This window comes from Giraffa tippelskirchi, chromosome 13, assembly GCF_054371585.1.
Source record: "Giraffa tippelskirchi isolate mGirTip1 chromosome 13, T2T-mGirTip1v1.2.pri, whole genome shotgun sequence".
NCBI classification, from domain to species: Eukaryota; Metazoa; Chordata; class Mammalia; order Artiodactyla; family Giraffidae; genus Giraffa; species Giraffa tippelskirchi.
In genome coordinates, this window is record NC_137287.1 from 108,938,559 (window position 1) to 108,999,497 (window position 60,939).

Sequence of the window (60,939 nt, forward strand, 5' to 3'; positions counted from 1 at the left end):
TATGCTGTCTAGTTTGGTCATAACTTTTTTTCCAAAGAACAAGCGTCTTTTAATTTCATGGCTGCTGTCACCATCTGCAGTGATTTTGGAGCCCAGAAAAATAAAGTCAGCCACTGTTTCCACTGTTTCCCCACCTATTTGCCATGAAGTGATGGGAACGGATGCCATAATCTTAGTTTTCTGAATGTTGAGTTTTAAGCCAACTTTTTCACTCTCCTCTTTCACTTTCATCAAGAGGCTCCTTAGTTCTTCTTCACTTTCTGCCATAAGGGTGGTGTCATCTGCATATCTGAGGTTATTGATATTTCTCCCAGCAATCTTGATTCCAGCTTGGGCTTCATCCAGTCCAGCATTTCTCATGATGTACTCTGCATATAAGTTAAATAAGCAGGGTGGCAATATACAGCCTTGACATACTCCTTTCCCAATTTGGAACCAGTCTATTGTGTTCCATGTCCAGTTCTAACTTTTGCTTCTTGACCTACATATAGATTTCTCAGGAGGCAGGTCAGGTGGTCTGGTATTCCCATCTCTTTCAGAATTTTCCACAGTTTGTTGTGATCCACACAGTCAAAGGCTTTGGCATAGTCAATAAAGCAGAAATAGATGTTTTTCTGGAACTCCCTTGCTTTTTCAATGATCCAACAGAGGTTGGCAATTTGATCTCTGGTTCCTCTGCCTTTTCTAAATCCAGCTTGAATATCTGGAATTTCACGGTGCACATACTGTCGAAGCCTGGCTTGGAGAATTTTGAGCATTACTTTGCTAGCGTGTGAGATGAGTGCAATTGTGAGGTGGTTTGAACATTCTTTGGCATTGCCTTTCTTTGGGATTGGAATGAAAATTGACCTTTTCCAGTCCTGTGGCCACTGCTGAGTTTTCCAAATTTGCTGGCATACTGAGTACAGCACTTTCACAGCATCATCTTCTAGGATTTGAAATAGTTCAGCTGGAATTCCATCACGTCCACTAGCTTTGTTTGTAGTGATGCTTCCTAAGGCCCACTTGAGTTCATATTCCAGGATGTCTGGCTCTAGGTGAGTGATCACACCATTGTGATTATCTGGGTCATGAAGATCTTTTTTGTATAGTTCTTCTGTGTATTCTTGCCACGTTTTCTTACTAGTCACCTAACTCAGGTGGGGACTCCACCTGAGAAAGGAGCACCACTTGCTGGGCTTGTCATGTTGCTAAGTGCTTTTGCATATTGCCCTTTCTGCGGTGTGTTGCCTGCCATAGCTAACCCAAAAGGCCAAGGCTACCATAATCATCCAAAGGTCTCCCCAGAGCAGCATTATCAAGGCCAGATGGTTTAAAGAGACAATTAGACCACTAATTACAAAGGCTTTAATTGACTATAAATGTGCATAAGGGCCTTCTACATCTCAAGGCTAAGGGGCGTTAAGGAGGGTGGATTGGATCCCAGGGCTGTTATCACTGCCCAGGGAGAGGCTCTGGGCTAAATATACCAAGAAAAAGATTCCCATAAGTAAGATGGGCAGGGAAGGTGGGAGAACTCAGCCTTCATGGAGTCGGTAAGTTGTGCCTGGACTGCGTGTCCTAACCCGGAAGTACAATTGTCTTGGAACCGGAAACAAATGGCAATACCATAAAGAAAATGTAACAGGCCTGTGAGCTCTGGGCCACTGCTTCATTCACAACCGTTATTCTTCATTGCTCTTCTGTTTGTGGAGCAATCTCCACAAATCTCTGATATGATGTGGCTGGCAAAAACTAATCTCTAAAAGTTGTCTTGGGACATCCTGGGGAAAAAAATTGTTGCCACCTACAAAGAGGAGACATCATCCAAAATTTGCTGGTAGCAGCACAGAAGATTAAAGTAATAGGAAAAATCATATAAAACTGGGGATTCTCTGGCAGTCCAGTGGTTAGGACTCTGCACTTCCAGTGCAGGGAGCATGGTTCGATCCTAGGTTAGGGAACTAACAGTGGGAACTAAGATTCCAAGTGCTATGAGACACAGTTAAAAAAAAAAAAGAAAAGTAAAAACTGAAATCAGAAGCTATATTATTAAAATTCAAATCTTTCTTAAAGGTTTTATGCAACAGGAAGGAAAAAGAGGAACTAGGTACTAATTGACGATTGTGGGATTTTATTTACTTGAAGAGTCTTCCCAGGTGGCTCAGTGGTAAAGAATCGGCCTGCTAATGCAGGAGATGTAAGAGACATGGTCTTTGATCCCTGGGTGGAGAAGATCCACTGGAGGAGGAAATGGCAACCAACTCAGTATTCTTGCCTAGGGAATCCCATGAACAGAGGAGCCTGGATGGGCTACAGTCCGTGGGGTCAGAAAGGGTCAGACATGACTGAGCATATACATTATAGATACTGAATTATTATTCTTGGCTGCCGAAACACATTGACCAACTGGTATCTCTGAGGACCCTAAGTTCCATAAGTTCCATAACGATCCATCCAGGCTACATGCTCATTGCCTTCAAGACACCAGAGATCCTAAGTCCCCTCATCTTTCCCTTGAATGGGACAAGATTAAAAAACACACCTCATGAGGAGTCCCTGCCACCAAGGGAAAAGCTGACAGGGTTATTGAGGCCTCCAATGAGGATCACTGCTAAATATCTCAGTGCATGAAAAACGTTAAGATGAGACCCATCTCCCACTGCACAGAGTTGACCTGGTCCAATGGTTTTATCTTTTCCATGACCACAGTGACCCAAAAGACCCCCTCCTCACTTCCAATCCTGAAGAGGCCCCATTTGACCTTGAACCCAAGGAATTATTTTAACAGAAAGTGAAAGTGTTAGTCACTCGGTCATGTTGGGCTCTTTGCAACCCTATGGACTGTAGCCCTTCAGCCCTCCTTGGAATTCTCCAGGCAAGAATACTGGAGTGGGTAACCACTGGCTTCTCCAGGGGATCTTCCCAACCCAGGGATCAAACCTGGGTCTCCTGCATTGCAGGCTGATTCTTTACCTTCTGAGCCACCAGGAAAGCCCTATTTTACCAGAGACCTCCCCTAATTTCTAGGCAATGCTACTACATTTTATTGGGACTGCTGAAACCATCCAAAGGGCATGAAAACTCCTAAGAGAAAACTTACATTCTTTCCCTGTCTCTTGAAGCTGTAATTCTTACCATGTCTTTGAATAAACAAATGGAGATGAAATTAAACATGCTAGGAGGTAACTTAAGATTATAAATGGATCCACAGAGTTCAAACTCATGTTGGTCAACTGAATTTTTTTTCTCACTAATGATCCCTCCAGAATTTAGAAACTCTCATTGAATACTCTTATGTTCACAGCAATATAATTATTTGCCTAAATTCAACAAGAATCCGTTCTTGCGACAGGACACAATTGGAATCATTGGGCAAATTACCAAGGCTTTGGCTGGGACATCATATTTGAGAATGTGCATAAACATACATACAATCAGGTTTAAAGAACTAAGGCTGACTCTGTGGAGCCAATAAAGCCAGAAACCAAGTTCCCTGAAAACCAAGTGTCCTTACTGAGTGTATGATTAATTTATCTATCCAAAACTTTATTCCCTTGCTTTTCTCCTCTGACCTCAATCCCTTTCTGATCTCCTCTGACCTCAATCCTGTGCTAACTGAACACTAATCAACCAGAATCAGATGACTAAGATTGCTGTGGTCGATAACATCATTAATGTACTAAAATTGCCATTATTAGATATCATCATTCATATACAAATTAAAGTTGTTGCTCCAAGTCAAGATGACCTAACAGACCTCCATTTTATGGACCACCTGGCCTGAGAATTGTAAACAGAAGAATTCCTACTCCCAAAGCTATGATTAAGAAATGTCACAGAATTGCTTAGATGCAAGTAATTTTCTACATTCCAAAGAAGAAAAGATCCCATTAAATCCAAGTTAACCCCTTATGTACTGATGCAAACATTAATTTCATTCCTGGACGATTGGTGGTTATTCACTCACATTCCTCTGTTAGAATCCTAAAGAGGATCCAGAAGGCCAGCTCACCCTGTCTGGTATATAATCTTCCTCTAACCAAATTTTTTGTATTGTATGATTTTGCTAAAACCAAATTTATTATAACTCTATGGTTATACAAATATTTTTCTTATCTCTGTTTAAAAAAAAGAAATGTCACAGAAATGTCTCAAGATGATGATCACTCCCAATTCCTTTTTTCTTTCCTTTCGATACATCCCTAACTCAAAGACCAAATTGGAGTGGATTCGAGATTTGTCTCTCCCTCGCTTGCTCTGTGTCCTGCAAATAAACCATTACTTTGTTGCAAACATTGCCTGTTAGCATTTGGCTTTCTACACTAGGGGTACATGAGCCCTTGCTCAGTAACAGCCGTTTGGGAAAATCAGCCTGGCACCTTTCATATAGATTTCCCAGTAACCTTACCAGGTGAGTAAGAAAGGTCAGGCCCTGGAACCTCAGAGTATTTGGAAGACCTTGAGAAAAGAGGAAATCAACTAAATCTATAGGTACTGCAGGCAAAGTCTGATGGTAAGTGTTTGGCATTGCTTCCTAGATTCCTTTTTTTGGCTGCACTTCAGGGCACGTGGGATCTTAGTTTCCCAGTTGGGGATTGAACCCACACTCCCTGCAGTGGAAACACAGTCTTAACCATTGGGTCACCAGAGAAGTCCATCCTAGCCTTTAAAAGTTCAGTCCGAGATTCCTTATGAAAAGTTTCAGCAAATCAGACATAAAAGAGTCTGTATGTTCAATCACTATTCTTATTGCACTTATATGAATAATAAGATCAAGTTTAATGAGACTAGATTTCTTTTGCAAACAAATTAGTCTTACTTTGATTATCTCTGATAGAAAAGGGGTGACTATAGATGAAAAAAAAACAAAACTATGTTTCAGTAGAAACTATAATACACACTTGTGGATATTAGAGTCTAGCTCTGTCTTTGTGGTTTTGTTTTCTACCTGTAAACTGGACTGGATATGAACTGTTTACGTTTTCTCTGATATCTGGCTCCAACTCTGCAAACTAACATTTCCATTTTTTCTCCTTCTTTCTGACTTGGAATTACTGAGAACTAAAACTGCCCTTTTCCCAAAGTCATGAAAGCTAAAGCAAAACAACTTGAAATAAACTTTAGAGAAATCACCACACCAGCTCATGAATGGAGGATCTTCATAGTTATTGCTGTGTGGGACCCTGAGAAAGATCACCAGAGGCATTCAAACTGCAAACAAGGAAAATCTATTAGATCACCACTTCCCGCCCTCACTCCATCTGAAGATATTTCAAGCTCGGCATCCAGAAATCTTCTCAACTGATTGCCTTCAAAACTCAGAATCTTTTGCTTCCATAGAAATGTCTCCTACTAAATAACCTGACACAAGTACATGCACTGAGTAGGCCTAACCTGGAGAGCTCACCTGCATTGTTCAATTCAGTTCAATCCCTCAGTTGTGTCTGATTCTTTGCGATCCCATGGACTGTAGCATGCCAGGCTTCCCTTTCCATCACCAACTCCCGGAGCTTGCTCAAATTCAGGTCCATCAAGTCGGTGATGCCATCCAACCATCTCATCCTCCGTTGTCCCCTTCTCCTCCTGCCTTCAATCTTTCCCAGCATCAGAATCTTCTCCAATGAGTTAGTTCTTCACATCAGGTGGCCAAAGTATTGGAGTTTCAGCTACAGCATCAGTCCTTCCAATGAATACTCAGGACTGATTTCCTCAACTGAAATAAGACACAACGCTTTAACTAAAGCAACTTGTTGTCAGGATTAAGAGGCCAATTCAATGAGATATGGAGCAATCTACCAAATCAAGATACATTCAAACATATTTATACCAAATGGCTGAAGATGTTAAAATATTTCATGTGTGCGTGTGTGCTAAGTCCCTTCAGTCTTGTCTGACTCTTTGCGACCCTATGGACTATAGCCCGCCCGGCTCCTCTGTCTGTGGGATTCTCCAGGTAAGAATACTGAAGCGGGTTGCCATGCCCTCTTCCAGCGGATCTTCCTGGCCCAGGGATCGAACCCCACATCTCTTACGTCTCCTGCATTGGCAGGCAGGTTCTTTACCACTAGCACCACCTGGAAAGCTCAAAAATATTTCATAATACGACTCTAATCTTTGAATATATTGCTAGGGCTCCCAAATCACTGACTTGGTGTCATCATGAGGCCCTTCACGTGTGAGACAACGGCCACGAAGTGGGTTTCAGATTATTGCCTATACAATTATTGTAGGCTCTGCTACTATGACCCTACTTAGGTGTGCTGTTTCTGGGTTACAACATGACTTACCTCTAACTTTTAGCAACTATCTACCCAGGAAGTTAGTTGACTCACCTTTAATTCTATTGCCTCCACATCACAGGGTAGATTGTAGTGTAAACCTTGACAGATGACTTTTCTTTTTGGAATGGAAGTGTTTGCCTTAAGCTTTGATTACCCAAGCACCCACTTCAAACAGGTCAATCTTGAAGAAGCAATTAGGTGAAGAGTCAGGCCAGCTTTCCCTACTGAGGGGCCTTTGTTTTAGAGATCTTGGTTGATTTCAATAAATGACTGTTTGGGCCACTTGTTTTTTCTCTTCCTGCACTTTAGATTCTGGCTGTTATAGTTAAAATTTGCCAATAGAGAGAGAGCCCAGGGAACCCAAAGCCCTCACACTCTGCTCCAATAAAAGCAGAACACCCGGCTCTCACACGCATTCTCTCTCCTTTCTACTTGCAACCTTGCTGTGTGGCCTCAAGTGTGCTGTGTACTTTCCAGGACTTGTAAGTGATAAACCTTCATTTTTTTCAAAGTTTCCTAATGGCTATTGCTTAAGGGTATCTTGTAATCATAATAAGAACCACCAAGGCTGTTCCAACCACATTGCTTATTGATAGACTGAGATGAGCACAAAACGGGCCGAGTGTCTTTTCTCATGTTTATGGATCATTTCTGCTTCCTTTTTGAAATTTCTGTTTGTATTTTTGCTCATTTTCTATTGTGTTATTTATTAGTCTGTTTTATTGATTCATAGGTGTTTGTTGACATATCTTAGCTGCTGCTCTTTGGTTACTTATATGTGTTACAAATATAGACGACTGTGACTTGTCTTTTCACTCTCTTCATGGGGCTTTTGATGAATGGAAGTTCTCAGTTTTCATGTAGTCAAACTTATGTATTTCCTTTATGGTCTAAACCTTTTGTATCTTGTTCTTAAAAGCTTTGGTTAGAGGACCTTTCCATAAAGATGCTCTTCTACATTTTATTCTAAGTTTATAAGATTTACCACTTACATTTAAATTTTCAATTCACCTGTAATGGGTTTTTAATATATGACATGAGATAGAGAATGGTTTTCATTTTCTTCCTTATGAATAGACAGCTATTCTGGCAGTTTATTGGAAAGACCAATATTTCCTTCCGCATTTGCAATGTAGGTTGTGTAATATACCAACTTTTCATATATGCATGAGGGAAAAAATATTAAGGAAAAAGTAGAATGAAATAAAGTAGCATGGAGGTCTTTGTCCAAGCAAGTCCATGGGTACGTATTTATCCTAAAGGAATAACTATAAATGCAAAAAAAACCCCAAAAACTTTTGGCTCAAAGATGTTGTTTATAAGATATAAAAACAAAACAAAACAAAAAGTCTACTTATATATCCAACAAGAGGGGATTGTTTAAATAAATTATCGTACATCCATACAAAGGAACACTGTAATCTAAGAAGATGTAGTAGGTTTTAATGTGGTGACATATGGTGACTGAAAAAAAAAAAAGTACAACCTAAAAGTTGAGAATTATGTTTTATTCAGCAGATTTGCTGAGGACTTAAGCCTGGGAGACAGCCTGTCAGATAGTTCTGAGGGACTGCTCTGAAGAGGTAATGGAGAAACCAGGATATACAGGAATTTTTGCAACAAAAACCAGGTAGTCTGAACATCAAAAAATTACTGTTAATTAAAGAAAATGAAATATTTCAAATTAATGAATTAAGAGGTTTATGTGTTTTGTTCAAGTTTTTCATAGTGATATCAGACAAACATAAATAAAACACAATTAGCTTTTTCTATGTTAAAAAATAAATAATATTGCATAAATTAACAGGAACCAGAAATCCTACTCCTAGGTTCTTATTCAAGAGAAACAAAAACTTAATTTCACACAAAAGTCTGTATGTGAATGTTTATAGCAGATCTGCTCATAATGACCAAAAACTACAAACAATATAGATTACTTCACATGGTGAATGACAAACTGTGGTATATCCATACAATAAAATATTACTCAGCAATAAAAAGAACACTACAGATGGATGGATATGCCTCAGTGCTCTGTGCTATAAAAGAAGCAAGACTCAAAAGGCTATATACTCCATTTATATGACATTTGGAAAAAGGCAAATGTATAGAAAAATAATATATCATGGGTTGCCAGTGGTGGGGGTGGTGGGAGGGGCTGATTACAAAAGAGGACAAAGAAACTTTGGGGGTTGAAGGAATGTGTATGTTGATTACCACAGTGATTAAACTATGGGTTTGTCAAAACTCAGACATAAACACTAGAAAGTATTACTGTATGCAAAGTGTTCCTATATGTAAACTATACCTCAATAAAAAAATGCAAAGTATAAAAAGTGTATAATACCTTTATAAATTAAAACAAGCCAACCATGTGAAAGCTAGAGAAAAATATGCTAAGAATGTTTAATGATAAACATTCCCAATACTGCCAAATGAACATCCATGCCACACAACTGTGAAACAGACTTCATCTGCTTGTGTGTATGTGTGTATATACACACGTGTGCGCACATACATACACACACACACACACACTGGTAGGAAAACCCACTGCTAGCTAAACACCAGAAACAGTGTCCGCATCTCTCTGAGTGGAGGGGTCACAGCTGATCTTTATTTTCTTTTGCTCTCCTTTTGGTTGATCTTCCCATGATGACCACACTTTGTCCTGGCTCCTTGGAACCGCTGGAGCCCAGGGCTGGCTCTGGGAGCCTGGGAGGAGGTGTCCACTCCACAGCTGGGAAAACAGCAGCCCCCAGATGAACCCTGAGCCCTGTCCCGTCAATGTTTATTTTTCCTCCCTGAGTAGACAAAGCAGGAGCCTGCGCAACAGTGGGCAAGGGTGGGGGGTGGCAGTAATTCAGACCCAGAAGCCCCCTTCAGTTGCCACGAGGCAGCCTGACTATCTCAGAGGCAGTGGCTCACACCTGCTCGCCCCTTCCCCATGACCTAAGCTCTAGTACATGAGGGTATGGTCAAGAGGGTGTGCTCTGGTGCCCCCCCACCCCGATCGATTCCCAGTTAATCACTTATCAACTGTGTGTCCCTGCATCAGGGACCCAGCCTCTCTGTGTCTCTGTACCCTCCTCTGGTAACATGAGGATAAAGATGGAGGCTAGCTCATCGGGTTGTCATCTGTGTATATGAGCATGCACACATGTACAAACGGCTTTGAACAATGCCTGGCACCAGATGTGCTGGGACAGATGATTAGCAGCATTGCTGTGAAAATCCCGCTGATAGATGTATGAGCCTACTGGTCTCATCTCAGGGCATGTGACGCTCACAGGGTCGCTGTCCTGACACCCCCCAAATAATTTTTAAGCAACTCAAGTTCTTCTCTTGTGATTTAGAGCATTCTGAAAAGAATACACACCACCTCCCGAGACACTTCTTTTTATATATATTATTTCATTTATATATTTATTATTTTCGGCCGTGCTGGGTCTTCACTGCTGCTAGGGCTTTTCTCTGGTGGCAGTGAGCAGGGGCAACTCTCGAGCTGTGGTGTGTGGGCTTCTCTTGCTGTGGAGCACAGGCTCTGGGGTGTAGTGGCTTCAGTAGTTGCAGCTCCCAGGTGCTAGAGCACAGGCTCAATAATTAAGGTGCACAGGCTGAGTTGCTCCTCGGCATGTGGGATCTTCCTGGATCAGGGATGGAAGCCACGTCTCCTGCATTGGCAGGCGGATTCTTTACCACTGAGCCACCAGGGAAGCCCGAGATATTGATACTTCTCAATATTTCCCTCTTCTCAATTCTTCACATCCCTCACCACCATCATGATCAGCTTTTTGGAGGTCTCCCTTCTCCAAACTCCCTTAATTCAGCCAACAAGCACCTACTGTGTGCCAGAAGCCAACCGAGGTACTTGGGAGCAAAACAGGTAAGAAACCTCTTTATCCATATGTAGACTAAGAGCCAGCCCCCAGAGCTACCCCTGCCCTAGAACCTCTATCATTTCCCTCTTTCTCCCCCCAACCTCCCTTCTTCAGTGTTTTGCCACTCAGAACTCCCAAACCCCTGCATCCCCCTCCTTAGAGAGTGGAGGGGGTGAGGGATGAAGCTGACCCAGACTCTCCTTAATGGGCAGGACTGGGCACCTCCAGTCATCAACAGCCATGTCCATTACAAATGGAGAGTTCCAGCTCCAGCCAGCACAGGAGGGGCTTAGCCATGGCGGCCTCATTTTGCAAAGGTCATCTCAATCCCATTTGGATTGGCAGCAACTTCCAGGCAGAGCCCTACCGTTGTTCACCCCTCAGGGAAGGTACACCATTGGGCAAAATGTACAGTTGGCTCCTGGTGGCAGGTAGAGCCCCCGAAGACACCCCCTGAACGGATCTCTTTCAGGGGCCGTGGATGGCCCACGTCGGACTCCACTGATGTGCTGGGGTGGCGTGTGGAGCAGGGGTTTGCTGTGTGCTTATAGAGATCAGCACCTCATGCTGGGAGAGCAGTCCACCCCTTTTGAAGAGCCCCAACTGGCCCATCTCCCACCCATTTTGAGCTCCAGAGGAAAGGCAATGGGTACAGTGGGAGGGGCCCAGGGTTTGAACTTGTCCTCAGCTCTACCCCTTAGTAGCTCTGAAGCCTTGGCAACCTTCCAGACTCTCGGACCCTCGGTGTCTTCTTCTGTAAAAATACAAATGTTAACCCCTCCTGAGTGGACAGGATTCAGTGAAATGTAGTACCTGGAAGTATTTTGTTAATGCTTGTCTGCCCTTTTCTCTGAGAAAAGAAGCCTCCACTTTCAGACTATCAGACACCTGGGAACAGAACCTGGGACACTGACTCATGTGGTTCTTATCACTGGGGTCACTGCAGATCTACACATGCAAGCTTGTGTACAACACACACACACACACACACACACACACACACACACACATATGGGTATTGTTCTAACCAGTGTTCCTAATGGCAGCAACAGAAAGCAGCTGTGCTGATTGGAGCAGGAAAAGAAATGTACAGAAAAGATAAAAGTTTGGCTTATGCAATCACAGGAATCTCTATGCCATAACTCTGAAGGCAGAGTGAATTAATTAATTTAAACTAATTGAGAGGCACACATAGTATTGGACTTCCCAGCTGGCACCAAAAGAATGAAAGTGAAAGTCGTTCAGTCATGTCTGACTCTTTGCGACCCCATGGACTATACAGTCCATGGAATTCTCCGGGCCAGAATACCGGAGTGGGTAGCCTTTCCCTTCTCCAGGGGATCTCCCAACCCACGGATGGAACCCAGGTCTCCCGCATTGCAGGTGGCTTCTTTACCAGCTGAGCCACTGAAGAGGGAATTCATAGGACCTGGACTCCATCTTAGGCCTGTTTATGCTGACCATGCTTGGCCACCTCTCTAATGGACTCTAAACTCTGTGCTTAGTGCCTATGCAAATGACAATAAAAGGATAAGACACCCGCCGGACAGGGGAACCTTGAAGATCATATCCAGGTTACTCATTGCCTAAGAGAAAACATACACTAATCACCTCTGTCTCTGGACAGGCCATAAATTTTTCTGTACCTATCGGAGTGTAACCTCGGGTTTATTGATTATTGGCCAATTGTTTAACTGTTTGAACATGTAACACATAAATGATGAGATTATTGTGATTGTATTTACCCTTCCTTTGTTTATGTAAGTCTCAAGGAATTTGGGGTGGTGAGTTCGGACACGTACACATGGGGTATAAAAGATTTTCACAAATGCGGGTCAGGGTCCTTGGCTAAGAGAAGACTCTGCCTTGGGCCTGCTGGTGTAATAAACTGCACTCCACTATCTGCATTGTCCTTCTGAGTGAGTTTGTTTCCCAGAACGTGTGGCTACAACACCACAAGGGAAGCCCAGTAAAGAACCCGCCTGCCAATTCAAGAGACATAAGAGATGCGGGTTTGATCCCTGGGTCAGGAAGATCCCCTGGAGGAGGGCATGGCAGCCCACTCCAATATTCTTGCCTGGAGAAGCCCATGGACAGAGGAGCCTGGCGGGCTACAGTCCATAGGGTCACAAAGAGTCAGACACGCCTGAAACGACTTAGCACGCACACATAGTATTATGCCGCTCTCAGTGCTCCATAACTGCTGTCTAAGAGAATAACCTTTTCATGTGACACCTCTGTTCAAAATCCTTTAATAGCTCCAGTCACCAAGTTAGTCCTGGCCTCAGGCTGTGGTGGGGGCGGGGTGGAGGATCTGAATTCTTTCAAAGGATCTAGGAATTCAAATAGTTCAGGAAAGCTTGTCTGGAAGCCAGCACACATCCCCAGGAAGGTAAGAGATGTTCTCAACCCCACCTGCTTCCCTGCTCTCACCATCCTTTCCCCCTCCCCTAGGAATCTGAAATTGCTACTCCAATTGGCTGGATTCTAGAACACTCTTAGGTTCTTGGCTGATGGTGGGCAGGAGTCTCGGGGGCTAAAGGGCACACATCTAGGTGCCCATTCTGTTTTTCTGCTCTGTGCCATGTGACCAGTAAGCCTAACCTAAGCTCACTCTGGTTTTCTTCTTCTCCCTCTCTCCACCCAAGTCAGCCATTGGGATTTCTCCCCCACGCAGTCAGCCAAAGGCTGGGAGGGGATGAGACGTAGGAAGAGACCTGCCCCTCTGCCTCTGTGTTCCTGGCCAGCCTCAGCCACTGGCCACTGGCCCAACTGACGATGAATTACTATTTTGCTTCTGAGTGTGACAGTCTGAGTTCAGCTCCCCAGGTGCACAGGGGGCCAGGGGGCGGGGAACTGGTCGGGCAAGTTTGAGTCATTTAGAGGTCCCTTAGCCTAACTATCAAACATCCAAATGTGCCCCCGGGTCTTCATCTCGAATGTCTCTAAACCCTGAGTTTGAAAAATGCAAATTCATTTTAAAAAGTCGCTGAATTTGCAGTGGCTTTTTTTCAACTTACTGGTTGCAAACTTAACTATTATCACATGAGGATCTTCATACTTGAAAACCTTAGGGGTCACTGGGCTTTGAGAACAAGACCACAACATGCCTTTGCTTACCTCCACCTGGCCTGCCCTTCCCCCACACAGTCCATGGAGGATGCTCATGTGTCTAAGGAGATGTGCTTCTGTAGGAGTTCTGACATTTCAGAGTCAATTTCATCATGCAACCTAACAGAAAGTGCTCCCTCCTCTCTTTTTGAGGTCCTCAGTATCCACATGCCACTTCTCAGTTGTGTGGCCTTGGGGAAGCTACTCAATTTCTCTGAGCTTCAATTTTCTCATCTGTGAAATAGAGCCAATGATGCCTACTTTCAGAGACTGGTGAGGATTATTAAAAGAGAATGTTAGCCAAGGGTTTGGCTTGGTTGTTGCCAAGGGAGTGGTTTACACCCTCCAAAGACAGGGCTGCTCTTACGGATGAGGACTCTGAGACCCAGAGAGGTACAAAGACTCGTCCAAGTTCAGAAAGCCATGTAGAGGCAAAATCAAGGCTCAAAGCCTGGCCCTGGTCCTCACCGACCACCCCTGATCCCAGCCCCGTGCTCTCACCACTACCAAGCAGGGCCAGGCTGGCGATGGTTTTTTCCTTACCAGCAGCAGTCTCCAGGGCTGGCTGAGTACACACCTATTTCCCAATGTGGCTGGGGGGAAATGGCTCTGGGGTGTTCCTTGGACATTTGGCAACTATGTGTTGCAGTACTTCCTGTGATCGTCCCTGGGGCTGGAGGAGGCCCAGCCTGCTGGAGCCAACGCTGTAACCCTGGTGTAGTGTTTCAGCTTCCAGAGAGAAATGAGAAGTGAGAGGGACACACTCCCTCCCCTCTGCTCCCTGAGAGAACCTCTCTGCTTTGTTTCCCTTTCCCACGGCCTTCAGCTCTCTCCAGAAACTGTCCCTCCTACAAAGCCAATAACTTCAGGCTCAGAAGTGGCCCTGCTTCTCTCAGCCCCAAGGCTGCCCCTCCAAGGCCAAGGTCAATTCTCACCTCCTCCAGGAAGTCTCTTGGGATTGTCAGGCTGCGCTTGTCCTCCTTAGGCTCCAAAAACTTATTGTGTGGAATTTATGCTCTGGGCTCTGACTCTTCTTTCATTTATTGACTATATTTTTTTTAATTTTAATTTAAAAAATTGCTTGCAAGAATCTTAGTTCCTCTACCGGGCTTGAACTGGGCCTACAGCAGTCTTAACTGCCATGCTGAGTCCTGACTACTGGGCCATCAGGGAATTCTCCTAAACTTTCAGTTTTTATAAAATTTTAAAGGTTATGAAAGGTTGTTGCTGAGCCATGAAAGACACTAGGATTCTTGGCCTCCGGAGGAAAGGAATTCAATCTGGGGCCAGTGACGCGAGGCTTGATTGCTCAGAGCTTTTGTGTAATAAAGTTTTATTATAGTATAAAAGAGTTAGAGAAAGCTTCAGACATAGATATCAGAAAGGGGCAGAAAGAGTGCCCCCTGCTAGCCTTTACCAGGATGTTATATACCTATCAGCAAGCTGTTAATTAGACAAAGGAGACGTCTCAAAACTCAGAGTGGCACCAGGCCCCTCACCCACATCATGCACTTTGAGATAACGATGGCACCAGATGAGTCATTCCCGGCCTTAAAACGATTGACATGAATCTTGAAGAAAGGTAGGTTTCCAAGTAAATACAGAGATTCATTAACATAGATCAGGGGAACAATGTATGAGTAAAACATACTGGTTTGTTGGGCCCTTATCGGTTGAACATTTCATGCAAAGATGGGCACAATAAATGACAGAAGTGATATTGACCTAACAGAAGCAGAATATATTAAGAAGAGGTGGCAAGAATACACAGAAGAACTATACAAAAAAGATCTTCATGACCCAGATAACCATGATGGTGTGATCACTCACCTAGAGCCAGACAATTCTGGAATGCAAAGTCAATTGGGCCTTAGGAAGCATCACTATGAACAAAGCTAGTAGAGGTGATGGAATTCCAGTTGAACTATTTCAAATCCTAGAAGATGATGCTGTGAAAGTGCTGTACTCAGTATGCCAGCAAATTTGGAAAACTCAGCAGTGGCCACAGGACTGGAAAAGGTTAATTTTCATTCCAGTCCCAAAGAAAGGCAATGCCAAAGAATGCTCAAAGTACCACACAATTGCACTCATCTCACATGCTAGCAAAGTAATGCTCAAAATTCTCCAAGCCAGGCTTCAACAGTATGTGCACCATGAACTTCCAGATGTAGAGAAAGGGAAAAAAATCTGATACTTGTTTCCTCCTGCCACCTAAGAGAGAGATAAAAAATGTCTGACACTTGCAGCCTATTTCCTCTGTTTGGAGACCCCTGGCCTTCCTGCCTGTTACCCTCTCAGTTGCTTTCCGTTTACAGTTATGACAAATATTGGCTAGATTCCCCATGTTGTTCAACGCATCCTTGAACCTGCCTTATACCCAATAGTTTATGCCCCCACTCCCTCTCCCCTACCCCTCCTCTCTCCCCACTGGTAACCACTAGTTTTTTCTCTTTGGATCTGCTTCTTTTATATTATATTCACTAGTCTGTTGTATTCATCTACTCACTACTGAATATATCTTGTGATATACTAGTAATAATAATGATATGAGAAAGATCTACGTTCATCTCTAAGACAAGGTACCCAAAGGGGCCTTTTTATGAGACTCCAGGCTCTGGAAGAGACTTTGTTAGCATAACAAGGTAGGGGAGACACCCTCTCAAGAGGTTATTGTTCAGTCACTCAGTCGTGTCTGATTCTTTGCGACCCCGTGGACTGTAGCCCACCAGGCTCCTCTGTCCATGGGATTCTCCAGGCATGAGTACTGGAGTGGGTTGCCATGCCCTTCTACAGCAAGAGGTTATCGCCATAGTACAAAATAGCTTTTTTTTTTCCTTTTGGCTGTGCTGGGTCCTAGTTTGTCACGGTGCCTCGGCTTTCTCTAGTGGAGCACGGGCTCTAGAGAGCTCAGGCTCAGTAGTTGCAGTGCACAGATTTTAGTTGCCCCTCAGCACATGGGATCTTAGTTCCCCGATCAGGTATCAAACCCCTGTCCCCCGCACTGGAAGGTGGATTCTTAACCACTAGACCACCAGGGAAGTCCTATGATTGCCTTTTAGATACTACACACCCTGAGGCCTGATCTCCATGAGGCCCTATTCCTCCCCTTCCCTCCACCCCCCCGGGACCCTACACGAACCCCTTCCTGTTCCTGCACCCCCAATCCAGGGTCAGTAAATAACTGACAACATACAGGGAAGCCAGATACCCAGAGGAAGTGGGGCCAGGAGGGAAAGAGCTGGAGGATCAGGGCAGAGGGGGAGGGGGAAGTTTCCGGGACTTCCACTAAGCACAAGGATGGCCTCACTGTAACACCAGGCGGGCCCTGAAAAAGAGCTGCCCCCGAGGATGGAGTGTGGGACAAATGAGGAGACAGGTGCAGCAAGCTTAAGTGACAAAGTCAAGCTCACAAAGCAGGTAAGTGGGAAGCTGGGATCTGCACCCAGGTCAGCAAGGTTTCAGCCCACACTCCTAACTGCCTTGCTGTGCTGGGAAGGGGGCGTTTCTTCCCACAGTGCCTGGCTGAGTGGCAGCTCACAGAGGCCACGTGAGCACTAGACCTCTCCCTCTGCACACGTCCAGCCCAAACCCAAAGACTTGACGACCGAGCCCTCAGGGCATGGTGCCCCTAGTGTGTTTTCCTGGGGGCTCCAGGACTCTCCAACCAGCTGGCCATGACGGGTAAATTATAACTATTTCTTGAGCACTTTCTCCATGCCAGTCGATTCACACCTATTATTTAATCCCCAGAACAACCGCCATGTTGGGCATTGTTTCCCCATATTTAAATGAGGAACCCAAATTTCAGAAGGGTCAAAGAACTTGACCAGAGCAAATAACTTGGCTGGAACTATGAACTCAGAGCTCCAAGCCAAATGCACTTTCTTTTGGAAAAAATCAACATCCTAAAGAGCATGGATTAGAAAGGCAGAAAGAACCAGCCCATGAATCATACACTCTTGACCCATCGCACCTCTAAATTTCTGCTGAGGTAGTGTATTTTCCTATGTTGTTGAGTTGTGACAACAGGAAAGAGTTTGAATGGATGACAGAACTATTCTATATTCTTATGGTGATCCTGGTTACATGTAGCTGTACATGTATTAACGATTCATAGAGCTAAAAGAAACTATATGAAGTAAATATGGCATAATGTTAAGATTTTACAAATTTGGGTAGTCTGTTCTTATCTTTATATTTGAAAGATTTTACAATAATAACAAAAAGGCCAAAAAAGAGGAAGAAAAAGAAGAGGAGAAGAAGGAGGAGACACTGGAAAAAGCCTGTTTAGATGCAATGGCTGGAGCTGCTGCAGTCATCTTACAACTGTCAATGAAAAATTAATCAGTCTAACTAAGACAGAAATGAAAAATTTTATTTGAGCCAAACTGAGGATTATAACCCAGGAATATGAGAAATTAATCTGTGAACTTAGTTCCCCCTTCTCCATTCTTTGGCCACTGAATAAAACTTGTATTGTTTCAATCTCAAACAAAAACAGGAACAGCAGCTCAGAAAGCTCTGAGGGCTATTCTACCATTAGAAGTCAAAACACAGTTACATAAGTTTTTTGAGACAGAGGACTGTACATTAGATGACAAATCACTGACATTTTACACAATCCAGATAAGCAAGTACAAGGTGATGGGCTATGTGATCCCCTTACAACATCAAGAAGGAATGTTACCTTTAAGGAGTTGTCTTCTTGATGCTGGGAGAATGTTTCTCTTTAGGGCTGAGCTGGTATTTATGCCAACAGGGAAGATTTGGTCGATGCCTAATGCAGATACACAATGCACAGTATAAGGGAGAGGGGAAGCCAAAGGACAGAAATAAATTTTTTTTGTTTAAATTTTTCTTGTCTTGCCATAAAATATGAATTTTATTTTGCACAACCATGAAAGAAGCCAGTGTGAGGGTAAATCTGAGATATCAGGGTGGCAGAACAGACTATAGAGAGATGGTAAATGTCTGTTAATTATTGAATTTTTTTAATTCGCATTTTTATTGCAAATTTGGTGGGGTTTTTTTTTCCTGACCAAACAGCATGTGGGATCATAAAAGTGCCCCAACCAGGGATCAAATCCACAGTCCCTGCAGTGAAAGCACCGAGTCTTAACCACTGGATGGCCAGGGAAGTCTTATTAGCTGTTGAATTAATCAGATCCTCAAACCTGCTCTCTCTCTGGACTTCATCTCGGAGACATGGGTTGACTGTTGAAGCCAATGTGAGCTGAGGATTTCTGTTGCTTGGGTCGAAGACGCTGTCACTCATACCAAGTAAAGAGTCAGATCGGAAACAGTGGGGCCTCTCCATGGCCAAGGAGAGAACTGAAAAGGCAGTCAGAGGTTTGCTGATGGACTCATCTGGATTTGACTGAGCCAGTGGGGCTGGCTTATGCAGAAACTTGCCGGCTGGTTTTAAGATTCTTACGTTGTGGCAATTCAAGTTATCATTCTGTGAGTTTCCTCGTAATACCCCTTTCCTGCCTGATATCCTCACAGAGACAACATCTGTCTGGATCCAGGGGACTCAGGAATTTGGGGCAGTTAGAGCTGCAGGTATTCAAAACTGTGTAAGATAACTTTTCAAAAAACTAATTTTCTGACAAGTCATCAATCTGTGTGTTTTGACATGTGTCTGTTTTGACATGGGAGTCTGGGGGCCCAGGAAGGCAGAGCTAGGGTGAAGACCCAGGGTGACAAGTTCTCTTAGAAACTATCCCAAGAAGAAGGGAGAATATTTCTCTCCATGAAAGGCACTGTGATCTTGACAGGGACATAACTGCCTTGTGACTCAGTTTCCTTATCTTCAAAATGGAGGATAATTACTCTTCTCTCACAGGTTATTCGGGACTTCCCTGGTGGCTCAGACAGTAAAGAATCTGCCTGCAATGCAGGAGACTCGGGTTTGATCCCTGGGTTGGGAAGATCCCCTGGAGAAGGGAATGGCAACCCATTCCAGTATTCTTGGCTGAGAAATCCCATGGACAGAAGAGCCTGGCGGGCTACTATCCATGGGACACGACTGAGCGACTAACAATTTCTTCACTTTTCACTGGTTATTTAAAGGCTTGAAGACAATATATGTAAAGTGTCATAGTAGATGCTCTGTCCACGGCCACTGTTTTCATTCTATAGCAAGCAGAAGGATTCTTGTTGTAGTGGGTGGCGGCAGGAAGGGAGATCCTTTCAGAAACAGTGGAAAGAGAAGAAAGGAAAAAAACTCAGGTCTCATATCCTCCAGCCTCAATGGGCTTCATTAGACTTTCATCAAATCAGAATCGGGGAGACAGGGCATCAGGGGGCTGATGAGGACCCAGCAGGAGAGAAGCTGGCCTCCCTCTCTGCAGACCCGCCCCTCCTCTCATCACCATGGAGACAGTGCCCGCTGCCGGGTGGGGTTCCCGCCCACACTGGGCCTGAGGCTGCTGCAAAGGGAGGGGCAGGGGCCTAGCAGACAGAATTCCCTCTGGAAAGCTGGAGGGAGGGTGGGGATTGTGTGTGCTGACACCATCTCCCCACCCCACCCCAGCTCCCAAGACGCTGAAGGACTCACTTCCCCTCTCGAAGCCTCAAGTTTCACATCTGTCAAAGGAAAGGGGAAAAGGCACAAGAACAAAAGCCTGGTGAAGAAAACTGTAGGGTAAGGAAGCAATGAAATACAGAGAACTGCATACACTGTTTATTGAAAATAGGGAACTTCACAAAACTGATTAGCCTGATTCCATATTTCTGTGTTGAAAGACACACTCCATCTACGCTTACCAAAAGTGGGGAGCGAGGAGAGAAATACTCTAAAATACACTTCTGCTTGTCCTCTCTGGAACTGGGGATTGCACGTAATTTTTATTTATATTTTTTGGTTCTTTCTCAAATTTTGGCCCATGAATATGGATTGCTTTGAAAGTCAGAGTGACAGTAATAGCTACCATTTGTGAGCATATTTTTTGGGGTATTGTGTAAGTGCTTTACATGATTTAAAGCCCTTTATGTCTTCACAATAACCCTGGGTGGGGTGTGTACTCTGGTTATCCTCACTTTACATAGAGGAAATTGAGGTTCAGAGAGGTTAAGGGGCTTGACCAAGGTCAAGCCACCACAGAGTGGCAAAGCTGAGTTTCAAAACCAGTTAAAATACCGGACTCAAAATTCAAGCATTTAATTATTACCACTACTGCCTCTCAGAACAAGAAAATGCTTCAGGTTCTGTTTCCTTAAACGTTTTTCTGTGGAAAACACCATGGAAACCAAAAGTAGAAAGAAAAATGTAATTCTCAGTTATAAAATGAATAAGTTCTGGGGATCTAATTCACAGCATGGTAACTACAGTTAAGAATACTATACACTTGGAATTTGCTAAGAGAGTAAATCTTCATTATCACTACACACCCCAAATGATAACCACATGAAGAGAGAGATGAGTTAATTAGTTTGGTTGTGGCAATCACTTCACAAGGTATACATATATCGAATTATCACATTGTACACTTTAAATGTACATTTGACCCTTAAACAATGCAGGGGCTAAGGGTGCTGACTCCCACATCCCAAGCAGTCTAAAATTCAAGTATAACTTAGAGTCAGGCTTCCATATACACAGTTACATCATATCCGAGGTTCCACATCTATGGATTCAACCAACCACAGGTGGTGTAGGACGGCAGTACGTATTTATTGAAGGAAATCCATATACAAATGCACCTGCACAGTTCAAACCTGTGTTGTTCAAGGAGCAATTGTATACAATTTTGCCAATTATACCTCAGTAGAGCATAAACAAGAAGACAAAAAATCTATTCAACTCTGATATACCTACCACCCAGCTTCCAGGAAGTCCTTGGATGGAGGGATTTGGGTGGAGGCTTCAGGGAGGGGGAGGAGGGTATGACACTCAGAGCCAGAAGTCTTGCCTTACACACACCACACACACCACATACACACACCACATATACACACACACCACACCACACACAACCACGCACCACACATACATGTACATACACCACACCACACACACACCACACACAATCACACACCACACATACATATACATACACTGCACACGCACACACACCACACACACACACACATCACACCACACACAACCATGCACCACACATACATGTACATACACCACACCACATACACACCACACATACACACACACACATCACACCACACATACATACACACATGCCACACATACATACACAGACACCACACCATACACAACCACGCACCACACATACATTTACACACACCGCACACACACACCACATATACACACACACACCACACTACACACAACCATGCACCACACATACATATACATACACTGCACACACACACCACATATACATACACACACACCACACCACACACAACCACACACCACACATACACATACACACACCCCACACATACATACAAACACACCACAACCACACATGCATACACACATCACACACACAATACGCCACATCACATACATACACACACAACAAACACAACCACACATACGCATACACCACACCACACACACACCACACATACCACATACATACACTTACATCACACCACACCATACACACATCACACATGCATACTTACACCACACACACATACACACACCATAATACATAAACATACACCACACTACACACACCCCACACATACATACACACACACCACACACAAACACACCACACATGCATACGCACATCACACATACGTACAATATACGACACCACACACACCACACATACATACACACACACACCACACATACATACACACCGCACACCACACATACATACACACACCACACACACACACACACACACACACACACACACACACACAGGGCTCCCAGGCTCCACTTCTGGCTGTTCTGGGGCTGTGGCCCCAGCCATACGGTGGGGAACCACAGGCAGGCAGCAGTCCACCCCCTCTTCCGCCCCTGCTCATGTTCCTTCCTCCTTTCTACATTCTCCTAACTTGCATTTCCACAGCTGCCTCCTTTATAGGTCCCTGGTTCCCCTCCAAGACCTCGAGGTTTTGGCAGCTCTGCAGGACGAAGACATGGCCAGGGGCCCTGACAGCGCGTGGAGGTGGGCAACCCTGGTGGTGCTGGCCACCCTGGGCACGGCTGTGACAACGACTACCAACCCCGGCATCGTGGCCAGGATCACCCAGAAGGGCCTGGACTATGGTAACTGGATGCCTTCCTTTCCTTCTCTTCCATCACTGACTGAGCACCTGCTGTGTGCAGCCCTTTAAATCCAGGGTATGGCCTACCCACTGCTCCTTCAAGGCGGCCCTCTCACCCTGTCTTACAGAGCAAGAAGCTGGGCCCGGGTGAGTTACCCAAGGTCACAGAGCTGGGAAGCCACAGCGGGGGAGGATGGAACCCTAGTCTGGAGGACTCTGAGTCCAGTGCTCAGGCCCCTCCTGGTCCCCTCCCGGTCCCCTCCCTCTACCCAATACCCGATTCGGGCTTGGGCCCTTCACTTCCTTCCTAGCTGGTTCTCAGCCCTGATACTCGTCTGGCAGTCCCTGGCTCAGTCTTCAGCGTGGGCAGAGCTCAGGCTCCGTGAGGAGCAGTGGTGCTTGGCAGCCACACTCTGCAAAGTAGCCAGTAGGGTGCCACAGAGAGGATTCCCCCAGGCCACTCCTTCAGGCCCAGACACAGCAGAGAATGTTATGAAGCAGCCTCCTGACCTGCTCAGATCGGTGCCAGGCACTATGCTAAAAGCACAAAATGTTACTAGTGACCTTTACAGATGAGCAGACAGACTGGAAGGAGGGAGGGGGAAGGGGGTGGCCTGGATCTGGGCTCTGGTCTGTTTAGAAGTATCCGTGTGGGGCTGCTCAATGCTGCCTCTCGGCGGTAGAGAGAGGACCTGCAGAACAGTGGGGGACAGCCGGTGCCAGAGAAATCAGACCGAGGAGAAGGCAGGCTCTCAGCGGCGCCGGGGGAGTCAGGACAGGACTGAAGTGAAGTGAAGTGAAAGTCGCTCTGTCGTGTCCGACTCTTTGCAACCCCATGGACTATACAGTCCATGGAATTCTCCAGGCCAGAATACTGGATAGGGAAGCCTTTCTCCAGAGGATCTTCCCAACCCAGGGATCGAACCCAGGCCTCCTGCATTACAAGTGGATTCTTTACCAGCTGAGCCACAAGGGAAGCCCAGGAATACTGTAGTGGGTAGCCTATCCCTTCTCCAGAGGATCCTCCTGACCCAGGAATCGAATTGGGGTCTCCTGCTTTGCAGGTGGATTCTTTACCAACTGAGCTATCAGGGAAGCCCCGGATAGGACCAAGCAGACCTGGTATTCCATCTGTGAATTCCTACCCCAGCCCAGCAAGGACACCTGTGAATCCCAGGGTTGCGCACGGAAGGCTCCCCATGAGCTAGGAGAAAGGATTATGCCCCTGCTCTGTACCCAGACCTGGGGTGCCTCTGGTCGCTTCCCGGGAGCAGAAACTTGGGTTCAGCCTTTAAGCCCAGAAGTCTTCACATTCTGTCAGAGCAGCCTTGGTCCCTCCTTCTACTCACACCCCATGCAGCTATCAGTGAGCGTCCTGAAGTGCAGCATATGGGTTCAGGATTCTCATTACTGACACTATTCAGCAGCTCCCGAGTGCCTTCTGAAGGTGTCCTGGGCTTGGCATTAGAGACCCTCCGAGACCCGGCCCCTGCAGATCCACAGATGGTGGCCATCCCACATTTTCATTTCTCTCTGGGCAGTGCCAGTCTGTGCTTGGTTTACTTTTGGACCCCCAGAAGGCCTGTCCCAGGGCACGGGCTCTGGGAACAGAAGGCCTGAATTCAGATGCTGCCTCCCTCACCTGTCAGCTGTGTGGTCACCTTTCTGAGTCTGTTTTCTCGTCTGTGAATTGGGAGGTGTAACAAGACCCAGTGGGCTTCTTCCCTGGTGGCTCAGTTGGTAAAGACTTCCTGCAATGTGGGAGACCCGGGTTCCAATTTAATTCTTTTCAACCAGACCTATTATCCTGGATTATTCAGATTCGTGTATGTTCAGTTACACGTATGTAACTTAATACATGTATAGAGCCCAGAATTGTGCAAGGAACAGAGTAAGAACCTGATAAATGTTGTTGTTGTTGTTACTATTATTATTACTTTTGTTATTATTACTATGCTTAACTGGCTCTTAGAAAAACGCAAATCCTGAGATCCATCATTTTACTGCTTACTCTTCTCATTTAACGTGTTTGCCATCTAACTGGTTCTCTGACGCTGATAACCACATAATAACGGATAGCAGAATCTCTGACCCTGGGACATTCATTCATGTAGTCATCCATCAGGTATTAAGTTCTAGTCCCTGTGGTAAATGTGGCGGACGTCTGTGACATCCGTCTCTGGCCTTGGGCGGCTTACATCTAGTAGGGGAGAGAGATATTAATCAAAAAATCACATGAATAGTTGCCTAATTACAAAAGATAATGAGAGCTCCAAAAGAGATGCCCACAGCATCACGAGAATGATAACAAGCAGGATCGCACTCTTCTGATGAACCAGAGAAAGTTCCAAGAAGAAATGATACTAGAGGCTGACCAGGTGAAGATGAGAGGAAAAGGTTTCCTAGGCAGTGGGAAAAGTGCATGCAAAGATCCTGTGGCAAGAGAGTCCAAAACCCAGAGAGACGCAGTATCTGTGAGGGCAGAGCACAGAGCAAATGTTCAATAAACACCCATAGGATGCATGACTGGGTGTTCAGAGTGGGTGATATTTCAAACTAAGTGTTGGCAAACAATAGCCTGTAGGCCAAATCTGGGTCACCACATTTTTGTATGGCCCAGGGACTAAGCATGGCTTTTACATTTTTAAATGGCTGGAAAAAATCAAAAGGAGAATCCTATCTCAGGCCATGTGAAAATGATGTGTGTGCTGTGTATGCTAAGTCACTTCAGTCTTCAGTGTCCGACTCTTTGCGACCCCATGGACTTTAGCTGGCCAGGCTCCTCTGTCCATGCGATTCTCTAGGCAAGAATACTGGGGTGGGTAGCCATGCCCTCCTCCAGGGGATCTTCCCGACCCAGGGATCGAACCTATGTCTCTCATGCCTCTTGCATTGGCAGGCGGGTTCTTTACCACTAGTGACACTGATGTGAAATTCAAATTTCAATTTCTATCAGTAAAGTTTTATTGTAACAAAGCCATACCTATTCATTGACTTACTGTCTACGGGTGCTTTTGTACAATAACATCCGAGCTGAGTGGTTGTGACGGAGACAGGAAGATCTACAAAGCAGAAACTATTTACTATCGGGGCGTTGACAACAGCCCTTAACTGAGCCCTGCTATAGACCTTTCCAATCCCACCGTCTCTGCTATGAACCAGCTACATGCCTCTGACCTCTGCCTCCTCTCTCTCCTCTCAGCCTGCCAGCAGGGAGTGGTTACTCTGCAGAAGGAGTTGGAGAAGATCACAATTCCCACTTTCTCGGGAAGCTTTAAGATAAAATACCTCGGGAAAGGGCAATACAGCTTCTTCAGGTAAGCCCTGTCCAGCTCAGTCCTCCATGTTCAGGACTGTCGTGTGTTGGGGCCACCAAGACCTAGACTCGTAGAGCCACAAACTCCTAAACTCAGAGAGGTTTAGAGGATCCCAAAGCTAATGTTTACATCATTCTGAGGGGATACAATCCCCAAGCTGCGTGTGGAGGAAACCACCCAAACTGTCTTTCAGGCACTCACCATGACTCGTGAGAGGATGTCATGAATCCCCAAACTCTGTGCCAAGCCCTTATGTTAATTGGGATTAGGGACGAAGGTGAGGTTTCTATGACAGAAGACCTAATCAGAAATGACCTTAACCAGAATGTAGGGGCTCAGAGGACTGAGATGTCCCTGGAATCGTCTGGCTTCAGGTTCAGCTTGAGGAATGATCAAATATCACTGGACCTTGTTTCTCTCTTGCCATCTCTCAGCATCGCTGAGGGCTAATTCTCGGGTAGGATGTCGCTATAAAGGGGCCATCAGCATCTTCTCAGAACTCCCAGCCCTGTAGGAGGAAGGCACCGTCTTCTTACCACTCAAGCAAAATTCCTAAGATTCACTCTGATCGGTCCATTTTAGGTCCATACACACTGCTGGACCAATCACTGTGGCCAGGGAATAGAAAACACGAATGAGCTTGCACTGAAGTCTCAAGCTCCACCCCCTGAAGATGACCTGTGAAGTCAACTTTCTTGGGAGCAGCATGGGCTAGATGTGGGGAAGAGTTCCTCCAAAGTAAAAACGACGGTTCTGTTATCAACAAGAGAGGGATGTGGGTGCTAGGGAGAAAACCCATAAATGTCCTCTAAAGAATTTTATGCACTCACTTTGCAGCAGATATTTTTGAGCACCTACTATGTGTCTCCTTGAGCAGGTTTGCTATTGTACAATAGTGAAAAAAAGACAGACACATTCCACCCCTTACAGGACATGTAGTCAATGAAATTACATTTGTTATCTTCACTGATCATCACACACCCTGCAAGAGAGAGGTTATTATGCCCGTTTTACAAATGAGGAAACTGAGACTGAGGATGATTAGGCGATGTGCCCAGGATCACACAAAAGTAAATCGAAGAGCAGGATTCAAATGCAGATTTGTCTGACTTCAAAGCCTAGCCACAGAGCTCCCAAGGCTGCTCTCATCATAACTTTTGGGCTCTCTTAAAATGGATGGGATAAAGGACCAGGCTGGAGGGGAATGAGTCGGCACTGACCATTGACCGAATCCTTGTGGGGACTCCGAGGAGACTAACTGATCGTTTCTTCCTTGCAGCATGGTTATTCAAGGATTCAATCTTCCCAATTCCCAGATAAGACCGTCGCCAGATGAGGGCCTTGATCTCTCTATCAGAGATGCCAGTATCAAGATCAGAGGAAAATGGAAGACACGAAAAAACTTCATGTGCGTTTCAAAGCTTGTTGTTTGTTGAGTGTGTGGGTAAGCTCTTGGTGATACTTGGAAGAGAGGAGAGCCAAGATCTCAAGCATGCCCAATTTTTGCCTGGCCGAATACCATCTGCCCCCTCAGAGCTACTGGAAAAATTTTTCACAAGAGAAGTTTTAACAGAACTCTTGGTTAATAGCTGAGCATGTTCCCACATCTCAGTGCAGGACACCGGCATGTCTGAGTTGGTACATATGGCCTAGGATGGAAGGCTAAGTGGGACCTTTACTTTATCCCTTTATCAGTTAGCAATTGCTGTGTAACAAACCATCCCAAACTCAGTGACCTAAAGCAAGTCATATATCTCCTTTTATGTATCTGTGTGTTGGCTGGGGTTCCCTGCCATAGGCTGGCCTCAGCTAGGGGTGGCCCTGCTCAACATGTATCTCCTCCTCCTCCCTGGACCAATGAATGGGCTACGCAGAGCATATTCTTAGTGACAGCAGAGGTGCAAAAAGGGTAACCAGAAGCATATTAAGTCCTAGACTCTGAACTGGCCCATAGTCACTTCTACTCATATACCATTGGCCAAAACAAGTCACATGGCCAAGTCCAAAGTCAAGAACATGGGAATATACACGTATCCTCCCAAGATAGGCAATGGAAAGGGTATGGATGCAGGGAGGGTAAAAATTGGGGCAAATCATCCAAACTACGACTGTGAATCTAAATATTGGGCTCTCACTGTGGTGACTATGCAGCAGTGACAGTGGCTCAGACTGACCGGTCATTTTAGCAACTTCTCCTTTGTGGGGAATCCAGGGAGTAAACAGACACTTTGATGAGGATAGAGGCGTAGGTCTGCCCTTCGTTATAAGGACTGCTGATCTGTCGTTCCCCACAATAAGCATTACTTAATTTTTCTTTTTTTTAGCTTTTTATTTTATATTAACAATGCTGTTATAGTTTCAGGTGGACAGCAAAGGGGACTCAGCCATACATATACATGTATCCATTCTACCCCAAACTTCCCTCCCATTCCAGGCTACCACATAACATTGAGCAGGGTTCCCTGTGTTATACAGCAGAGGGAATTGCTTAATTTTTCATGTGAGCTCTTTCACATCTATCATTTCACTTACTGATCATAAACAAATAAATAGCAATACTTCCTCACATTATAGAAGAGTTGACAAATTACATTCACATCCACAGTCTTATCCCAAACTCATTTCAGGAGGGAGTAGTTATTAACCCCATTTAATGAACGAAGTCATTAATTAATTAAAGACACGTCCCTCCCCCAAACTCAGCTTTCTAGTGGCAAAACTAGTGTCGCTCTGCTGGCCCAAGGTCTGGGTGAGGAAACTGAAGCTCAGAGAGGTTGAGAAACACTTCCAGTGCCACACAGCACAGGTAGAGGCTGAGGCAGCAGGGTTGAGAGGAGGGTTCTGCCAGGCAGACATGGCTTCAAATTTCGAGTTGGAATTCTGGTTCTTTCACTCAGCTGCTGTGTGACATTGGGCAAGCGGCCTTCCCTCTCTGAACTCCATCTCCTCATCCTGAGTGGGGATAATAGCAAAACCTACCTTCCAGCATTGGTGTGAAGTTTGAATGGCAGAGGGGAGAAAATGCTTGCTCCAAGTCTCATCTTTGTGTTTCCCTTCAGCAAACTCAGCGGCAACTTTGACCTCAGTGTGGAGGGCACCTCTATTTTGGCGGGTCTGAAGCTGAGCTATGACCCTGCCTCGGGCCACCCCACTGTCACCTGCTCCAGCTGCAGCAGTCACATCAACACCGTCCGCATACACATCTCTGGCAGCAGCCTAGGGTATGACCTCCTGGGGCTGGGGATGGGGGGAGGGATGAATGTGCACGCGTGCTCAATCACTCAGTCGTGTCCGACTCTTTGCGACCCCATGGACTGTAGCCCATCAGGCTCCTCTGTTCATGGGATTCTCCAGGCAGGAATACTGGAGTGGGTTGCCATTTCCTCCTCCAGGGGATCTTCTCGACTCAGGGATTGAATCCACATCCCCTGCATTGCAGGTGGATTCTTTACCACTGAGCCACCTGGGAAGTCCTGGGAAGAGGGACAGGATTATCCTAATCATTCTTGTATTCAGAAAGCACATCCCAAATGCCACTTCATGCCAGCCTTGTCCAAAGGTCTCAGATGTAAGGAGGAGACAAAGGTTCACAGATGGAACACAGCCTCCCTGCCTTGAAGGGTCCCTTGCTCATTCAATATTCATTCAGCAAACTTTTACTGAGCACTTATTATGCTCCAGGCTCTACACTAAACACTTTAAGTGCGCCAAGTTATACAATCCTTATACAAGCCTATAGGCATTCATCTCTCCATCCAACCAACAAATATCAACTAAGAAACTGCTGTGCACAAGGCTTGTGCATTGTGTTCAAGAAAGAGCAGTAGTCACTAAAAATCCGGCCTTGCTGACAGTGATTGGAGGCTTGATGGACGCCTAGCACTGTTCAGACACGAGCCTTATCCCATTCTGTCCACACAAAGACTCTACGAGGTTAGTCTATTATTATCCCACTTTCAGAGGAGATCAAGGCACAGAAAGAATAGGAAGTAGCCCGAGTTTTCATACGCAATGAGAATTGAGAAGGGATTCAATCCAGGACTCCCAGCCCCTGGATTCTTAGCTTCACAGTCCCTGTTCTCTTGAAGCTTTAGCCTGTGCGGAAGACAGACATTAATCAAATCATTGTATTAATGAATGGCTCACAAAGAATTACAAAAGGATATTAGAAGTAGGAAAAAGAGGTACAAAGTGTGGTGAACACATAGAACAGAAGGTTCTGACCTAGTCTGGCAGTTGCCCAGTTTTTTGATGAAATGACATTTGAATTGAGATGAAAAGAAGAAGTAGGAGTTAATTAGATTGGGGACAGTGGGTGTTGTAAGCAGAGTGAACAGCATGTGCAAATGTCCTGTGGTGGGAGGAAGCAGAGGACACAGGAGGACATGGCAGAGCTGTGGGGCTGGAGTACAGGGAGAGAGGGAGTGGTGAGGAATGAGGCTGAGATAGGGCAGGATTCCTGCTATGCACCTGTGGAAGAAATAACCTCATGACCAGGTCACTGAACACAGGAGCAGGGTCTGATGGGGTTGTACAGAGTCGGAGACCAGGGATGAGGGCGGTTAGGCCTGTTTGGAAGAGGGAGGAAGGCTTCCCAGATGAGGCAGCCTTCCGAGCACAGCCTGGGGAGACCTGGAAAGCCTCATCCTGTCCCCACATGTCAATCCAGGTGGCTGATCCAACTCTTCCGCAAAAGAATCGAGTCTTCGCTCCAAAACGCCATGACCAGCAAGGTAGGAGGGGCTCAGAGTCTCAGCCCGCCCCCTTCAGAGTGGGTGGGGCCCGCGGTGTCCACAAACCTCACGCATCGCGGGACACTTCCGCTCTCACCCAGACCTCTTCAGCAGTCCCCTACAGTCCTCAGGGAGCACAAGTCCAGCTCTACAACGTGTCATGTCAGTTTTCCTGGGAATCTAGTAAGAGACCAAGGTTCATGTCACACACCCTCAGCAAACTCCCCCACGCTTGAGCCACCTCTGCCCTCCCCCACATCGTCCCTCCCTGCAGAGAAACTACTGTTCTCTCCTCCTGAGTCCTCATAGCCCTCCGGCCTCCTTCCCCATCCCCCACCCAGAAAACGTGCAGCTGATGAAGCTGTCAGACTAGAGTGTGGCCAGGCTTTATCCTGAGGCTGGAACTGGCATGAAGGACAGACACAGACCAGCGTGTCCCCCCAACCCTGCCTTCACTCTAACCTGCAGCCCCTACAAGCCAACTTCTTCAGCTGAGAAAAGGGGTGGTGCCTTGGGCTAGCTTCCCATTAGTAAACCATCAGCTTCCAGGAAATCCCAGAGCCTGTCTTCCAAGCCAAGTGAACTTGGGTTTTCTCCAGAGGGCAGTGGGGAGCCATTGAAGGTTTTAGGCAAGAGGATGCCCCGCTGTGGGATGCCAATCTTGCCTGGCCAGATCTGTGCTTTAGAACAATTTCTCTGGCTGCCCTGAGAATGGCTGGAGGGGCCAAGAGCAGGGACAGGAGTCTTGGGCAAACTAAGGAGGCTTGTGCTGTCTTCCAGATGGGAGACCTTGGTCTTCCAGTCAAAGGAACTGACAATATAGGTAAGGAGATATCAACCACCTATCTGAAGGCACTCTGTCAAACATTAAAAGAAAAAAATATCCATGCATGGTGGTCAAAATGCAGAGCAGAGTAGATTATAAAATGGGTTTTAGAGTCTGAGTAGGAAATAAAATGCCGATATGCATCTCATACAGTCATATGTGTGCTCAGTTACTCAGTCATGTCCAACTCTTTGCGACCCCATGGACTGTAGCCCACCAGGCCCCTCTGTCCATGGGATTTTTCAGGCAGGTATACTGGAGTGAGTTGCCATTTCCTTCTCCAGGGGATCTTCCTAACCCAGGGATAGAACCCATGTCTTTTGCATCTCCTGCATTGGTAGGCAGGTTCTTTGTCACTAACACCACCTGGGAAGCCCCCATTCAGTCATATACAGCTACTGTTTCCAAGCTATATGTTGGACTCCGAGCTTCCTGGTGGCCAAAGAGAAAAAAGGAAGCTTGAGTAGCTACATGATTTTCAAGGAAACATTCAAGACTAGCAAAACTTGTCCAGATAATTATTCCCAAAGGACATTGTCCACTATAGGAAGCCTTCGCTTATCTTTTCCTTTATTCTCCCAAGATCTGCGAGGTGGTGACTAGTACTGTGTCCTCCAAGCTGCAGGCTTATTTCCAGACACTGCCAGGTAAGAGCTGGGCAGAGCTAAGAATTCTGGGGTAGAAGGGGGAGGGGGAACCTGGGGTAGAAGGGGGAGGGGGAACCTGGGGTAGAAGGGGGAGGGGGAACCTGGGGTAGAAGGGGGAGGGGGAGAGTGTGATGGAGCCAGTTTCCTAGGCAGGCCTGGGCTTGGGTGGGAATGAGTAGAGCAGGTTAGTTTCAAATAGTAATTAGCATCGAATCCCTTGGGGCCAGGTGATTGCAGCAGGTCCAGGAGTTAAATGGAAGAGGAACCCTACAAGGGCCAAACAACGAATACCCACAGCCCCCTGAAGCCAGAAATACATAACTGATCTGAGATCCGAGGCTGGTCACTTCCCCTCTCAAGGACTCAGTTTCCATATCTTTAAAATGGACACAATCTTCTCTTTCCCCAAGTGCTCAGTAAACTGTAAAGGGTTGCAGAAGGTGCAGGAAGACCCATCTGGCCAAGTGTCACCGGGTGTCATGTACCCAGCAGTAATGTTTTCTCTTGGCCTCCCAGTGCTGCACTGAGATCACTGTTTTCTGCCAAATGTATACCAGGAAACAGGAGCCATGACTTGTCCAAATTCACAGGGCCAGTAAGAAGAAGAAATATGATCCAAATGTACGTTTTCCTTCTCCAGAGCCTGTGCCCCAAACTTCTACCAAGGCTGCCTCCCCACAGAGCCTAGTGTGGCCGGCAGGTGGTACTTGTCCATTTCAGATACACTTCCTTCTTCCAGGCACTGCCCCAGCCCCTCCAGGTGCAGAGCCCATCATGGATGTGTTCAGTGCAGTTGCAGGGTCCAGGGTTTAGCCTCACCGGGCAGGAAAAAGATTTTGGTTTGAGTCCCAGCCTTGTCACTCACGAGCTTTGCCCTCCAGGACTAATTACATTTACTGAGACTCAGTTTATTCCCTCTAACCTGGGAAAGAAGGGCTAAAGCAGAAACCAATATTCATTTAATCCTCATTGATTAATGCTGGAAACAGAGAAACCATTCAGACTTGAAGCCAGTTTGGGCTCAGCCTGGGATGTTATCACTGCAATAATGACCCCTTCTGGCTTTTGAGCCCCTACCATGTACAGGGCATCTGCAAAGTCATTAGTAGTACCCCATCCTACAGATGAAAACAAGTGGCTCAGAGGAAGTGAAAGGACTTGTCCAAGGTCACACAGAGTTCAATTTAAGCCCAAGTCATTCTGCTCCTTGACTCAGCTTTAACCATGTCTCAGGGCTGTTGGAAGAAGGGAGGGAGTTGATGTTTCTGTGAATGTGGGGTGTGGGCTCATTTTCCTTTAAAGGGAGCTCAGGGAGGAGAGCTCCTTGGAGGCAGTGGGAATGGAATTAGCACTGCAGGTCTGTATTTAACTTTAGGAGATCCTGACTCTGCATCCCAGGCTCCAAAGATGCTGCCATGGGGAGCCAGCTCATGGTCCCTCTTCTTTCCCCCTAGTGACAACCAAACTAGACAAAGTGGCTGGGGTCGATTACTCACTGGTGGCACCTCCAAGAGCCACAACTGATAACCTGGATGGGCTGCTGAAGGTGAGACTCATATCAAGAATCATACACTCTCACGCCTTTGCCTCAGAACCCCCACACCTGAGGGCTTCCTTCCCATCATCCTTGGAAACAAATCTTACAATGACCCCACCCCCTTCCTATCTATCCTCACCACTCTTCCCAGTCCACCCTCCACACCTTCTCCTGGTTCCAATCACACTGACCTTCCTGCTATTCTTGAAATGCACTAAGACTGCTCCCTCCCCAGGACCTTTGCATTTGTTGCTTCTTCTAGCCAGGAGGCTCTCACTCAGATATCAACAGCAGCTCTCTCTTCCCTCCTTCAAGTCTTTGCTCAAGTATCCTCTCCCTAGAGAAGCCCTCCCAGACCACCATTGCTAAAATAGTACCCTCCTCTTCTGCTATATCCTGCTTTATTTTTCTCAGCAGGACTTATTACTCATGTACACACACCGCAGTCACATGCCTGTCTCCCTCAATATGATGAAAGAGAAGGGGCTGTGATTGCTTTGTTCTTTACCATACACAGCACCTAGAACTATGCTTGGCGTGTAATAAGTGTTCAGTAAATGTGTATTGGATGGATGGATGGTTGGATGGATGGATGGATGGAGTGAGTTAGTTTCATTTCATGCCACTTTCCCCCTCACTCTCTACCCTCCAACCAGGCTCACTGGGCTTGCACCTCCTCAACACTTCCAGCTAATTTCCACCTCAGGGCCTTCATCCTGTCCATTCCCTCTGCCTGGACTCCCCTCTCCTCCTTTCCCTCCTCTTCCCAGCCATCTTCTTCTTATCCTCCAGTGGGTCTGGGCTGGGATGTCACTCCCCAAGCAGCCTTCCCCCATCTCAGCTGGAATAAGTCCCACTTTCTGAATCCCCTCCGGATGTACCTCAGTCCCTCCACAACTGGTGTGTCTGTTTACTATTTGCTTGTTTTCTCTAAAACACATTTAATGTCCAAAAGAAAATGTAGAAACCACATAAGAGCAGAAGAAATAAATAGGGAAAGAAGGGGGGAAGAAAAGAGAAATTACCCTAATAATATGACTTTGTATGTTGACACACAAATTACACTTTTCCAACCCTCCAATCCTTTCCTCTGCTCAGACACAGAAAATTACACACACACATGCACACATGTAAAAGAGGCAGAAACAAAAATACACACATGTAGGCATGGAAACAAGTACACACAAAAACAACATATATAAACATGTATATGTATACAAGTCATGTTTTACAACTTTTAAAACCAGACCAATGCAAAGTATATATCTATTAATGAGATGTCCTCCCATAGTGCTTTAACTGGCTCTTGGGTCTTTCAGTGGACAGCTTGTGATAAGGTACACAGACAGTGCCCCCTCTTGGGATGTCTGAGCTCTTTCCATTTTTTCCACAAGTGTAACCAGAGCTGCCATGAGTATCCTTGTAGCTGGGTCTCTACCCATCTTTGATTATTTTCTGGAAGTGAAATTGCTGGACCAGATAGTATACTTGTAAAAAAAATCTAAGTGATAAGATGGAACAAAGGATTAAAACAATACCTGATTATCCCTAGCGAATGAGAATGTCCTGTTTACTGACCCCCCCCACCCCCACTTGGGGCTCCTGCCCAGAGGTGATAGCTGTCAGCTGTGGCAGGTATTACTCTGGTCCTGAGCATTCATATACACTTACATGAAAGCCCATCTGGTTTTACTGAGAATCTGTTTGCACTGTTCCTCACTTGCTTTTCTCACCTAGTGATTGATAAATATTAGAGATGGTTCCTGGTTGGTACATAGGTCCACCCATTATTTTTATTTTTTGTCTGTTTTGCAGCTATTTTTAAGAGTTGCTTATGATATTTATTCTATAAGATGGGTGTCATGATCATTAACAGCAAATAATGATCCAAAAGTACAGAGAATATTACACATTATCACATACCCACTACCCAGATTTTAAAAGTGTTACTATTTTGTCATATTTACCTTTGATATTTTTTGAGATGAAACATTGTAGAAGTAAATAGCTGAGGCCCCCTTGGGGACCCTCTACTCCGCAGGGAATCATGCGGATGATGTCCCTATGTGTCCTTCTCGCCTGAGTTTTTATACTTTTGCTACCTATCTCTGGTGTCAGTAATTCTCATATAGTATGTTTTCTAGGCCTTTAATTGTACGTAACTGGCTTCCCTCATAGCTCAGTCTGTAAAGAATCTGCATGCAATGGAGGAGACCCGGGTTCAATCCCTGGGTCGGGAAGATCCCCTGGAGAAGGAAATGGCAACCCACTCCAGTATTCTTGCCTGGAGAATCCCATGGACAGAGAAGCCTGGCAGATTATAGTACAGGCTTGCAAAGAGCCAGACACGACTTAGTGACTAAAGCACAATTTTACATAAATGGTATTCTAACATATGTATCCATTGACAATTTGTTACTTTATAACTCAACGTTATTATTTTTCAGCTAAGTGAATGATCTGTTTTTGCAATGCGTAGCCAAATTGCTCTTCAGAAATGTAAACATATTCCCCAGGAGCCCATGAATACTTTAACCAAAAACTGGATAGTATCAGTTTAAAATACACACACATTTAAAACAATTTACCTCTCTCTCTCGAATATTTTGCTAATTTGATAAGTGAAAACAAACAAACAGAATTCTCCCTGTTCTTTTAGGAGAATTTCTGCGCTTATTTGCAAGGTTGAGGCAGAGATCATGGCATGGTTAGGAATGTGCTTGCCAGAATCCAGATGCCTGGGTTCAATCACTGACTGGCACTCACCCTTTTAAGTGAGCTTGGGCAACCACTTCACCTCCCCAAGCCTCAGGGTGTGTTGGTGTGCTCAGTCACTCAGTCGTGTCCGATTCTTTGTGGGCCCGTGGACTGTAGGTCGCCAAATTTCCTCCGTGGAATTTCCTGGGCAAGAATACTGGAGTGGGTTGTCATTTCCTTCTGCAGGGGAATCTTCCCAACCCAGGGATCAAACCTGCATCTCCTGCATTGGCAGGCAGATTCTTTACCACTGAGCCACCTGGGAAGCCTCAGCATCCTCTCTTGTAAAATGCGGGTGATCTCATCTACCACACAGCCTTGGTGGGAAAACACTTAGAAATTAGCACCAGGAGGCATGCAATGCTATTATTAGTCTCAGGCCATGGCTTTCTCCTTTGTGAATCTGGGATTAGTATCCTTAGCCTATATTTTCCTGGAATGGAGACATCCAATTGTAATTCTTGAAGGATGCTCAGGCTCACTCTGCTGCCTCTGCCCACAGGGGGAGTTTTTCAGTCTGGCCCACCGCAGCCCCCCACCCTTTGCCCCGCCAGCACTGGTCCTTCCCACCAACCACGACCGCATGGTGTACCTGGGCATCTCTGAGTATTTTTTCAACACGGCCGGGTTCGTGTATCAGGAGGCTGGAGCCCTGAATCTGACCCTCAAAGACGACATGGTAAGGCCAGATGGGAGTGAATGTGGGAAGAGAGTGCAGTAGATGGTCTGGATCTGAGTCTTGGTTCACAGCCAGGAACATCGAGGTCTGAACTCTGGAGTCAGCCAGACCTGAGTTCAAACCCCGGCTTCCCTCTTTTCCATCCTGGTGACCTTAGGTCGGTTATTCAGCCTCTAAGAACCTCATCTGTAAAACACCAATAATAGTATCTTCCTCCAAAGGGTGTAAGGAAGGTTGAATGAGATATGATTACTTGGGCAGCCCCAGCACAGGCTTATGAGTGTGGAGGAAGTCCCCTGAATCCTAATGGTAACAGCTAACATTGATTGAGTCCCTGCTGTGTGTCGGTCTGTAATCCAGTCTTAACATCATATCACCATTATGGTCATCATCCTCAATGTCTTTGTCTCTATATCTGTGGCTGAGTCCTGCTCTGGGCCTCGGTTTGCCCATCTGTAGAATGAGGAAATGACCATCCTCCCCAGAGTCTAGGGGCAACGGGATCCCTCCCTGCTCACCAGCCACACAGGGCTCCTCCTCTGCTGCTGTCAGAAAACATGCCAGATGCCCCCTCTGGAGAAGCATCAAAGGGATGCTGACTTGTCCCCCTGTGGAGATAAACAAAGACCATCCCAATGAGAACTCTTGCCTTTGGCAGACTCAAAGGCACACGGGGGTGGAGGGGTGGGAGGCGGGGGAAGGCTTTATAGTGAATAAAGGCAGGGCTTCAGGTAGGCTCTTACAGAAGTTGTCGGTGTGGGCAAGCTGGAGGTGGGGCTAACAGAAGCCAGACATCTTATGTGATCGGTTTGGAAAGCATATCTGATTTTTCCAGCGCAAAAGTTAAGGAAGCTGGCAGTCACTGATCATTCTGGGTCAGCACTCTTCAGTCATATGTGATCTGGCCACAGTCTGTTTAGGTATTCATTCTCTCACCCCTCATATGGAATTTGCCCCCCAATCTATAACATAATCTTCCAAGATCCTTTTCTCTTCCTCCCTCGCTACAGATTCCAAAGGAATCCAAGTTCCGCCTGACAACCAAATTCTTTGGAACCCTGATACCCCAGGTAAGAAAGACTTGTTCCCCCTTAGTCATCTCATGAGGAGGCCTTGGGGAGCTGAGAACAGCTCTGCTGAGAGCTGCCCCCTGTCCAGATCGAGAGGTGACCCAGCCTAGGAGTGTGGACATAGCTTTGTGCAGCCCATCCCCAGTGAAGAGAAAGGCCCCAAGCACTCATGTGACCAGGTGTGAGAGTAGATTCTGAGGGCTCATCCATTCAACAAAGAGTTATTGAGTGCCCACCACATTTCTTGGGCCCTGTGCAGGGCATCCAGCAAAACAGACCGTATCCCAGCCCTCCTGGAGATCCTGTTCAGTGGAGAGAGAGAAAAAATTGTTCAGACACCTGAAACAATAAAAAAAGAAAACTCAGACTGTGAAAAGTGAAAAAGTGAAAGTGTTACTCATTCAGTCTTGTCATATTCTTTGCGACTCCATGGACTGTAGCCCCCCCAGGCTCCTCTGTCCATGAGACTTCCCAGGCAAGACTACTGGAGTGGGTTGCCATTTCCTCCTCCAGGGGATCTTCCTAACTCAGGGATGGAACCCTGGTATCCTGCATCGCAAGCAGGTTTTTGCTTTCTGAGCCACCAAGAAAGCTGAAGTTTATCACAAATTGGCTTAAGTTGATGAGGTCACTATAGACAAGGTAGCCAAGTAGGGCCTCTGTCTCAGTCTGCTTGGGCTGCCATAAAGAAATGTCACAGACTGCTTGGCTTAAACAACGGGAATTTATTTCTCACAGTTATGAAAGCCGCGAAGTCCAAGATCAAGGTGGCAGCAGATTCGGTTTTTGGTGAGGGCCGTCTTCCTGGCTTGTAGATGGCTACCTTCTTGCTGGGTTCTCAGATGGCCTTTCCTCTGAGCTTGTGGAGAGAGAACAGACAAGCTCTGGTATCTCTTCTTATTAGGACACTAATCCTGTTGGATCAGGTCCCACACTGATGACCTCATTTAACCCTAATTACTTCCTTTAGGCTGCATGTGCAAAGACAGCCACACGGGGGGTTGTTCTCAGTCATTCAGTTGTGTCCAACTGTTTACAACCCCATGAACTGTAGCCCACCAGGTTCCTCTGTCCATGGGATTCTCCAGGCAAGAATACTGGAGTGGGTTGCCATTTCCTCCTTCAGGGGATTTTCCCGATCTAGGGATCAAACCTGTGTCTCCTGCAGCTCCTGCTTTGACAGACAGATGCTTTACCACGGAGCCACCTGGAAAGCCCACACTAGGGGTCAGGGCTTAAGTATATGAATTTGCTGAGCAGGGGGGACACAAACATTCAGTCCATAATAGCCTCTTTGATGGTGGCACTTCCAGAAATGTCTATATAGACAGTACTGGTGTGGAGGAGGTGCAACTCATAGTGGGGTCAGGAAAACGAAGGGAAGTTTCATTTGCATAACAATTGCATTCTTTGCACTCAGACTGTGAGTTTACCTGAGGGAGGACTGGAGGCTAGCAGAGATGGGGGTGTTGTCAAAGCTCTCTTTTGTTCCTCCTTGAACCCTCCGCTGCTCTGCAGACTTGAAGGAAGAGAAAGAGCCAAGCTAGGGAGGAATACAGGACAAACATTCAGGGAGAGGGGACAGCGAGTGCAAAGAGGTTTTAGACAGAAAGAGAGCAGATCGCAATTTTTTTAGTTAATATCAGGATACTTTTATTCCATCCAAAATGGTGTTTTGAATTATAAATCTCTTCCTGGGATCTATCTGAGTTTGAACTCCGGCCCTTACTTACTAGTTTCATGTTCCTGAGCACATTCTGCCTGTATCTCAGTATTCTCATACATAAAATGCAGTAATAACAACTTCCCCTCATAAAGCTGCAATTGATTAATTGAGTTGATGTAAATAAAGACAGCAAGTCACATTTGAGGAAAAGAAGTCCCTTGTGGGTGGAGTTAGAGGGCAAGTGGTAGAAGCGGTGGAGGGGTGGGCATGGGGTGAGGTTGGCAGGGTGCCAGGTGCTGAATTACACAGTCTTTGCAATTTATTCCGAAAGCAATGGGAAAGCTTCCCTGGTGGCTCAGTGGCAAAGAATCTGCCTGCCAATGCAGGAAACACAGCTTCAATGATCCCTAATCTGGGAAGATCCTACATGCCACGGAGCAGCTAAGTCCGTGCTCCACAACTATTGAGCCTGTGCCATAGAGTCAGGGAGCCACAGTACTGAAGCCCAGTGCCCTTGAGCCTATTCTCTACAACAAGAGAAGCCACTGTAATGAGAAGCCTGTGCATCACAACTAGAGAGTAGTCCCTACTCACCACAACTAGAGAAAAATAGTCCGTGCAGCAATGACGATCCAGCACTGCCAACAAACAACAGTGGGAAGACATTGGAAGTGCTTCTGCAGGACCAGGACAAGATAGAATTTAGACACTTTTTAATCAATGGCCTCTTTTGTTGGTCGTCCCCTGTGGGTTGCAGGTGGCCAAGATGTTCCCTGACATGCAGATGCAGCTCTTCATCTGGGCCTCTTTGCCTCCGAAACTCACCGTGAGCCCCAGCGGCCTTGACCTCATCTTTGTCCTGGACACCCAGGCCTTTGTTGTCCTCCCAAACTCCTCCTTGGACCCCCTCTTCGTGCTAGAGATGGTAAGCTGATCCCAGGTCTGAGCAGACAGGCAGCCCTGGACAGGGCTCAGAGCACTGCCCTGAGAGTCAGGGGGACTGGTGTAAAGCCTACCCAGACTCAAACCTGCACTGTGTGTGTCCAGAGCCACTGTCTTCTGACTTCTCCATTCCATTATTCATTCTGTGGTTGGCTTGAAATAGGTATACTATTTCCAATCTGTTCATGCATATCTCTGGTCGTTCAATTATGCATTTGTGGGTTTGTTCATTCATTTACTTAGTCATTCAATTATTCATTCGACTGCTAACTTGAAATCTAGTGTGTCTTTGCTGGTTCATACATGCATTTATTCCATTATTCATTTATTATATCTTTGTTCAATGGATCATTCCTTTGTATATTCATTCATTCATTCATTAATCATTTATTCATCCATGCCTATCTTTATTTATTCCTTCCTTTGTGCATTTAATCCTTCGCTTCTTTAAGTTTTCATCCCATGGTTGACTTGTGCATCCATTCATTTGATCACTCTGTCACTCCGCAAACATTTGGTGGCACCCACTCTGGCCACTGGAGGTGAGGGCCAGATTCTCCCCAACAGCAGGTACTCAGGTCTGTCCAGCCTCAAGTTGAGACCCATTTTCCTCACTTTGCAGATTCAGTGGGTTCTGAGGGGGTCACCCAAGGTCACACAGACAGTGGACAGGAAAGCTGAGGTTGGGAACCTTGGTTTTCTGAGTAAACATTCATTGAATGACTAAATGAATGAATGTGAAATAGAGCTGGCCTGGACTCCTACCTCACAGCCTGTCTCCTACAGCCCATGGGAGTGACCTGGGAATCTGAACTGGTCCCAGAAGCAGAGGGAGAAAAATGGTAATTGTTTGACTGTCCAGGACTCATAACAAGCACAATGTTGGCGAAAGGAAGACTCCTCCCTTCCATGGGTTCTGTGGGTCTGACCCAGCAATGTGGGCTCCCCTGCTGGGTCTTCGTGAAGCAGACCTTCTGGTCTTGGAGGCTTTGTGGAGCCCCAGGATTCTGGGTCAGTGGACTTCACTTCCTGGATTGTTGCTTTGCAGAACGTGAACCTTTCTGTGGTTGTTGGTGCCAAGTCCGACAGACTTATTGGAGAGCTCAGATTGGACAAGTAAGTGGGCCGGTGGGCATGGGAGGAAGGGGCTGCCCACCCATTCTTTTTTTTGGCTTTGTTGCTGTGAGTGTGCTTTCTTTAATTGTGGCAGGAGGAGACTACTCTCTAGTTGCGGTGTTTGGGCTTCTCTTGTTGGGGAGCACAGACTCTAGGGCATGTGAGTCAGTACTTGCGGCTTGAGTGCAGGCTCAGTAGTTGTCCCATGGCATGTGGAATCTCCCCGGACCAGGGATCGAACTCATGTCCCCTGCGTTGGCAGGCAGATTCTTATCCACTGGACCACTGGGGAAGTCCTGCCCATCCAATCTTGGTGCCTGTGAGTTCACAACGACCTTACCAAGTTCCAAGCTTTTGTGTTCATTCATCCCATTTAAACCTCAAACAGGGCATGGTAGGTACAATATCCCCATTTTGCAGATAGTGAAACTGGTGCTCAGAGATGAAGTGACCCACCCAAGACCACACGTCATAGGGTGATCAACCATCTCGGCTTGTCTGCGGCGACCCAGTTTTAGCACTGAAATCCCCACATCCCAGGTCACACCCCTATCCTAGTCCACTCAGGACTGGGCAGTGCCAGTTGATAAATCTGCTCCAGCCTCCAGCCACCCCACGTCCCTGGCCTTCCTTGACACTTGGAAACCCACTTCAACTTCTTCACACCCCATCCTTGTGGCTTCATCAGCCACCTCCTCCCAGGAGAGTCTGGAATCCGTGCCTGGGTTTGAATCCCAGCAGAGGAGGTGGGGGTTAGGAACGTGGGCTTGGAGGCTGAGGCGGCTGCCTTTCAAGTGCAGCTCACCTTTGGCAAGCATAGAACTCTTCAGGCTTCAGCCGTTTTCTCTGGCTGGTAAGATAAGTGCAATAATTGTTCTTTGCCAGCCGCATCATTGTATTAATGTGTGTTGTGACGTTTAGAACACTTTGAAGGATCAACAAGCAAGAGGAAAAGAGAGAGACCAAGGGGCTCACAGAAGAAGAGCAATATAGAAATGGGGGGAGACAGAAAGAGATGGGGAAACACAGAGAGACACAGTAAGGGAGGGAGAGACACTGAGAAAGTAGAGCAAGACAGACAGATGGAGGAAGAGACACAGTAACAGGGAGACTGTCAGAGAGACAGAAGACACCAAAGGAGGCAAGAGGAAGAGAAAGGGAGAGAGAAGGAGACACACAGAGATCAAGAGTGAGGGAGATGTGATGACCCCCGAATTCCGACCTGGCGTCTGCCTCTTCTTCACTTTCACTCGGCTTAAATTGAGTCTTGCCCCACATTTCTGCCTGTTTCTGCCTTCTCTCTGGCACAGAGCTGTCCTTCTTAACCTTGAGTTTGGCTCCTGAGGTTTGCATGCTGCTTATTTCTCTTGGCATCATTTTGACAAGTGTTACTGCTTTGGAAACGTGGATTTCATTTTCCTGGAAACACCTGTGGGCCTCTCAAGTAGAGGAGCTGGAGAAAATACAGCTGGGTGATGGCTGAGCACAGACTTCCTAAAATATGCAGGATTGGGGGGTGGTGAGACTCCACAAGGCAGGAGTTTTCAAGCTTTGTAGGGTACTGGAGACAATAGGAGCTTTGGCCTCAGGGAGACCTGGTTGAAATTCTTCTTGGCTGATTGTTAGCTGTGTGCCCTTGGGCATATTGCTTGCCCTCTCTGATTGTCAAGGACATCATCTGCAAAATGGGAGTGTGATGGCCCTTGCCTCTTGGGTGTTACAGGAATTCAGTGGGATATAGCATCCAACATAGTGAATTAAAGGGATTCATTAAATAGCCATCTATTTACCTTTCTCCTGGATCATTGTTAAGATATCATAAAGTCTATAAATAGGGGATTGTTTATGGGCTCAAATTATTCAGAAGTCTGAGGGTTTCAGACACAGGTAGATCCAGGTGCTCAAATGATATCCTTAGGACTCTGGCTCTCTTCTCGGCTCTGTTCTCCCCCACACTGGCTTCGTTTCCTAGCAGGCTGTCACCGAGTGGTGGCAAAAATGGTCACCAGCTAATTTTGCTGGAGAAAAGAGAATACCTCACTCCCAATATTTCCAGCAGAAGTCCTTGGGCCAGCATGGGTTAGTGGTCAATTCTCGAAGCAATCACTATGGCAGTGAAGGTAGACTCTGCCCTTTGGCGAGCCCACCCCAGAACCCAGCATTAACAATGTAGGGAACAGATGACTGTCCCAAAGAGAAAATCAGGGAGCCATCGCCAGAGGAAGGAGGAACGGATACAGGATGGGAAAAGCAGACAACATCCCCCAGAGTGTCCCTTCTCCTCAATGCTGTGCTAAGTTGCTTCAGTTGTGGCTGACTTGATGCAACCCAGGCTCCTCTGTCAGGAGATTCTCCAGGCAAGAATACTGGAGTGGGTTGCATGCCCTCCTCCAGGGGATCTTCCCCACCCAGGGATCGAACCCGTCTCTTATGTCTCCTGCACTGGCAGGTGGGTTCTTTACCACTAGCGCCACCCAGGAAGCCCTTCTCCCCCGTAACTGAATTCTAATATGGGTCAGGCAAGCGGTGGTCTCAACTTTCCCCTCTCCTTCTCACAGGCTGCTCCTGGAACTGAAGCACTCAGACATCGGCCCCTTCTCGGTGAGTCTGAGGCCCTTGGTGGCTCCCTCCTTCCTCTGATCTTGAGATAACTGTCCTGAGGGCCTCCTGGGCTCATAGCATCGTTTCAATAGACCACTGATTAGTTTGCATATAATTTGCATGTGAAATAATGAGGGGAGGAGCACTGTGGGTTTTGTGTCCAACTGCCTTCAGTGTCTCTACGACCAAGTAGAGACGAGTAAATTCAGAGACGTAGCATCATAAAAGATATATACTGTCATACTACCTTTGAGCAAAATGGGATAGTCTAGGTTTTTGTCACAATGAATTGTGTGATGGAATCTTTATTTCCTCTTGAACAGCTTAACGGAATATAGTAGTCCCCCTTATTCACAGCAGATATAGTCCAAGACCTTGGGGTTGCTTGAAACCACAGATAGAAGGAAACTACATATACTATGCATTTTCCTATACTAAGGAGATAGAGGAGATAGGATGCTGACCTCTGGGTAGGGAAGATCCCCTGGAGGAGAAAATGGCAACCCACTCCAGTATTCTTGCTTGGGAAATTCCATGGACAGAGGAGCTGGTGGATTACAGTCCATAGGCTCACAAAGAATCGGACATGACTGAGCGCACACACACACACACACACACATACACACACTGGTAGGCACAGAGACCTGAGCTGGGATTGCAGCTCCAAACCTACTAACTATGGGCCCTGAGCAAGTCACTTCCACTCAACAAACTTCATACCTTCCCTACAAATCAACGATAATAATTTCTGCCTGAGTTAGTGCAGTGAGTTTTAAATGGGATTAATCGTACACAATCAGGTACAGAGACTCTGCTCAACAGATGTGAGTTGAATGAACAAGTGAATTACCTTCCTTAGTACCTACTATGTGGCAGGCCCTGTTCCATGGGTGGGGATGTGCTGATGAATTAGACAAGAAAACAACTCCTTCTAGGGCTTCCATTGTAGGGGAGAAACAAACAATGAGAAATGAAGAAGACCATTTCAGTCAAGATCAATGCTTTGAAAAACTAAGTGGAGGTGGGGTAGAAAGTGATGGGGGAGGTTAAGGGTTAGCTCCTGTGATCAGGAAAACCCTCTCTGGGGAGGTGATATTTGGGCTGAAGGAGTCCACAAGATGAAGATGTTGCAGGCAGAGGGAACAGCAGGAGCAAAGGCCCTGTGGTGAAACAGCTTGGCATGTTTGGGCAATGGGGGCAAGCAGTGTGGCTGGAGAAACAAGGCAAGAAGTAGGGGGCAGAGAGAGGCAGGCAGGCAGGCAGGCAGGGGCGGGCCCACCCTGAGCCTTCTAGGCTAGAGTAGCTTGTGTTCAGAGGGCGGTGAGAAGCCAGCGAACTGTTTCATGCAGGGAGGGACATGATCCCATTTCCACTTTATAAAAGATGCCCCTGCAGAGATGAGGGGAATGGACTATGGGGGATGAGTCAGAGCATAAGGATCCTTGCCTTGGGGAAGACGGTGCGTTCCTCCACATGAGAGATGATGGAGGCTGGGATGAGGCCAGGAAGGAAGAGAAAGATGGCAGATGGGAGACATACTTTGGAAGCAGAATTAGAACTTGGTGAGAGATTTTCTGTGCATGGTGGGGGGAAAGGCAATGAAGAATGACTCCCAGATTTTTGACTTGAGCCGCTGAGTGAATGAATGGTAGAGTCACTTACAGAGTAGGGCAGATGGGAGGGAGATGACAGGTATCTCGCCAGCCCACAGAGATGATTCCACCACCTGGAATCACTGTCATCAAATAGACTCACCACTGGGACTTCCCTGGCGGTCCAGTGGTTACAACTTCACCTTCCAATACAGGGAATGCAGGTTCAGTTCCTGGTCGGGGAGCTAAGATCTTATGTGCCTCACAGCCAAAAAAAAAACAACAAAACATAAAGCAGAAGCAATATTGTAATGAATCCAATAAAGGCCTTAAAAATGGTCCACATCCCCCCAAAAATCTATTTTTAAAAACAGGAGGTTCACTGCTCCCTCTCCTCCTACCATACCCTCTGGCCCTGATGGGGAGCTGTCCCTGTAAACAGCAGGTCAGATGCTCTTCAACAGCCAACCTGAATGAACCTTGCTCTTGTGACTTCCACTGTTGTTGTTATTTAGTTGCTAAGTCCTGTCCGTCGTGTCTGACTCTAAGTGACCCCACCAGGCTGCTCTGTCTATGGGATTTTCCAGGCAACAATACTGGAGTGGGTTGTTTCCTTCTCCATTAAAAGGTGCTAATTCTGTCCACAATGTCTTACTGCTCATGGCCTGAATCTGCCAGAGAGCCTCTTGCCAAACCTCTGGAGAATATTTCCTTAGATCTCTGAAATGCACCCCCACCACCCAACCCTGAAGTCAGTCCCAACATCCCCCCCAAATCCGATGGAAATCCAGCCAGCCGTTCCCATCTGATAAGATTACAACAAACAGAAAGACCCAAAGCAACCTCATTGTATTTTCATGGATTTACTGATGCCAGGGCTCTCCTGGCAGCAGCTGGACTCAGTCAATAACTAACTTCTGCTTCTGCAGAAAATAAAAATTTAAAGTTCCCAGATTCATGGGAAGAAGGGCACCACATTTGATGAGCCCCAGGAATTACAGCCGGGGGAAAGAAACTCAATTGTTCCAGAAACAAAAATGTACATATTGACAGGTTGTGAATGTCACCACTACAGGCCATCATCTTGCGGGTGTTACGTTATTTTTGAATTTTTTTTATTATTGCAAAAGCAAAACATGTACATTATAAAACAGCCAGAACCTACAGATTTGCAAAACAAAACATAAAAATCATTCCTGTTTTCACCACTTACTTAATAATTTGGTGTATATCCTTCCTGACTTTTTTCGATGCATATTTAATAACAGGATGGAATTACATGGTTTCTGTAGCCTGATTTTTCTTTTTTTAAAATTTTTATTGGCGTGCAGTTGATTTACAGTGTTGTGTTAGTTTCTCCTGTAGAGCAAAGTGAATTAGTTATACATTAGCCTGCTTTTTTTAAACTCAAAAATAGATCACAAAAAAAATTTATGTTGATAATTCTCAGGTGGGCCAAAAAGTTTGTTCAGGCTTTACTGTAAGATGTTATGGAAAAACCCAAATGAATTTTTTGGCCAACCCAATGTATTTCTGTTGTTGTTGTGGGTTCAGTCACTAAGTCATGTCCAATGCTTTTCTACCCCGTTGACTGTAGCACCGCCCCAGACCCCGTGGACTGTAGGCTCCTCTGTCCTCCACTATCTCTCAGAGTTTGCCCAAATTCATGTCCATTGAGTCAATGATGCTATATTTCTGCCAGATCATTTTTCATAATTACACATGAAAAGTGAAAGTTTTAGTTGCTCCGTCGTGTCTGACTCTTTGTAACCCCATGGACCAGGCTCCTCTGTCCGTGGAATTCTCTAGGCAAGAGTACTAGAGTGGGTAGCCATTCCCTTTTCCAAGGGATCTTCCTGATGCAGGGATCGAACCTAGGCCTTCTGCATTGCAGGCAGATTCTTTACCATCAAAAGCCACCAGGGAAGCCCTAAATAGTTACATAGTGTCTCTTATTATCCAAGTGCCACCACGCGTGCCCCTGCCCCCCCACCCCCCCACCCCCCCGCAGATGATTCGGCAATTGTTGGACCTGTAGGTTGCTTTTATTGTTTTGGTTCTATTTATTGCACTACCTCATTTCTTTAGGATAAATGCCTTGGAGGCATGTTTGCTGGCCCGCCTGGCACACACATTGTTAAGGCTTCTGATGAGCATCGCCAAATAGCCCTCCAAAAGGTTGAATTAATTTGCCCCCTAGCCTGCGATGTCTGAGAGAGTGCATTTTCTTACACAAAGGTTTTCACGTTTCAGTGCTCTGTGATGACCTTCCTTGCTTCCGCCTTGCCCCCTGCAAGTCTAGAATGTGATTTGCATCTGGAACCTTCAAAGTGAAAGAGATCACTTTGGTGACCTTGAGCTGCAGTGTTTCCGTGTCACCCCTGTGTCCGTCTCTCAGCGGTTCTTCCTGAGGTTGTTCTGGGTGGGAGGGCAAGTGACAGAGGACAGCTGATGCCCCAGTGCCCTGACATGGGTCCTGTCCTCCTGATCCCCAGGTTGAGTTGCTGCAGTCTGTCATGAACTACGTTGTGCCCACCGTCGTGCTTCCGAAGATTAACAGTAAGGAGTTTTGGAGAAAGGATTGATTTTCAGTCCCGGTGAGGGGGGTGGGTCTTAGAGCCACAGGTTATCTGGCCCCCGTTGTGGAGGCTGGAGGTGGTCCCCTCAAATGAACCTCAAGTGACACCTGGCCCAGAACAGGGAGGGGAAAAGGGTTGAGTTCCTCCTTTGTGAACTGAGACAGTCCATTGAGACAGAGAATAATACCTCCAGTTTTCATGGGAGGAAATGGGAGATCAGAGAAATGAGTGGTTCTCTGGTCACAGAGAAGGTAAGAGATGAAGCTGAAATTTGATCCCAGCTCTGAAGCCAGACCTTTGGTCTTTTTCCAAGAAAGAAGGGCTAAGGAAGAAGGGCTAACCTGGGCTAACAATACTTCCACTCAACTCACTCACTGGTGAAACCCCTGACCTTGGCAGAGCCAGGTGCAAGGGTGCAAATAGAGGCCCACCCACCCTATGATGAGAACATTTAGGCCAGCCGGTCCCCACCTTTTTTGGCACCAGGGACTGGTTTCATGGAAGACAGTTTTTCCATGGACAGGATGGGAAGGGTTTCAGGATGATTCAAGCGCATTACCTTTATTGTGCACTTTATTTCTATTATTATTACATCAGCTCCACCTCAGATCACCAGAGGTTGGGGACCTCTGATTTAGGCCACTTAGAAATTATAAATGAAGACAAGGAATTGTTATGTAGGGACTCTGGCTTCTCCTCCTGCCTTCACAAGCACAGCTTCATAATGACCTGAGGGACTAGGCTGGAGCTTAGGACTCTCCAGAGTTCCATGCCAGAGTGTGGTGGGATGGGGGAGCTGGCTCTTGGCTACCACCCATTTCTGGTTTCCTCCTAAATATTGAGGGGCTTCATGTGCATATCTGTCAGGTGTCTCCAGGCCTCCACACCCCAGCAAGCAGGTGCCCCGGCTGTCACTTGGGCCAGGGGTGCTCCAGCAGGGCTGGCACCCTCGGGCGGGTGGTCCTGGGGCTGAGAGGGCGGGAATTCCTGTGTCCCCAGTGTCTGAAGCTCAGTGGAGGAGAGAGAAGAGGAGACTCTGGGCAGCCTCTTCCTACCTAGGTTTCCTCCCAGAGCCCGGAGTGCTGGTCCAGGGAGGCTGCGGACTGGCTGCCTGAGTCCCGGCCCCGCCCTCTCCCTCCCCCGACTCCTCCCATCAGAGGTGGTACCTTCACCTTAACCTCTGCCTTAACCTCCAATGCAGAGACTCTACAGAAAGGCTTCCCTCTCCCGCTGCCCGCCTACATCAAGCTCTTCAACCTGGTCCTTCAGCCTTACCAGGTGAGTCCCCAGGGTCTCCTTCGCCAAATCTACTTCGATAGCCACCTTCCTCCCGCTCTGGATCAAGCGCTGTCGACCCTTACAACACTCCCGCAGGGTGGGGTGTGTTGCTAAACAGAGAAGAGAGGATAAGACTCAGAGAGGCCACACCGCCATTAAATGAAGCCCAAAGTCAAAGCCAGGTCCAGGTTTTTAACCCCTGACTTGTACCACTCCCACACGATACTCGATACTCGGTAAAACTGGAACTCGCTTGGTGGCCCCAAGCCTCTTTTATAAGGTGGATGCATTTAAATATTTGACAGATACGTGACGCATGCCTTCCTTTGCATCCAGCGTCCTTCCGGGCCCGTGGTCAGTGTCTGGCAGATTAAGATCCTGGAAGGGACAGCCTCCTCTTCCCTTTCCCCTAGTCTGACCCCAACAGCATCTCACACCATTTCCCCCATCCTTGGAACACTTTCTTCTCTGAGCTTTGAAGATTCCGTCTCCAGGTTTTCCAGCCACCTCTCACTGTGTTATTTGGTCTCCTTTACTGGTTCCTTCTTCCCCTCCCAGAGAGAGTTCTCCAGGATTCCTGCCCCGGCCTCTGCCCTTCCCCAATTGCTTTCCCTGGTCACCGTCTTCTTCTTCTTTTTCTTAATATTTATTTACTTGGCTGCACCAGGTCTTAGTTGCAGCGTGCAGGATCTTTAGTTGCTGCATGTGAACTCTTTAGTTATGACATGTGGGATCTATTTCCCTGACCAGCATGGAGTCTCAGCCACTGGGCCACCAAAGAAGTTCCTCCCTGGTCACTTTCATCCACATAAGCTCGACAGTCACCTCTGTGTGACCCGGCCGAGCTTCCAGTCTCTTCCATGTGCCCAAAGTACACATGCTGGCTTCCTCAGTGTCTCCACTCTAAAGCTCCTTACACCCACTATGTCCCAAAGAACTGATAACTCTACAAGGAAACCATCACCCACTCTTGCATTCCTTACCTTGGTCCAGGGCTTTCTGATGACCCTCATGGGAAACCCCCACCCAGATTCCTCACTCTCCCTCATCCCCAACATCCAGTCCATCAGTCCCCAATTCTTTCAACCTAACGGGAGAACTCCCAGGGCTAAGAGACAATAGAGAAGTTAATTGAGTGAGCAGAGGAAACACATCCCCCAAGCCCCCACATCTAACCCAGTTCATCCTTAAAATAAAAAATGACCCCCTGGGCACAGCTGAATTCCTTCCTTTCTGAACATTCTTGAGTGAAGGGCAGGAAGAAGCAAAAGAGAAGTGGTTTTGCAGCCTTGATGGCAAGGAGGGCTCCCTGGAGCTGCCAAGAGGCAGGGATGACAAATGAAGGCCTTCACGGCAGCCCGGGGGTCTCCACGTCTGAGCGGAAAACAGCTGCCAGGGAAACTGCTGACAGATTTCCAGGCATGGGCTGCCGCTGATGTGCAGACTGTAGGGGCGGGATGCCAGCCCCCTGCCCCCCACTCACTCCTGCCTTTCTGTCAGCAGAAAGGCTCTCTCTTTGCCAGCAGGCAAGCTCCCAAAGTTTTCTTCTAAAATCCCCAGCATTCCCACCCTCACAAACGAGGGGTACTCTTCCAGCGGATGACGGCGTTCTCATCTCTCCCCCAGGATTTCCTGCTGTTTGGCGCAGATGTCCACTACAGCTGAAGACCCCATGGGTGCCCCGGGGGGCTGTCAATCAGGAGGTGTACGGTTGTCAGCACCTGTTCCTGACACGTCCCCTGGGGCACAGACTGCCCCCCTCCAGGCTTCCCTCTCTAGCTCTGGGACTCAGAGACTCTTGCAAACTCCTCTGAACTCAGATTCAGAAATGATCTAAACATGGAAATCTAGTCCTTTAGAAAACTGAGTGGTGTGTATTTTAGGAATTGTTTCTTTCGAGGGCTAAGGCTGCAGGGACATTTCCTCCAGGAATTGCGTTTCAATGGTAATCACAATATTTCTCTTTGTGCTTCACACAACATTAAAAAAAAAAAACTGTTTTTTTCTTTGGAATTCTGGTGATCGTGTTGTTTCTTCTTGTTTTATGTCCATTCATTTGTTTATTGCCTGTAGCTGGTGTGGCCAAGATACAATCACCTCTTTTTAGTTCTCTGATTAACTTCTTGAGCTCCCACATGCCTTCCTGAGCAGAAAGTCCCACTGTCCCTTTTTGAGAACACCCCTCATTCCACACTGCCCAAGAATAATTGGGGTTTACTTAGTCCAAAGGGAGTACGTCTTGCTTCCTAATGTCAGGTGGAGGTCCGTAGAGTGTTCACTGGGATACTCGACATAGGTAGACAGTGGGACACTGTCCGTGGGTCTGTTCATTGGGATGGTGTTTCTGCCACTGCCAGATGGTGTCGCTGTTGAGCACTGAGTTCTGCACAGCCCACCGTCTTCCTGTGTAGTCATTTACTGCGACTGCTGCTCTTGTCGCCACCACATGGTGACGCTGTTGTGCAGCTATCCCACACAGCCTGTTCTCTCTGCCCCATATTGGGCTCCACCTTGATGGCTCCTTTAGTCCATGCTTTCTGCCCAGCCATTGCGCCTAAAGCAGAACACTAGGCTAGGAGACAGAAGCCATTGGAGTTTTTAGTCAGTCACATCCTCAGCTGCAATTAACATTTCCCCATAACTCTCCAGATGGGGATTCCTAGGTGGTGCTGGTGGTAAAGAACCCGCCTGCCAATGCGGGAGACATCCTGGGTGGGGAAGGTCCCCTGGAGGAGGGCATGGCAGCCCTCTTCAGTATTATCGCCCGGAGAATCCCATGGACCAAAGAAGAAAAGCCTGGCGGGCTACAGTCCATGGGGTCACAAAGAGTCAGACACGACTGAAGCGACTTAGCACGCACGCATGACTCTCCAGGCTGGTGTGAAAGCAAGATCACCAGCCCAGACCGTCCTTGGACTCTTGGTGAATTTCTTGGAGACCACGGGCCATTTTCTGCCACGGGACACCAGGTGTGGCTGTCTCAGACCATTAGATGGATTCTAACAGCACTGTGCTTGAAAGTGATAAAGCGGTCCTCCTTAGCTGCTGATGTTCGGTCTGAGACCAGAAGGAGGAGGAAGAGTTTGAAACAGGCAGTGGGATTTAGCGTGATGTGACCAGATTTAGTTATAACCTTGAGACTTCTGAAAGCATTGGAAAGGCAAGAGTGGAAGGGGGCGGGAACAAATTAGGAGTCTGTTGTCATGCAGACTTCTTCCAGGCGGATGGCAGTAAAAACAGAGAGAAGCATTTGTAGTGAAAAAAAGCAGATAAAAGAATTTTTTTTTTAATTTAAAAAGAAAAATGTACATGCTTCTGCTAACAGCATTGATTCTCCGTTAACAGAGGTAGACACTCTGGGGCCACACAGCGGAAGGGAGGGATATTGATCAAGCACAGCACACTAATGATTTCATTTAATCCTCACAGCACTTTCCATCCCCCAGAGTGGGACCTGTTCAATCCTTTAAAATTGAGTCACTCCCCGGATCACATATCTGGCAAGTGGCAGAGCTGGGGATGCCTGCCCTTTCTGCCATCAGAGCCCAGGCTCTTTCCACTCCTCCCAGATGTCCAAATCTTGTCTGTTTGGGGCATGGCATATTAAAGGCAGGACAGCTGGGCTCGGTGGCCTAGGTCGTGCACTATAAAAAGACACCAGGCTGAAGGAACAAAATCCTTTCTCTAATTCATCTCCCAAGAAGATGCACTTTTTTCTATTTAGGCTTACTGGAAGCACTGAGTAGGAAGAGAAAAAAGCAGTGTGTCAGGTTGGAAGAAGAGGACGAATGGGAGCACAGCGTGGGATGAGGCCGGGGGGCTGTCAAGGCTCTGTTACGGCTCTGAGTTTTGTTCCCAAAAGTAAGGGAAGCCATTGGAGAGTTTTGAGCAAGAGAAGGACACACTCCAAATCACATTTTTTAAAGACCCTTCTGCCTGGGGTGGGAGCACAGCTGCTAAGTAGGGGACGTAACCCAGCCTCCCCTTTGCCCCCCCCACCAAAACCACCACTTCTTCTCCCGTTACTCTCTTTGGAGATGGTCAGCCGGCTCCCACTCCTACCCTCTGCTTTCTAAGACATTCAGGCAGCCCCTGTCCCCACTATCTATAGAAATAAGTGCAATTATCTCTTGTATCTAAAGACTGGTGAGTGGAACTCAGTGTGCCCTGGGGAGCTATCACTAATGGCTGAGAAATAGGCAGTTGTTTAGAGGTCTGGTGTGAAGAGCATCCCCCAGGACACTCCCAATTATCTGCCACTGATGCCTGCAAAACCACTACTGGAGGGGCTTCTCCCTTCAGGCTGAGCACTGCTCGCTCCAAGTGGTGCCTAATGGGTACCAGGTTTATTTGGGGGATGCTGAAAATCTTCTAAAATTAGATTGTGGTGATGCTTGTACAACCTTGTAAATATGCTAAAAACCACTCAAGTTACCCTGGAAATGGGTGAATGTTACGATGTGTGAGATGCATGTCAACAAAGGTGTTGGAAGGGGAAAAAAAAAAAGAATTGCTCGCTCTAGACTTGGACTACCTGAAAGCTCATTATCAGAGGAGCTTCACTTCTGGTTAAGCATTGCCTTCTTGGAGTTCCTTCTGGCAATTCTGACTTAAATATGAAGGAGGGGTACCCAAGAGGAGGGGAGGTGTCAACCCGAGCCCTCCTGAGCTGCACAACTTCCCAAATAGTACTTAATCTCTCTGATCCTCTATTTCCTCCTCTGAAAAGTAGAGATAAAACCTTGCCCTCCTCTTTGGCATGAGGTTGTTGGGAAGAATGAGTGGTACTGGTAATAAGCTCGTGACGTGGTGATTAAGAGCAGGGGCCGTGGTCCCAGACACCATGGATTCAAGTCCCTGCTCCGCTATTTATCAGCTGTGTGACTTTGAGCAATTAAACCCCTGGCCTTCAATCTTCTCATCTGTAAAATGAAGATCATAGTAATAATGGGAGATAGTGAAGGACAGGGAAACCTGGCGTGCTGCAGTCCACAGGGTCAAAAAGAGTCAGACGCGACTGAGCGACTGAACAACAGCAAATAATAACCACCTCATAGAGTTGTTATGAGAATCAAATCTATGTGAAATCTGTATTATGGGATCTGACAAACAGTAATCAAAGCAGGCACTAAACATTCACAAGCCACTAATTCTCACTATACTGTAAGGACTATATCTGACTTGCCACAGTTATATTCTCAATGCCTGCCATACGGTTGATACTCCGTAAGCATTTATTTTTAAAATGTCCAGATTTGAATCCACCTCTGCATGGCTCAAAGCCACTTTGTGATGATTTTCAAAGTATGAGGCAAGGCTGGCTGCCTGACCCCAAGAATCAGAACCACTGCCTGGCTGGAAATCTGGGTTCAGTGATGGAGTCACTGTGTGGCCGGTCTTCCCTCTCTTGGTCTCAGCCTCCCCATCTGTAAAAGCAAGGGCCCTCTGGACTTCCAGGAGAAGAATCCAATAAAGTGAGCTCCGGCAAATATTATAGAATTTTTTCTTGCTGAGACATTTTCATTTTAACAGAAGCTCCTTAGGGTCCCCAAAGCTATTAAGACCTGGTGAAATGAGGCTAGATTGGATTTTAGATGCTGCCGATTGCAGAGGCAGAGAAGGGGTAGAGGGAGACATAGTAGGGTCTTCGAGTTCCTTATGGTTTCCTGGGGGGAGGAGTTGTGTGTCCTCATGGCTAGTCCTGCTCCAGAGGTGTCCTGACATCCTAAGTAGGGGACACAGTCTTGAACCAAACTGGACGTCACTGACTACTATTTTTTTCTTTTTTTTTTTTTCTGTAAATCCACATGCCTCGGGGCTCATGTGTATGTCTCTAAATGTATGTGTGTGTGTTTCCATGCACACACACAGATCTGCAAGTAACCAGGTTGGAGGAAGAGGTTGCCATAAATATTAACATCAAACTCTGAAGTGCCCTACAGAGATCCAGAATGGCAGGTCTTCACAACATCCTTCTCTTCAGCTAGAGCCGATGTGCTCAGGAATGCAGGCACCATCATAGAAAAGTGCTCGGAAAATAAAGAACGAACAGAGATGTAGAATCCCTGAGCTTGGAGGGAACTTGGATCCCAGTTAGTCTCTTGTTTGCAAAGTATAGTTCAAGAGCAGTGCCACCTGGGAGCTTGTTAGAAATACAGAGTCTCAGCTCCCAAAGGAAGCTAATGAATCAGAATTTGCATTTAACAAGATCCCTGGCGTACATATACATTCCACAACTTCCTTATCTGTTCAACTGTTGACAGGCTCTTGGCTTGTTTCCATGTCCTGGCTATTGTGAATAATGGGATAATAAACATGAAGGTGAAGATATCTCCTCAACATTCTGTTTTCATTTTCTTTGCGTGTATATCCAGAAGTGGAATTGCTGGATCATATGGTAGATCTACATTTTTTTTTTGGTAGGTCTCTTTAATTTTTTTGAGAGATATCCATATTCTTTCCCTAGTGGCTATACCAATTTACATTCCCACCAACAGTCTATAAGCATTCCCTTATCTCTACATGCAGAAGTTTACGAATATACACAATGATATATTATTCAGCTGTAAGAAAGGAGTCAATCCTGCCACTTGCAACAACATGGACCTTGAGGACATTATGCTAAGCAAAATATAAGTAAATAAAAACTATGATGCCATTTATATGTGGAATCTAAAAAGGTTAAGCTCGTAAAAGCAGAGTTGAATGGTGATTACCAGGATCCAGGGCAGGGGGGTAGGGGTAGGGGAATTAGGGAGACAGTGTTTGAGGCTCCAAACTTGGAATTCGTAGAGAAATAAGTCCTGTAGGTCTAATGCACAGCATAGGATTACAGACAACAATTCTCTATCATAAACTTCAAAGTTGCTAAGAGACTAGATCTTAATTGTTCCCACCACAAAAAAGAAGTGGTAATTGTGTGCTTGGGTAGAAGTGTCAGCTGATGTTACAGTGGTGATCCTATTACAGTATATAAATATGTCAGGTCAGCACATTGTACACCTTAAATTTGTCAATTACATCTCAATGAAAATAAATTTTAAAATAAGATAGATCAATAAACAAGATCCCCAGAATCTGAGAAATGCTGTCCTAGTCTAACACCTTCCTCTGCCTTCAGAGGCAAAGTGAGGATCAGAGAAGGCCGTGGTTTTGCCCTGTGTCACACAGACCATCAGGAGCAGACAGGGATCCAGGCTTTCTGGCTGCCAGCCCGTCACGTGTTCAGGCTCTGTGTTTCTGCTGCTTGCTTCTCCTGGACAGCTCTTGGTTCTCTCCTCTGCAAAACCTCATGTGACCTTCAAGACCCAAGAGGAGGTCACCTCCCTGCAGAAGGTGACCCCCAGAGACATCCTTGGTGGCAGAGCAAGGTTGCTGCGTCCTCTTAGTTGTCTTTTGCAGGCCACTGTCCCCACACGAGGCCTGTGCTGACCTCGGGGAAGAATCCCCAGCTCTCCATGAGAGGAAGGCATTTGCTACAAAAGGTCAATAACACAGTGTGCCAGCTGTGTCGATCAGGGTCCACGCAGGAAACAGAATCCAGCTCAGACGGTTCTTAGGATTCTAATGAAGGGGCTATTTATAGAGCTGGGGGACAGGCTGAAGGAAACCCCTGAAGGATGGGAAGCCCCCAGGAACTAGCCTCCCTAGGCTTGAAGCAGCAAAGAAAGGAGTCGAGCTGTCCCAGCGTGAGGGGGGATGCTGGAGATGAGGGGGAGGGGATGTCAGGAATGATGCAGCCACAGCCAGACTGAGATCCAAAGCAAAGAAGGAGCAGGAAGAAGTGCCCTGACCCGCTCTCTTCCTGACCTCTGACCTCTTGCCCTGCTGTCCCATGGCTAAGCCCAACTACAGATAAGGAAACTGAGTCATCAGGCCCAAGGTCACTCAGTGGGCGAGCCACAATTCAAACCCAGGCCACCTGGTCCCAGAGTTCATGCCCTTTATCCTTCACTTTTCCGCTTGACGTTCATTGACTCAATTACCTACTATGTGCAGCTCAGTATTCCAGGCACTGTGGTTTCCAAATTCTGGGTTTCCTGATTTCCTTTTGAGACTTCGTTCATCAGAGCATAGTAAACATCATTGTGTTAAAAGGGAGAGGGTTTTCTCTGCTGTAGGACTTGATGGTAGGGAGAGTGACAAGTGGCTTTGGCTTTTGCGGAGGAGGAGGTCAGCCCGGTAGAGGGAAAGTCCAAGGGTTCTGACCAGTGTGGGACTCATACTACGCCGAGGGGCCTCTGCTGGTCCTGGGTCACCAGCAGGGACCTTGAGCTGGGAATTGGCCCTGAGAAATGGGATATTTCCTGCCATATTGTTACCCGGTCCAAGCTCAGTCTGCTCGCCACACGACAGGCCAATGAATCCGAGAGATGAGGTGCTGAGGCAAGGAAGAGACTTTATTAGGGAAGCAACTGACCCAGAAGATGGCAGGCTAGTGCCTTAAAATAACCAACTGATTGGGGTCTGAATGCCAGGTTATTTTATATCTCAGAGAGAAGGAAGCAATGAGGAACTGAAGTCAGAAGGCAGAATAGAGAGGGAGAGGCAGTGGGGAAGCAAAATGAAAGGGTCTTCAGTCTTGAAAAACATCTCCAAGGGAGTGGTCAGCCTTTGGAAGGGCTGTGTTATCTCTTCTATTCACAGGTGGGCAGGGACAAGTTCAGTTCAGTTCAGTCGCTCAGTTGTTTCCAACTCTTTGCGACCTTATGGACTGTAGCACGCCAGGCCTCCCTGTCCATCACCAACCCCTGGAGCCTGCTCAAACTCGCGTCCATTGAGTTGCGATGCCATCCAACCATCTCATCCTCTGTCGTCCCCTTCTCCTCTTGCCCCCAATCCTTCCCAGCATCAGGGTCTTTTCCAATGAGTCAGTTCTTCAGATCAGGTGGGCCAAAGTATTGGAGCTTCAGCTTCAGCATCAGTCCTTCCAATGAATATTCAGGACTGATTCCCTTTAGCATTGACTGGTTGGATCTCCTTGCAGTCCAAAGGACTCTCAAGAGTCTTCTCCAATACCATGGTTCAAAAGCATCAATTCTTCGGTGCTCAGCTTTCTTTATGGTTCAACTCTCACATCCACACATGACTACTGGAAAAACCATAGCTTTGACTAGATGGACCTTTTTAATATGCTGTCTAGGTTGGTCATAGTTTTTCTTCCAATGGGCAGGCGTCTTTTAATTTCATGGCTGCAGTCATCATCTGCAGTGATTTTGGAGGCCAAGTAAATAAAGTCTGTCACTGTTTCCATTGTTTCCCCATCTATTTGCCATGAGGGGATGGGAACGGATGCCATGATCTTAGTTTTCTGAATGTTGAGCTTTAAGCCAACTTTTTCACTCTCCTCTTTCACTTTCATCAAAAGGCTCCTCAGTTCCTCTTCGCTTTCTGCCATAAGGGTGGTGTCATCTGCACATCTGAGGTTATTGATATTTCTCCTGTCAATCTTCATTCCAGCTTGTGCTTCATCCAGCCCAGCATTTCTCATGATGTACTCTACATATAAGTTAAATAAGCAGGGTGACAATATACAGTCTTGATGTACTCCTTTCCCAATTTGGAACCAGTGTGGTTCCATGTCCAGTTCTAACTGCTGCTTCTTGATCTGCATATAGATTTCTCAGGAGGCAGGTCAGGTGGTCTGGTATTCCCAACTCTTGAAGAATTTTCCAGTTTGTTGTTATCCACACAGTCAAAGACTTTGGTGTAGTCAATAAAGCAGAAAAAGATGTTTTTCTGAAACTCCCTTGCTTTTTCAATGATCCAACGGATGTTGGCAATTTGATCTGTGGTTACTCTGCCTTTTTTAAATCCAGCTTGAACATCTGGAAGTTCACGGTTCACATACTGTTGAAGCCTGGCTTGGAGAATTTTGAGCATTACTTTGCTAGTGTGTGAGATGAGTGCAGATTGTGTGGTAGTTTGAACATTCTTTGGCATTGCCTTTCTTTGGGATTGGAGTGGAAACTCACCTTTTCCAGTCCTATGGCCACTGCTGAGTTTTCTAAATTTGTTGGCATAATTGAGTGCAGCACTTTCACAGCATCATATTTTAGGACTTGAAACAGCTCAGCTGGAATTCCATCACCTCCACTATCTTTGTTCTTAGTGATGTTTCCTAAGGCCCACTTGACTTAGGACTCCAGGAGATCTGGCTCTAGATGAGTAGTCACACCATCTTGGTTATCTGGGTCATGAAGATCTTTTTTGTATAGTTCTAACAAAGGCACCTTAATTTACACTCAAGCAGAGGGGCAGGGTCCTCCAGGCAAGCTGGTAAGTATGATTATAATAACAAGAGCAACGAAAAACATGTCAAGGAAACAGTGTCCACCATGAAGTCAGAATTGTCTTCCTCCCTACAACAATATGAATAAACAAAGAATACCTGTCATCTAGCAGCCATCAGACTGCAGACACTCCCAAAGGTAAGCCCTGAGGAAACTCAGGATGTGAAAACACAGGATACTGGCCCCAGAGAGCTGAGGTGCAGGTCAAATAAATGATTTCAGTGAGTCCAGACTCTTGTATCTTCCTATACATAGAAAAGAGCTAAATTCCTTAACTTGGGGTATCTGGTTTTCTTTAACAATAGTCTTTTGATGTTTAGACTACCTGCCCTTTATTGCACAACTTCTGTATAACCTGGCTCCCCACCTCGCCTCCTCGGAGCAGTTCTCTCAGGGTTACTTGAGATGCTGTCTCCCAGGCTTGAAGTCCTAAAAATTCACACTAAATAAAACATAACTCTCAACTTTCAGGTTGTGAATGTTTTTTGAGTCTACAGCACTTGTGGGGGTGGAGGCCAGGCCTGGGGCCCTGGGGCAGGCTGTTGGGGTGGGGGAAGGTCTAAGGTCCAAAGCTCACTACTACGGGAACTCCCGCCCCTGCAAACAGCCCCCAGTCTGGATATTCTCAGACTGCTGCCAAAGGAAGGGTGACTTCTGTGTCCCCATGAGGTCCTCACTCTCCAGACTGTCTCTCTTCCTCCCCATCTCCAAGCTGACAAAGCCCCTGGGAGTCACCTGCTCTATCTCCTTTATTTTACAAGAGAAACAGAGGCACTTGAGGAAACAAGGTTTGCTGAGGGATCCGCAGCCAGGCAGGGGCTGGTGGGAACCCTGGTTTA

At 46.5% G+C, this 60,939-nt stretch overlaps 1 protein-coding gene across 3 annotated transcripts; it reads left to right on the forward strand.

Annotated features, from left to right (window-relative positions):
* Nucleotides 1-6,669: 6,669 nt before the first annotated feature.
* BPI (bactericidal permeability increasing protein) lies at nucleotides 6,670-51,821 on the forward strand. Of its 3 annotated transcripts, XM_081560941.1 has the most exons (17): nucleotides 16,564-16,672; nucleotides 19,791-19,901; nucleotides 22,270-22,469; nucleotides 25,671-25,785; nucleotides 27,065-27,193; nucleotides 28,845-29,006; nucleotides 30,455-30,518; nucleotides 31,928-31,991; nucleotides 33,446-33,537; nucleotides 36,788-36,964; nucleotides 37,975-38,034; nucleotides 40,458-40,625; nucleotides 41,691-41,758; nucleotides 44,317-44,359; nucleotides 48,447-48,510; nucleotides 49,732-49,808; nucleotides 51,435-51,821. In XM_081560941.1, exons 3-17 carry the CDS (start codon nucleotides 22,340-22,342, stop codon nucleotides 51,471-51,473), a joined length of 1,452 nt encoding a protein of 483 aa, XP_081417067.1. In that variant the 5' UTR covers nucleotides 16,564-16,672; nucleotides 19,791-19,901; nucleotides 22,270-22,339; the 3' UTR covers nucleotides 51,474-51,821. The 3 variants fall into 3 exon arrangements, with proteins under 3 accessions (XP_081417069.1, XP_081417070.1, XP_081417067.1); XM_081560943.1 differs by lacking the exons at nucleotides 16,564-16,672; nucleotides 19,791-19,901 and adding an exon at nucleotides 6,670-6,745; XM_081560944.1 differs by lacking the exons at nucleotides 16,564-16,672; nucleotides 19,791-19,901 and adding an exon at nucleotides 6,709-6,745 and having other exon boundaries at nucleotides 22,285-22,469.
* Nucleotides 51,822-60,939: the final 9,118 nt, after the last annotated feature.

Excerpts from the sequence above, each read along its gene's own strand:
- BPI (XM_081560943.1), top strand. The coding sequence starts at position 22,340 with ATGGCCAGGGGCCCTGACAGCGCGTGGAGGTGGGCAACCCTGGTGGTG. Across the intron at positions 25,786-27,064 it reads GGGCAATACAGCTTCTTCAG|CATGGTTATTCAAGGATTCA; the intron begins GTAAGCCCTGTC and ends TCTTCCTTGCAG. Across the intron at positions 41,759-44,316 it reads GGAGAGCTCAGATTGGACAA|GCTGCTCCTGGAACTGAAGC; the intron begins GTAAGTGGGCCG and ends TCCTTCTCACAG.